This window comes from Ochotona curzoniae, unplaced genomic scaffold (genome assembly GCF_017591425.1).
Source record: "Ochotona curzoniae isolate NIBS_2020 unplaced genomic scaffold, NIBS_Ocur_1.0 contig_66, whole genome shotgun sequence".
NCBI lineage: Eukaryota > Metazoa > Chordata > Mammalia > Lagomorpha > Ochotonidae > Ochotona > Ochotona curzoniae.
The window spans coordinates 15106877-15162583 of NW_024466512.1; the positions used below are offsets into that span (position 1 = coordinate 15106877).

The 55707-nt window shown below is 42.4% G+C and overlaps 1 protein-coding gene and 1 pseudogene across 2 annotated transcripts; both read right to left on the reverse strand.

Annotated features, from left to right (window-relative positions):
* Positions 1–1310: 1310 nt before the first annotated feature.
* SMC3 (structural maintenance of chromosomes 3) lies at positions 1311–38898 on the reverse strand. 2 transcript variants are annotated; one of them, XM_040992127.1, is made up of 29 exons: positions 38762–38898; positions 37479–37554; positions 28203–28241; positions 27082–27149; positions 26120–26191; positions 25517–25596; positions 24839–24917; positions 23509–23626; positions 22477–22652; positions 21970–22050; positions 21619–21783; positions 21293–21414; positions 18671–18884; positions 16696–16799; positions 16458–16557; positions 15900–16060; positions 15152–15293; positions 13068–13218; positions 10767–10919; positions 8161–8312; positions 7233–7391; positions 6340–6447; positions 5775–5883; positions 4984–5231; positions 4689–4901; positions 4191–4382; positions 3868–4045; positions 2756–2862; positions 1311–1713 (listed from the first exon to the last, which is right to left on the reverse strand). In XM_040992127.1, the coding sequence occupies exons 1-29, from the start codon at positions 38774–38776 to the stop codon at positions 1642–1644; spliced, it is 3654 nt and encodes a 1217-aa protein (XP_040848061.1). In that variant the 5' UTR covers positions 38777–38898; the 3' UTR covers positions 1311–1641. The 2 variants fall into 2 exon arrangements, with proteins under 2 accessions (XP_040848061.1, XP_040848062.1); XM_040992128.1 differs by lacking the exons at positions 24839–24917; positions 26120–26191; positions 27082–27149; ... (1 more) ...; positions 37479–37554; positions 38762–38898 and having other exon boundaries at positions 25517–25537.
* Positions 38899–40286: 1388 nt separating this feature from the next.
* Positions 40287–41230, reverse strand: LOC121164374 (annotated as a pseudogene).
* Between the last annotated feature and the right edge of the window lie 14477 nt (positions 41231–55707).

A 55707-nucleotide genomic window follows, 5' to 3' on the forward strand; every position in this document is an offset into this window, starting at 1 on the left:
TAGAACAGAATAGCCATATGACCCAATAATTCCTTTCCTTATTTATATACCCAAAAGGAAAACATTTTTCCACACCAAGAAATTGCTTCAGAGCTGTTCTTAGCAGCAGTGTTTATAACACCAAACAGTGGGAACAGCCAAACGTTCAAGTGAAGACAAAAAAAAACCTGCATGGTTTATAACCACATGATGGGATATACTATTTAGCAAAAGCAGAAGTACTGACATATACTACAATATAAATAAAACTGAAAAACACTGAAGAGGCCAGCCACAAAAGGCCACATTTACATGAAACGCCCAGAACATGAGACATAGCAGGCTTGCTGGCTGCTCAAGGGAACTTGAATAAGTAGCTGCTAAACAGATGCAGGATTTCCTCAGGCAGTAATGAAAATGCTCTAACATAGACTGTAAAAACTGCCACACAATGGTGTGAATATATATAAGAAAGCTGGATTGAATAAGAGCACAGGCTGGTGCTGGGTAGGTAGCCTAGTGGCTAAAGTACTTGCCTTGCATGTATCAGACCCCATATGAGGAGACCTGGAAGAAGCTCCTGGCTCCTGGCTTTGGATCAGCTCAGCTCCAGTCACTGCGGCCACTTGGGGAGGGAGTGAACCAGCAGATGGAAGATTTTACTCTCTTGTCTTTACGTATCTCTGTAAATCTGACTTTCCAATAAAAATAAATAAGAAATAAAATCTTTAAAGAAAAAAAAGTACAGGCTGGTGAATTTTATAGTGTAAATTATCTGTCAATAAAACCATCTTAAAAACATAATAAACTCTCAAAGACTTAATCTAAAAACATAATTAAGTGTGAAAGACTAAACCTGGAATGTGTAGTGGAAACCCAACTTTTCAAAGTCTAAAACTACTTCTCCAGGAAGACAAGGACACTACAGGGTATATGCAATATTGTAGTATTAGCGTTCTCATTTCACTTGAAACTATCTTCACAAACACATAAATTCGAACTGTCCAGTTAAATTAGAAAGTTTAAGAACTGCTATCTTAAACCAAGGGCTCTAATCCTCCGTTGACTCATGATGGGAAAGCTGCCTTGGCAGCCCTGTCCCTGGGGTTCTCGACTGGACCTCGAGAACATCGGGCAAGCCTCAGCAGCACCTTTTAGAAGCTTCCCAGATTCAAGCAGGCAACCCAAATTCAGAGTCACTAAGGTAGTAAACACAAAACTACATTTTTATATTTCTTTTAGATGAAAGTAACCCTCTCTTAGGCAAAATAAAGACATTTAGGAAAAGTTTTTTCTAGTCAATACAATGAAAAGCAACGTAAAACACTAAATTAGTCATAAAATCATTTATTTGAAGCTATAAAAAAGAGGCAGCATAGTTGACAATATAATTAGGAAAGAATATTTAGCATGTTTCAAAGATTTAAAATAGGAGCAGGAAACTGTACAAAAGGTGTGTGGCAAATAAAATTCTTAAAGTATAAGTAAAAACGTAACATTACAGAGTATTTTATAAAATACACAGACAAATATAAAAGGACTATGTACGCTCTAAGACTGAAAACTATTAATAATGATGAAATATTTAGTTTAAATTTACAGTTCCTTGGTAGAAGAATCATTACTATACACAACTTCCAAACAGGAGACAGTATTTTCCAATTAACCATGTGTGGTATCATCTTCTACAAAATCTTTGGCCATCTCTGCTGTGATTACATCAATATGACTGACCTGAAAGAGTCAAAGTTAAAAAAATTAAATATAATACCAGTGTATATAACACAGAGGGTAATATTTCAAAATATATATCTTGCCATCTATAACTTTTACACATCAACTCAAATGACTCTAAGACATTGAGAGGAAAAATATCTTCATTTACATGATGGTTGATTAATGTATTTCAGAAATATTGAAGGTGGGCATTTGGCCTGCTGGTTCCAACACCTGTGTCCCATGTTAACACACCAGGACATGATATCTTGGCTCTAATTCCTGATTCAGCCTCCTGCCAGTGCCAACCTTCGGAGGCAGCAGTGATGGTTCAAGTAACTGGATTCCTATCGCTACATGGGAGATCTGGATTGAGTTCCTAGCTCCTGTACTTGGCCACCGCAGGCACCTGGAAGCTGAACCAGTTGACTGGGACCTTGTCTTGCCCAAATAAACAAATTTCTTTTTAATTAAAAAAAAAAAAAAAAAAACACCTTCACACTTTAACATCTTAACGATATATAGATGAGTACTTATGTCTCTGGTTCAGTTTCCATTACTTTGCACTGTGGCTTAGCCGGTGAAGTCACCATATGGGATGCTGGCATTCCATATGGGCCCAGCTACTCTACTTCCAATCCAGCTCCCTACTAACGCACCTGGGAAAAACAGCAGAAGACGGTCCAGATGTCTGGGAGCCTACACATAAACACCTGGACCAGAGGAGCCCCTGGCTCCTGCCTGGCCCATCCCTCGCTGCTCTAGTCATTTGGGAAAATGGCAGTGGGTAGGAGACCTCTCCTTCTTTGTAATTAAAAAAATAATAATGATTTAATCAAACTATTAATTAAAGAAGCACTGGTTACTCTTTCAGCATCAATAAAAATAAAAATCAATGCAATGATTACTGCCAATGATTACTGCTAAACCCATGGATGTCTGAAGTACATTTTGTCTTCATAAGGAAGTCACTGGAGGTCTCCTTTCAGTATTAAAGTAACAAAAAGCTAGAATTCAACATAATGAATTAAATGTGAACTTAAATTTCATCTAAAATTACCTTATTTCTGAATTTTACACCATAGAATTTGTCAGCTGACTCAAGCAGTTCAGGCCTAAAAGTAGTTGTAATAAACTGAGCATGTACAGCAAGTTCCATGATCATATCTGTGAAAAAGAATCATTTAGTAAGTGCCATTTCGGGGATGGGTCTGAAAACAAGAGCCTGTATTTACTGTGACCTAAATTTAAACTTGTTTAAACAGCTTGTGATTATTTCTTATATATTCTGTATAAAACCACCAACCTGGCTTCTTAAATTAGACATTTTTTAATTCGACTATCTGGAAGTTATAGTTTTATTTAGTATAAAGAGGAAATTTCTAACATTATTTGAAAGGCCAGAGCAAAATAGCTTTCTCACACAACAAATAAGAAAGAATGTTCCCCCTGCTATTCACTTAACCAAAGATCCTAGGAACTCACCGATTCTTTTGAGAACCAACACTTTCAGAAGTAGGACTGTGGCACAGCAAGTAGAGCTGCTGCCTGGAACACTGGCATACCGTATGTGCACAGGTTCAAGTCCTAGTTGCTTCCCTTCAGACTCTGCTCCCTGTTCATGTGCCTGGGAAAGCGGCAGAGGGCAGCCCTCCGCATCCATGTGATAGATCCAGAAGCTCTTGGCTCCTGGCTTTGGAGCAGCCCAGTTCTAGCTGTCGTGGTCATTTGGGGAGTTAACCAGTGGGAGGGAGGAATGAACTCTAACTCTGCCTTTTGAAAAACCAATAAATCTTTAAAAAACAAGGAAAACTGGTATCTTGAAAGTGATTTTTTGATTAAAAAAATCCAATGGAATTAGGTTTTAATTAATTTAAGCAATTAAATTTATTTCTCACATAACAACTTTTTTTTCAAGTTTTATTTTTTTTTACTGGAATGGCAGATTTACAGAGGGAAGGAGAGACAAAGATCTTCCATCTGCTGGGTCCACAAAACAGAACTTTATTAAGTAGTTCAATACTAAACTTCTAAAATACTGCTAAAAGAGAAATCATTTATTGGATACCTATTAGCTGCCCGCAATATCCCAGGCAACAAGAACAAACTGCAGGTGGGAAGCTACCATCCCTGGGGAAGTTTTCACTGCTAACTGCAAACCCCCAGCTGTACCTGACACTGCCTTTCTGTGCTGAGCATCCAGAGCCTGGTCAATCTCATCAAACAAGTAGAAGGGAGCCGGGTCGCATTTCTGAATGGCGAAGATCAGAGCCAGGGCCACCAGGGACTTCTGCCCACCCGACAGCTGCTGCATTTCTCTCATTTCACCTTGCTTTCCTGTGAATGACACCTGAAGAAATATAGATTATGTATTAAAATCACTATTTTCTTTTCAAATTCAATTACAAAGAATGTACCAATTTAGATTTGTAAAAGCTTCACCAAATCCTGCTTTGGTAATGCTCTGAGGAAAACAGAATGTAAAGGTACTTTACCCTGATTCCAACTCCAGTGAACTGGTCAACTGACGGGACACTGCTCTGTGACCCAGAACCCCTCTCGCTCTCACCACTCCCTTCTCCTTCATCTTGAGACTGACTGCCTTCCACATCTCCCTTCTTCATCACCAAAGTAGCTTTGCCGCCAGGCACTAACTTCTGGAACACTTCACTGAAATTCTTGGACACCTTTAAAACAAATGAACAAAAAACAAAAACAGACACCACTGTCAACTGTAATAGTGAACGATAAATTCTGTTAAAAGCAAGACAGACATTTAAAAGCAATCAGAAATGGTTTTTTAATCTTAAAATCAGAAACAAAAGACTGTATCCTCTCCAGAGCGGTGTGACACATTCAAGTTATTGTATGTTAACAATCCACATGTTGGATTGTTCTCCCATGTCCAACCAGGGGGAAAGCTTTAACTATTCACAAAGTGAGTGACAGCTTTGATGTGTGTCATTGTGCCTTGCCTATAAATATAAACATACCTGTTTGAAAGTTAACTGAATGGCTTCATATTTTCGAAGTTCAAGTACATTCATCAGTTCCATGATCGATTTATACCCCCTATCCAACTCTTCTTGTCGCTTTATTAACTTTTCTTTCTGCTCAGAAAAGTTTACAAACTGATCTAACGCTTTTTTGTTAACATGGCTGTACTTCTTTAATTCTGTGTTGCACTGTTCAAGTTTTCGAAACAACTATAAGAAGAAAAAAGGTATAAGTCAATTCACACACAAGGAGACTGCAATGCATTTTCAAATTAAAACCTCCAAGACTTACCTGCTTGAGACTCAGTGTCTGGTACTTTTCAAACGCTTCTTGGGGCAATGACCCAAGCTCACGAATTTTCTTCATACACTCTTCTTTCTTCTTCAACAACATGCCTTGTCGATTGGTCATCTTTTCCAGTTCTTTAGTATCATGATTTATAGCATCCATGTGTTCCTTTTCCATATTTTTCCAGCGTTCCATACTCTTCTGAAGTTCCTTAATTCCAGCTTCTGTTTTGTCAATGGAATTGTCCAAATCTACAGTGGGGAAGAAAACAAAAATCAGCCTATAATCTAGTTTAAAACCAGATAAAATGTTATTTGAGCAAAAACTTTAATTTTATTGGCCAAATTTACCAAAGTAAATAGGTTTTAGGGTTTTCTGCTCAAATATTTCTTTAAATTTTACTAGGAAAATACCTGAACCACTTAAGACAAAATTAGGAAGTGCACATGGGTCACATTAGTAGTTTTGATTATTTAATACCCATGTTTATAAAAATGTTATTTTCTTCTAAGCAACTAAGTGGCAAGAACCTTACTATTGATGCAATATTTTATATCCTTCAAAAATATTTCATCTTCTAATAATAATGTCACAAATGTTTCAACAAGACAAGTTATTATCTATGATCAATGTAAATGTCATATACAATAAATTATTTATAATGACAGAAAACACAAATAAGTATATGCTTTCTGCCTGTTTAGGTATTTCATATTTCATTTTGTAAAACCATCTCATAACACAATTAAGCTAAATATAAACAATCAAAAACATTTTACTACATGGAAACTCACCTTCTGAGCGTGCCATGGTATCTTTCACTCGTTTATTGATGGCTTCAAGCTCTGATGTGGTGGCTGTGAGGACGGTGCCCCCTTCTGTCTCTCTCAGTTCATTAAGTTCCTACAACACAAAAGGACCTAGGACCATTAGCATGAATTCACATAATACAAATTTTGCTTGCTTTAAAACGGTAAGGCTGCCAATTTCTTTAGTTATTATGTTTCAAGTCAAAAAATTAAAAAAACACATGTATCGGTGGCAGAGGTGAGAAATTTATCAGAAAATTTCTTGGTATCTGATTACTACTGAGAAAACATTTACTGAGCACCCTAGAATTTTCTAAGACAGTAACCTCTAAAAATAGGTACTATTATTATACTAAATAGGTGCTTAGAAATATTAAATGAATTACCCCAAACTGCACACTAGGTGGCAGTGCCTGAACTCCAATTCAGGACCCTTGGTCAGGTCACTCAGCTTGTTTCTGTCCCCAAAGCCAAGGCTTTCAGAGTAAGTCACATACATGCGTTCAAACGATGACAGTCACAAGGGAACCCCTGACAAAGAAAAATTTACCTGTTCCACTTGGTCCAGGCGTTTCCTCAGATTCTCATTGAGGTAAGTCTCTACCCGAGTAATAATGCCTTCTAATTTAATTCTTTCATTCAGCAACTGCCTATTTTCCTAGAATTAAGAAAGGGGAATTAGTTGTCTATGTGATGAGCATGCACACAGAGACGCCATTAGTCTGTTGCCTTCTCTACTACTAGTCCTCAAAAGTACCAGACTGGAGCTTCATATTTCATTCCCTTTAGAGAAGCCCTGTTTTCTCTTAGCTATGCAGAATGTCTAATCTCTGTGCCTGCTTCTTTCTATAAAATATGCACTGAAAATGTTTTTCTTAGGCACCAGCATTGTTGTGCAACTGTTAAGCTGTCCCTGCACAGGGCTGCTCCACTTCCATTCCAGTTTGCTACTAATGCACTAAAGAAATGACCCAATTCTGTGGGCTTCTGCACCCACATGAGGGATCTGGAAGACGCGCCTGGCTCCCGATTTTGTCCCAGCCACCATTGTAGCCATTTGGGAAATGAACCAGCAGGTGGAAGTCCTCTCTGTTTCTCCCTCTCTAACTGCCTTTCAAATTAAAAAAAAAAAAAAAGTTTACTTTTCTTCTATATTTGGCTAGCAGACTCAGATGTTACTAATGGTAAACATACATTAAGACGGAAGAAACAAAAAAAGTAAAAAAAAAAAAGGTGGACGAAACTAAAGTTTTCTTTATAATCCTAATAAAGAGAACAATTCAGAAACATTTCTTAACACCCATTTACTCTTGCAGGTCCTGGAATTCCAAATCTCATTTTTACAAATATTATTTCAATATTCCTTTTACATTCCTCTATTTAGCAAGAAAGGCATTTTTCACAACAAATTAGAAAGGAAACTTTTCTGTCCAGCATACTTGCCTGCTGAAGTTGACGAATTTCATCATTGAGTGCATCCACTCTTTTCTGATCTTCCAGACTAAGCTGAGAGAGCAAATCTGTTCCCAGCTCTGCTTTCAGTGACTCTCTGGTGGACTCCATCGCATGCAAACTCGCCTCCAGACTCTGTAAGCTACGTTGCTGTATGACAGTCCAGTCAACAGGAGCATTAGTCACTGTATCACTACTGTAACACTGATCAACAACCTAAGTGTACCTGACATTGAACAACCACATGAACTTAAGTCAACAGCAAATCTTGCCCTAGGTTGGTTGCTATGCTTGTCAGTAAGTCATGTGTATTAAATCCATTTTCTATTTACCATATTCCAATTTATGAGGGTTTACTGTGACACAATCTCATTGAAAAAGCAACTATATTCTTTAAATTTAAATAAAGACCATATAGTAACAAAAACATCTTATGATGCAAAAGCATGGGATGGTGATGGTAGGAAGCATTGTAAAACATACCATGCTGCATGAATAAATTATACAAAACTTACCATGCATATCTGTAACAAGAAGTTGACAGATATGTTGGGACGGTACGATTATAGGCACTAAACTCGCCTCTTTACTACTGATACACTAGTTTTTATAAAAACTGCTCAAGTCTATGAGACAGTAATATATGTAAAATAACTCCTACAATATAGCTTACTTTCTATATATTTTAATTACTCTTGACAAAATACTATTCTATAGTTTTTCCAGACAAAACAGTTACTGAAAAGATTAAACAAAAACTTATTATCCAATGAAGGTGAAGAATTTAAATGCAACTTGCAACCAAAGTCTCTGGGTACTCAGTGGTGTTAGTATTAGAACGCATAACAGTATTCAAATGTATAAGGACAACCTATCCAATGATGACCCCCCACCTGTAACAGAAGATGTACTTACGAACCTTAGGCATAAAGGTCTTCTCCGACTGCTGCCTCTTCTCTTTCAGCATCTTCATTTCTGATAATATGCTGTCTCTGGATGCTTTAAATTTCCTTTGCTGGGTTTCTATCTGCTGCATTTGGTTCATCAACTGATCAATGTCATTATTAATTCCTATACAAGGCTAAGGAAAATCCTCTCCAGGATAGAAACACTTCATTAAATTCTAAATTCTCATTAGTTTTTAAAAACTCAGTATCACGCACACCCTCCTTTCTTTACCTCTAAACGGTGGCTATTTACTCAAATCCATGGACAATAATGTAAAACTAATTACTAACGTTAACCATATTAAATTATAGAAAACATAACATGCATACTATACTGTATTATACACGCACACACATAAATATATAGAGAGAGTATATAACATAACATTGTATTATTTGCAGACTCTCTGTCTTGTAAATTCCTAAAGGAAGCTCATTGAAATCTAACAATATCATATTTTTTTAAGTATCTTATCATCCAACACTGAGGAGTATTTCAGGAAGTTATGAAGGTGCAGCCCATTGTGGAAGGATAATTCATACCTAGCTCAACTGTCAAATGCAGTCACATTTTTTTCTCATTTATGAAGAAAAACATTTGAAAGGGAGATTAACTGTGAGAAAGAGCAAATGAGATTGAGAGATTTAATTCGTGAATTCACTGCTGAAATGGCTCCAACAACCAGGGCCCCGTCAGGTTGAAGCAGGAAGCACAAACTCATCTGGGCTTCCCCTGTGGGGCTGGGAGCCAATCACCTGGAACAGCATCTGTCCTCCGTCCAAAATACATCAACACAGAGCTAGACCAGAAGCTGACCCGCCTGGACTTGAACCAGCACTCCGACATGGGATGGCTGCCTTCTAAGCATCAGCTTCACCCAGGTATCACAACACTCACCTCTTTCTTCATACTTCCTTTACCAAACTTAGGAGCCCTCACAGTGTGATATGTGGACCCCTGTGAAGTCACAGCTAAGATGCCGATTCCTTTTTCTCCTTTTTCTTACGGCCTTAAAAAAAGGCTACATCTATCTCACTTAATAATATAAAAATTAGCTTCACTCTCAATCCTGTAATCTCATCTTCTATGTTTAATACTGTGTGACGGGATGATACTTTGCTGGCTTTACCTTCAGACCAGAGATGGTCTCACCAAGAAATCGTTGAACCCACTAAGATAATAAGACACTGGACTTTATGCTCGGTAAATACTTCCAATTAAAGAACCACAACTGAATTTGAACTGTGGTAACGCAGCAAGGTGGAGAAATCCACCATGGGGAGAGGTGGGGGGAATCCCAGTGCCCATTACGCTGTGTCACATAATGCAATGCAATTAATAAAATAAATTAATTAATTAAAAAAATAATGTGTGACAAAATGCTAAACACATATAAAGCACTTTCAATACCAAACTATCTTGTGATTTTTAAGAAGATACAAATTCAGGCATCAAGACACAGTAGGTAAAATACCTGGATCCCACATTGGAACACAGGTTCAAGTCCTAGCTACTCCTCCTCAGATCTAGCCTCCCGCTAATTGCCCAAGATGACAGAAGATGGTTCGAGTAGCTGGGTGTCTGCCACCCACAGGGAGATCTCACAGCTCCGACCTGGCCCAGCCCCTGACGTTGTAAGCAAATAGTGAACCAGCAGAAGAAATACTACTTTTTCTTCCATACTGCCTTTCAAATTAAATGTACAACTATGTCAGTTGTGAGCTGAACAAGTCACTCTTTATGTATCATTTTTATTTGAAAGATCTGAAATTCTTACTACAGTTACACAGAGCTGGATATCTGAGAGTAAATCCTGTTAATACCAAATCCACACTAAATTACCTCAGAATAAATGGACACTTTTCAACTCTAATCCAACGGATACTTTTCAATTCTCAAGAACTTGACTTCTGTGCAGTATATGGCATTACTGATGTCGCCTACCCTCTTCCTTAAAACACTAGCCAACTTTCCCTTCCACAATTCACTAACCGGCCCCCTTCCTTGTTCCCCTCTGCTTGACAACCTTAACTTTTAGTGTTTGTCAGGTTCCTTTCTCCCTAAAGCATACTCACTGGTATTAGTTACTTGTAACAGTTAAGGACAGAATGGCACAGTGGCTAATCCTCTACCTGCAAGTGGGTGCTGGCTCTTGTCTCAACTGTTCCACTTCCAATGCTGCTCACAGCTTAGGACCTGGGAAAGCAGCAGAGGATGGCCCAAATCCTTGGGTCTCTGTACCCACATGGGAGACCAGAAGTTCCTGGCTTCTCTGGCCACTGGAGTGAACTAACAGACGGAAGACTGTTTTCTCTGTCCCTATTTCATAAATCGGCCCTTCAAAAAAAGTTAAGCAAAGAATCAATATTTATATATTTTCCAGTCCCCCCCCTTAGTCTTCAGCAATTAAAACAAACATAGTTATTCCTATGTTTAAATAAAAGCCAAAGTGAAATACATGGAATTTTCCCTTATTGTATATATGAAAAACACACCAAATATGCAAAGATGACATACTGCAAAAGAAAAATAAAATTCTTTCCCACAGCCTCCATCAAGCACAAAATGAAAAGATACTTTCAATATTTCTGCGCAGATTTTCATTGAGCTTTGCTTCAAGCTCACCCAACTCCTCCTCTGCCTTTCTAACGTCTTTCTGTAATTCAAGTCGAGATTTTCTTGTGTCATAATACCCTCCAGTTAGAGCACCCCGATGACTGACTTGGTCACCTACAAACAAAATATAAGATAAATATTAACTCTGAATAAGAAACTGGCATAATTTTTAAAAAATTTTCTAAAGGATTTATCACATGGTAAAATGTAAAGAATTCAAGTTACTCAATGGAATTTTACTTTACAACTTTAAAAACTGTGCCTTAGATGTCTGCAAGGTGGCTCAACTGCCTAATCAATCATCTACCTGCAAGCACCAGCATCCCAAAATTTGTGTCCCAGCTGCTCCACTTCCCATTCAGCTCCCATTCCGTGGCCTGGGAAAGCAGCTGAGGATGACCCAAAGCCTTGAGACCCTACACCACATGGGAGATCCGGAGCAGGTTCCTGGTTCCAGGCTTCAGATTGACTGGGCTGTTGTCGCCATTTGAGGAATGAAACAGCAGGTGGAAGATCTTCCTCTTTCACTTTCCCTTTGCAAAAATCTAGCTTTCAAACAAACAAACAAACAACAAAAAAAAACCAAACCCCCCAAAACAAGAAAAACCAAAAACCCTACCTTTCCAATAAAAATAGATAAATCTTAAAAAAAAAAAAAAAAAAAGTTGAAGAAAAAAAACATGTCTTCCAACAAGCCCAAACACCAGCCAGAAAGCAAAGAAGAAAAATCAGCAGGATACAGGACCGCACTTACAGTTCCCCGGGGGGCTGGCAATATCAAGGAAATCCAAGTATAAAAACAATGGCAATATATTAACACATTCAAGAAACAGAACCATGAATCACATGATGCAAAATATCTTTGAAAAATGAAAGGAAGCGGTCATTCCTTACAGATGAATAAAAACAAATTAATGTACAAGCAATGACAAAATTTAAGAATTATCTTCAAAATCTCCAGGATAAAACAATACAGGCAGAGGTCCACAAAGGAAATTTAAAATGTCCCTGGGGGACAGGTGCTAAATGCTTACCTTCAAACCTCTGAGGGCACAGGTTTTTGGTACCCAGTGCCACCTCGAGTCCAGCTTCCTGCTAACACAGATGCTGGAGGGTAGCTGTGATGACTCAAGTAACTAGGCTCCAGACATCTACAGGGGAGACCTATATGGCTTCAGTCTGTGGCCCGGATAGGGGACACTGCAGGCATTTGAGTAACGAACCAAGCGATGAGATTTTTTTCTGTCTCTCAAATAAAAAAAATTTTTTTAAAAATCACTATAACGACATGCTTATTTATTTGAAAGGCAGACAGAGAAATCTTCCATCTGCTGGTTCACTCCCTCAAAGGCCACAACAGCCAGGTCTGGACCAGGTCACAGCTGGAAAGCAGGAACCCATCTTGATCTCCCACACATGTGGCAGGGACTCAAGCACTTGGGCCATCTCCCACTGCCTTCCTCAGGGGCATTAGCAGAAGTTGGATCAGAAGTGGAGCATCCAGGACATGACTCACCATCCAACTTGCGATAAGGGAGATACATACTATGCAGCTTGAAGGGAATGTTACCTTCTTTCTATACAATTAAAAAAAAAAAAAAAGGAAAAAAAGAATTGAGAGCAGGTGAAGCTATAAACTAGAACTTAATCTGGACTTTGCAGATAAAATTTACATCTTTATTTTTACTAATCTCAAAATTTGATATTTCCTTCCATAATAAATAAAAGCACAATAGTATTTTAGCACTTGTGACTTCGTTGCCAAAAGAATTAACTGCTATTTCTCATCACATCACATTTGTTACAGATCTTAAAATTATGGCAGTTTGTTATGCCGACTGCTGTATGTTGGTCTTGAATACATTAAAGCTACTAAGCCATAATTTAGCAAATTCTGCGGTAACTATGCCAACAGCTTCCTTGTGGCCCACATATTTATTTCATGTATTTAAAAATTCTAAGAAAGCAATCAGACTTCAAGCAGCAAAGCAGTCCACAATGAAAAAAGTCAAGAACTTGATTTATACATGATTTTATCTAAGAAACACCAGCTGAAGATAAAAAAAAAAAAGGTAGACCACATTTGAACCCAACTGAATGATAAACTATTTAATTGGATATGAAACTTCAAACAGTCTTAAAAATAGGTCTCCGATTTACTATATAAGACACTCAGCAGACATGTATACAGATCAAGAGGCATATTACTCTACAGCCTATGTTATCAGTGTTCATTCAAAGGTAAGAATGATTAGCACAAACCTTCCAAGGTTATGCAGTCCATAGTAAAAGCACGGGCCAGCTGAGTTGAAACTTCCATGCTACGACAGATTAGTGTCTTTCCAAACACATGTTTGAAAGCTTTATCAAACCTAGGGTTGTACCTCAGCTTACTGATCATAGGAATAGCATCCTAAAAAACATCACAACATGGTTGATTAGACACTGTCTAGAGAATTACAAACACTTCTATTTAAGAAATACAAATATATTCTTGCATCTCAAAACTAATAGTTTTTATACTGAAGAAGATAAAAAAAACTTTTTGTTGTATTATTCTGGAAATTCTGCTCTTACACTCAAAAGTTTTCAAAAGCACACAACAGTGCTAATGAGCAGTCACTAGGAGGTCAGACTGTCCAAGTGCAAATCCTGGTTCCACCACACACATGCTTCAGACAAGTTACTTGATTCTCTATGTTCCTTTATTTACAAAACTGTGACAATAACAGGACCTTTCTTACTAAACTGCAAAAACTAAGCAAGTTCATGTATGAGGAGACTAAATATGTTTCTGTATGTAGGTTGGCCTAGAAGTTAGGCACCCACAGCCCCAGAATGATACATGGGTTTGATTTCTAGCTCTGCCCGTGACTCCAGCTTCCCGCTAATGTAGACCCCAGGAGCCAACAGGCAAGGCTCAAGTAACTGGGTTCCCGCCACCCGTGACCCATGTGGGAGACCTGGATTTAGGTCCTGGCTCCAGCCCTAGCCCAAGCTAAGCTGCTATGACATCTGAGGAGTGAATCGGTGTACGGGTACTCTGAGTCTGCCATACACACACAGAGAGGAGGGAGAGACCTATTAGTGCACTCCCTACACAGCTGCCACCAGCCAGGGTTAGACGAGCTGAAGCTAGCGGGCATTTACGTGACAGGGGTCCAAGGACTTAGGCTATCTTCTGCTGTTTTCCAAGCTCCAAAAGCAGAGCCGGATTGGAAGTTGAACGGCCAGGGCTGGAACCTGCACTCATTTTTTCGTTTTAATACAGTAGGATATTCTCTGTCACACAAAAGGCCTGTGTAATCTAATAATATTTTCTTAAAATATTCTAATCTTACATATTATATGTCTAAACTACTCAGAAAATATACTTTCAGGTAGATTTTCTTTATTCTAACAATCAGAACAGGATTTTTGAAAATTAAAATGTGAAATATGTAAGTGGAATAAATATGTTAAGCATAAAGAGAGAGTACCAATAACCCCACCACACAGGACAATAACCTGAGCACTGCAGACAGACCAGCAGCACACATTACGCCCCCTTTCTAATCACACAGGGAGTAGCTGCCGGCAGCAGTAACTCCCCGGAATCACCTCCATGCACCTCTCTCTGGCTCTATGCTTGTTTTTTTCTTTACATGAGTGGAACCGTATTACAGTCATCCTTCTGAGACTTGTTCATTTGCATAATCATATTTGTGAGACTCAATTTTCCTTCCCAACGTTTCAAAAAGAATGTACAGATTTAAAAGCAAAAAAAAAAAAAAATACTGGATCCTGTACAGCTCACAAACTTCTCAATGTTCCAACTTAAATTGCTTAAACTTTAGAGGATGGAATTTCTACCACCATTATGAAGTCGGATATCCCAAAGCAATCACATCACCTGAGGAGCAATTCTAGCCCATTTAAAACGCACCAGCACCAGAAGCAACATGCCTTCAGGGTCTACCATCTTGCTAATCATCTTCTATTTAAGCACTATTTTAGAAGTATATTCAGTATATGTAATTCACATTAATCTAAACTTTACCAAAACACTTTAAGTATGTAATCCTTCGAATGACAGCTTCTCCGGAGAACTCCGTAACCTCATTTATATCACCCCTCGACATTACAAAGTATCCTGTGGTTTAGGCATTTTCATATTTTACAAGTTTATAGTGATTTGCTTTATGTCTTGGCTGTGACCTTTGTCTCTCCAATCCAGGCTAACACTTAACTTTCATGGGGAGAAAGGCACGTTTACCTCATCAGCCAGAGAACTCCAGCATGTGTTACATAAGTGATATGACAAACAGGAACTTGAAGAAAGGCAGACCTTAACACAAAGAACTCACATTGGTCTCAGGATAGGCAGTATCCCTGACATCTAACTTGTTAAGAGGCAGAAAGGTAACTTCTCCAGGGAGATTCATCTTATTAAACTCCATCAAAATCTTTGTACTGACTTCATCGGAATCAACAATGTGATAAAACAACCTACAAGTAAACAAAGTAAAACATATATTTATTGTCAGTCTTTAAAGTATTGTAAACATTTAAGCATCAATGAAACGTAAATGCTATGAGAGGGAAAGAAATACATCTTTAAAAACAAAAAACAAAACAAAAACCCTACTTAAAAAGTTATGATTTATTTCGTCTCCCTCTGCCTTCCCTCTTGAAAGGCAGAAAGGAGAAACAGCATTCATTCACTGGTTCATCCCTCAAATGCCTGCAATGACTGGGGCTGGTCTAGAGTGCACCCGGGGGGCCAGGAACTCAGCCCAGGTCCCCACGCAGAGCAGAAAGCTGGGCAGGAATCCAAGCCAGGGAATTCTGAAATGAGATGCAGGCAATCCAACCAGTGTCTTAATCACTCTGCCAAATGTCTACTGCCATTCTGATTACTATAATTCAAGATATACTAGCATTTACTTCAAGATATACTATAATTCAAGATATACTAGCATTTACTTTAGAAAATCAAATAAGGAACAAAGGATACAAAAACGTAATGAAAGATATATCCTACTGAATTTGCAAAAGAAAAACTGTTTATCTTCTTTTTCCTAAAAACTCTGAATATCAACCAAAAATGTTCACCTGTTCCCAGCAGTGACCTCCACACATGTGTAAAAGGCTGGCTCACATTCAAAGTTGTTCATTACAATGCCATGATAGCCATTCTGAACATGCTGATTTATTCCTTTTCTATGAAAGTGGTCCAGTACTTTGTTTATGCTGTCGATTCCATTTAAAATGGCCTACGAATTGTGAAAAAAAAAATTTAATATTATTAAATCATGCCTACTGGTAAGAAATGAATTCTTTATTCCAAATATGTGGAATATTCTTTGTACCAGAAATTAAAACATCTTCCCCTGTTATCACCTCTTTCACATATGAAAACAACATTTACAAATACTCAACAACAGCCTCTTTCTAGAATACCAGCATTACAGCATGGGCTCTTCATTTATAAATCATCTAAACAGGTAGGTTAAAGCTGCCTAAACAATCCATATCGTTTCATACTTACAGGGTAACTGGTTTTGACTCTAATCTCCTGCATGTTACCTGCAACTAATGAGTGACCTGCAGCTACTAAGTTCTTGACTCAATGATTCACTGTAAACGAAAAATAAATGAAAACTTTCTCACCTTTCCTGTTGCTGCTCTAAGAAGTTGTTGCTTCTTTTCAAGATCTTCTCTTTTAGCAGCAAGTGCTTGTTGTTCAGCATTCTCCTCTCTCCACAGGTAGCTAATCAATAAAAATTAGACTGCCTTTAATTCTAAAAACATAACATGCACTAATACAGAGTCTAGATAGAAACAGTGGAATCAAGCTTGCTGAAGAGCCGACAACAGTAGCGGCTGACGCAGCTGGGACGATACTCACTTTCTTTCACTCTGCAGCTCATCCTTCTTGTTTTTCACTTCGTAGTACTTCCTGTCCAATTCCTCCACTCGAGCCTTGACCTCATTGAGATCTTGATCCAGTTTCTATGGAAACAGAAATTCAAACCAAACTTAACTTCAACAGCTAATCAGTGAAACAATTATCAAAGACTATGGGAGGCATTTCTGAGTGAAAAACATGTTCATTAATTTGGATGATGGTTTTATGTAACAGGTATGAAAACTCAGATACACTTTAAAGATGCATGACTTATTGTACAACAATTATACCCAATGAAGCTGTTGAAAATCCAATTTCAATTTTTAAAAGCTGTTGTTACGGAAAAGGGCACATGACCTGAAAACACAAATTGTGACGTGAATCACCTAGGAAACACTGCTAAAATGAAATTAACTTCTTCATTAGTGATCCAAATCTGACTGTCTATACTGTAACATCCATTCCTGAGTTTTAAAACAGTGCAGTGAATATTTCAAACCGCCTCCCCTGCTGTGCTAGGACACAATCAAGAACAATAAGCCAGAAAAGAGTAACAGCAAAACATGTAGGAAGGTAAGGTATCTTTCTTTAAGGAGTCTATACAGTATATACTCAGAACATCACCCTGATCTTTAAGTCCAACATACTGGGGCTGACACTGTGGTGTAGCCCCTCTTTATAATATTATTCTGTCCACTCAATGGGGCATTATTCTTACCATCTTTTATTCAGTTAAAATCTCTGTTAAAGCACAGGTGGTAAGACAAGGACGAGGAAGGGCATAATTCAAACTATTTATGGGGATTTTATATCAACAAAATTTAATGCAGTTAGAGTAAAACATACTAAAAAGTTTAGACTAGAAAATGTACATTTTATACTCAATTATACATAAATTAGTTATGCAAAACTAGAAAATCAAAAAATTAAAAGTTGTTTTCATGTGTATATTTTAAAAATTAACAGATTACAGAGTAGATCATGTTATCAATTCATAAAATTACATTTGAAAATATACTCGAAACACATACTCATTGAAATGGACAATGCCAGTATTATGGCAAAGTGGTAGCAACATCGGAATCCTATAAAGGCACTCATTTGTGTCCCAGCTGCTGGTGGCCTTCTCTTTCACCCATGTGGAAGCAGATGAAGCTCCTGGTTTTAGCCTGGCACAGTGCTGGCCACTGTGGACATCTAGGGAGTGAACAAGTGAATGGAAGCCCACTGTACATTATATTTTGATGGCATTTTAAATTTCTTTTGGGGGGGATTTATTTTATTTATTTGAAATAATCTTATACATGTCTCCAACAGCTAGAGCTAAACCAGGACAAAGCCAGGAGCTTCTTCCTGGCACTCATGGAGCAGGGCCATTGCTGCCTTTCCACGAGCATTAGCAGGGAACCGGATTAGAAGTGGAACAGCCAGGACTCGGTGTGGTAGCCTGGTGGCTAAAGTCCTTGCCTTGAATGCACCAGGATCTCATCACCAGTTCTAATCCCAGCAGCCCCACTTTCCACCCAGCATCCTCCTTGTGGCCTGGGAAAGCAGTTGAGGACAGTCCAATGTCTTAGGATCCTGCACCCACATGGAAAACCCAGAAGTTCCTGGCTCTTAGCTTTGGATTGGTGCAGCTCCAGCTGTGGTGGCCACTTGTGGAGTGAATCAGCAGATGAAGATCTTGCTCTCTATCTCTCCTTCTCTCTGTATATCTGACTTTCCAATAAAAATAAATAAAGAACTTAAAAAAAAAAAACTAAGAGAAGGAAGTGGAGCAGCTGAGACTCAAAATGGCACCTATAAGGGATGCTGGCACTGCAGGCAGCAGCCTCACCCAGAGGGCCAGCCCTGATCTTTTCTACTGTCTTTTATACGTACACAGGCATATGCTTAAGAGTGGCATGTTTAAAACAAATCATGTAAGTTTATTTCTTTTGAGTGGTTTTCATAAGGCACCTATGAAAGTTCTTACGTTATACTGTTCCAGATTTTTCTCTTTATTTGCCTCAGTGTCTTCCAAATCTTTGTGTATAGCAGCAATCTGTCTTTTCTTGTCATTAATAGCCTGGTCTAAAGACTTGAGTTCCTTTTTAATCCATTTATCCCTTTCTTCTTTCGATGTAAACTGGCTTCCTCGACCCTGCTTGGCATAAAGATCCGTCCTCTCCTGGGTAGCTTGAGCCAATCTACACAAAACAGAAGAGAATGAGTTGAAAAGGAGAACAGGAAAACCAAGTTCAACTGCAATCATAACATTAATGTGCACAAATAATCCATTTTCCAAAATATTACTTTTAAAAGGCAATTAGCTGGAGGGAGGCACTGTGCACAAATGTGCTTGCAAAGGCATCTCCTATCAGAGTGCTGGTTCACATACCAGCTACTCCACACCAACCTAGATGGTGTTCATGAGTGACCGTGGATAGCATGACACCACGACCATATGGGGAATAAACCACTGAATGCACAATATCTCTCTCTTGCCTTCTCTCCTTGCTTCCCTCCATCATTCCTGCCTTTCAAATAAGTAAATTAAATTTATTTTTTTAAAAGATTCATTTTTATTACAAAGTCAGATATACAGAGAGGAAGAGAGAGAGAGGAAGATCTTCCGTCCAATGATTCACTCCCCAAGTGAGCACAACGGCTAGTGCTGTGCCAATTCGAAGCCAGGAGCCAGGAACTTCCTCCAGGTCTCCCACACGGGTGCAGGATCCTAATGCTCTGGGTCATCCTCGACTGCTTTCCCAGGCCACAAGCAGGGAGCTGGATGGGAAGTGGAGCTGCCGGGATCAGAACCAACACCCATATGGGATCCTGGCGTGTTCAAGGCGAGGACTTTAGCCACTAGGCCACCGCACCGGGCCCAATTAAATTTAAAAATTAAAGGCTTGCACTGTGGCACTGCACATGAAGCTACCACCTGCATGCTGACATTCTATGAGTTTCCATGCTGGTTGCTTCATTTCCAATCCAACTCCCTATTAATGCAGCAGTGGAAGATGGGTAGATAGACCAAATTTGTGGCTTTTCCACCCATACAGAAGACTTTATGGAGTTCTTGGCTACTGAAATCAGCCCAACCCTGACGGTTACTGTCATTTGAGGAATCAACCAGCAGATATATTCTTTGTCTCTTCCTGTATCTGTAACTGAACCTTTCAGAGAAATAAATAAATCTTACTCAACAAAGTGCAATCCTTAAAAACCAAAACAAAACAAGAAATTAAGCATAAAAAGCAACTGCCAAACAGAAGGGCTCTCTGAATTAGCTAGCTCTATACATTTATTTTGAAATCACAATTAAAGGCAAGTAGAATAACCCGTACCATAAGGATTTTAGACTAGACACTGTCAACTCCAGATCTCCATAAGTCAAATTTTCTTTTATCTATTTGAAAGGCAGGTTGTGGGGGACTGCGCTTCTTGTAGAGACAGAGATCTTTCATTCTTTGGTTCACTCCCCAAAGGCCTGTAACAGCTGGCATTAGACCAGGCCAGAGCCAGACACCAGGAATCCAATCCAGTTCTCCCAAATGAGTACAAGGAACCCAACGGCACAGCAGTTATCCACTGCCTCCTAGGATGCACACCAGCAAGGAGCTGGACTAATGCAACTGGGAGGTGAAATCAGTTACTCCAACAAGAGACAAGGCATGTGACAAACACCCAGGTAGCAATGCTGCATGATTCTGGTACTTCATCTCAAGAACTTGCAAGAATGCTCCAAGAGTATTTAACATAGTCAACTCTTTACAATAAGATCTCTTAAAGGGTGAAAAGCAAGAGGAAGATGAGAAAATATTCATAACAAAGAACAGTAATGTCCCAATGACATAAAAGATCCTTATGAAAAAGAAAAAAAATCCAATAACAAAGTGGATAAGATGTACAAGGCAATTCACTAAAACAAATACAAATTCAAGTGGTGTAAACTACAACATCCAATGTGAGAACACCATTCAGTGAAAAAATAAAGTTAAATTGCCAAACGAAATGTACAGATACCAAATGTAACGACACAGGTTAAAAAGCCCAACACTTAGTTCTATAATCTTCAGCAAGTTACTTAGGCCTCAACTTCATCACATCTAAAATGTTAACAGGACCCGGTGAGGTAGCTTTGTGGCTTAAGTCCTTGCCTTCCATGTGCCCGGGATCCCATATAGGCACCAGTTCATGTCCTGGCTGCTCCACTTCCCATCCAGGTCCCTGCTTGTGGCCTGGGATAACAGTCGAGAATGGCCCGAAGCCTTGAGACCCTGCACCTGCATGGGAGACCCGGAAGAAGCTCCTGGCCAGGTCAGCTCAGCTCTAGCTGTTGTGGCCATGTGGAGAGTGAACCAGCAGATGGGAGATCCTTCTCTTTGTAAATCTGACTTTCCAATAAACAAATCTTTAAAAAACAATAAATACAGTGGGAACAATGCTAACCTCATAGGGTCTGAGTTACTAACACTGGCTATTAACACTTTAAAGTTAGCATTTAATTTTTGCCCTTAATTACTATCTAATAGTACCTTCCTAAATGTTATGCAAAGTGGCTAAGAAGAAATTTTGTAGAAAGTTAAACTGTTGGTGAAAATTTTCAGACCTTGCAATTCCTCTCTCTTCTTTTTCTTTTACACTGTTGAATTTTGGTTCTGTTTCTGCCAATTCCTTCTGTTTTTCTTCTATTTTTTCAAGCAGCTTTTGCCTCTCTTTTAATAACCGTTTCTGTAAATTAAAAATTTAAAAAGTTAAAGTGCAATCTCCTTAAAATTTTTTGCTTAAAATTTTGGCATTAAAAAAAGTTCAGCACCAAATGTTTTCTCTTGGAAAAATGCACAAAATTCAAGAACATACGCCATCACATCAAAGACTATCTTCTGCAGTTCCAAGTCAGATGAACGCTGATGCTAGTCAGTTTCAGTATCTTACCCTCTGCTCACTATTGCCTGCCAATTCATCTTGTAAATCCTTGGCTTTAAGCTCCAACTTGGTTCTCTGCTTAATTTGTTCTTGTCTTTCTGCACTGAGCTGTTCTTTTTCTTCTTTCATGGCTGAAATTTTTGTTTTCAATTCTCTAACTTGGCGCTCAATATCCTATTCAAAAAATATTGAAGAAAAATGAGTCAGGAAGTTAGAAGTACAACAGCAGAATTAATTCTATCCCAACTTTCAGCACTGTTTCTGTGGCTCCCCACTGCAGTGACCATTCTGTTAAATGTTTTCCCTAAATGGGAAATATAATATGTAAGCTATCAACCTGAATTTTGTTTATAACCTTACCTCCATTTTATCTCTGGCATCCTGCTGAGCATCTCTTAATTGCCTGGATTTTTCACCACTAGTCTCTCGTTTGGCAGAAAGCTTTAAAGACAAAAAAACACTTCTAGCTCATTTTGTAACCTTTTAACATTTCATAATTATATCTGCTAAAATAAACATTCGCTTAAAAATTTCTACAAACTATTTATAAATATGGTACCTTATGAATAAAAAACTCAAACATTACCTAAACAAATCTTTGCACCAAATGTCAGCAATACTAATTACAAAACACATCCTAAAGAATCAAAAGAGTCAAAAGAAAAAACCCAGGAAGCTTGAAGATGGCTTTTCTTCTCATCTGCTCCGCATGATGCCACCATCTGACTGTATTTCAGACACAACCACAGCAAGCATCTAGGCAGTTTTCTTAGACTCAACTGCTATTTTAAATCACCAAAGCATAAACACAGGATGAGTACAAACACATTCATAAAGATAATCTTTTGCCAAAGGTAAATGCTTTACCTCATCAAGTTTAGCACGAGTCTCGTTAAGCTCCTGATTGTAAATGGTATATTCCAGGGCTCGTCTCATTTTATCCCACTTCTGATACTGAGCTAGTTCTTCCTTTTCTTCCTCTAAAGTATGTAATCTCTCTTCAATGTATTTTAACAACTCATTGATCTTTTCCCGTTTGCCCTCTTAAGGAAAAAAAAACAAAGAAACGGGGTTGTGGAATAAGTTAGATTAACTTCTCAAACAAACTGTAAGCATTCTTTGATATTATGTGAAAGCCAAGTCTTACAGAAAAATTAAGATGCTTTTTTATGAAAAGCATCAAAGACTTTTTGGTGACACTGAATTTTACACAAACATGGTAAAAAGTTTCAATTTGAACTTTACTTCTAAAAATCAGTGTGACTTCCAACAAAAACATCAACTTTTGTTAAAAACAGTGTGGCTATCATTTAACTATTGGATGCTTCCTTATTCCAATCCTGAACCTGCTTTACTCATGGACTCACCAGCACTAATCTACAAAACAGGACATACAGATGGGGAAGCTTTGGACCTCAGAGATCAAATCTAAAATCCTAACAATGTCAATAAATTACTTCTCAGGTTTTGAACCCAAGCCGATCTGACTCTAAGCTATGACACAGCACTTACGAATTAAGCAAGGTTTCCATGATAAAGACAATCCCAAATTCCAAGTTCAACATTTACTTGTTCCTGAACAATGTAAAACTAATGCCAACTCATATTCCAGTATTTGGGGCAGCAGCAAGGGAGCATAGCGTCCAAATGTGTTCACCTAACAATGATGCAGAAGCTAGAGGCAAAAGCAGCTTAGGTCCTACTACTGTAAAGAGGCCTACTTGGGTAAAATATTCAAAATTTCAAATTTTAAATTGCCTCAAACTATTTAGTCAATATATAAGCCAATTGTAACAGAATATATTCTTGAGAATAAATTTGTCTTTTAACTAGTATTAACACAATGGCAAGGTAATTCATAACAAAAGTAACGAAATAAGCCAGTCACACTTATTTTACCTGTTTCTTTCATTAGGGAGATACTTTCTTCTTTTCGTTCATCATATACTCTAGTACCAGCAACTTCTCTTAGTAGCTTCAGTCTCTGGGAATCTGGGGCTGTTGCCATCTGGTTGATCTAAATATTTTCATCAAAATATATGATTACATAGCTCTTTAAGAACTAGTACTCAAAAAAAAAAAAAACCTTGTATATATATTTATACTCTAAGTCCCAAGGATATTATGATCTGATAAATACAATTTGTACAATAGATACATCAACATATTTCCTTAAATGAAATGTATCAAATAAAATCCAAACAGAACTAATGTAATTCAAAGTCTTCTTCATAAACAAAACTAACTTCAATAAAGGAATATTTCACATTACTATTTCTTTTTAGTCAATAAGGCATAAAATCCTATTCTCAAAGCACAAAGAATATTTACAGAGATAAATAACTGACCATACATTCCTTAAAAGGTGTAATATATTAGGAGTACAACAAAAATAGTACAGTTTAAATACAGAGAAAACGGAACAATCTAATTTCATGTGACTTAACAATCTCCACAATAAGTCAAAAACATGGTCACTGTTTTAAAAAAAGACTGCAGTGATAATTACTAGAACACTATCACATAACAAGAGAACCAGCTCTGAGCTAATGAAATATGATTTATACAAAGAATACCATAGCCCCTTGAGGGGTGCATGGCAACAGAACAATTAGGACACTGCAAAGTAAATTCTAAGAAAAAAATTATGTCAGGCATAGTTGAAAAGTGTGCAAGGGGAGGCAGCAGAACAGCAGCAGAATCAACTCAAGTCTGCAGTTTAGCCACTACAAACAGGATCTCTACAACGGAAAAGCACGCATGTATACATATACCAGATGGATAGTGTAAGCATTTCAGTTATTTTTAAATAGGTGATAAACCAAGCAACTTAGAAATATTAATTTGAGAAGGCAACCTTTTCAAATGTAATTTTTACAGAGATCTAACTTTATTTTAAAATGACCCCTGTAATTTAGACAAGCCAGTAATATCTATCAGTATACTTCATCTAAGTAATACAGATCACTAAAACAAAAAGATCCACTTAAACAATCCATTGAGATTATTTCTACACCAACATGCAATGAATCTATTTTGCGCTGCTTCTGATCACTTGCAAAAGAAAATACAAACCTCCCTCAACACAAATTAAACCAATGAAAACAAAACACACTAAGATTCTCTTCTTCAGCTTAACTATACAAATCAATAAGCCAAATTTATCATTCAAATGAAGAACATACTCTGAAAACAAATTCTATTTAAAAAGGACATACAATTTTTTTACCTTTCCTTGCTTAACAATATAGTAAGGATTGCTTCGGGAAAAACCAGCACTTTCAAGAAGATTCATGACATCATTTTTCCTGTTGAAAAACACTGAACTTATTCTCTGTAACACCTTATAGTTAACAAAGTATGAGCATACCAGTGCCCAGGTGAAGGATCAACATGCTGTACAAACAAGTAATCAAACCATTTGCTGCATCAGCCTCAGAAAAATGTTTTGACTCTTTCTTTATATTATTATTATTTCTTTTAAGATATTTATTTGTATGAAAGTGTTTCGGAGGGAGGAAGAGACAGAGAAACACAGGTCTGCCATTCACTAGCTCATTTCCCAGATGGCTGCCAACAGCCAGGATTGGGCCAGGGCAGGGCTGGACTGGGCCAGGGCAGGGCCAGGACTGGGCAAGGGCAGGGCCAGGTGCCAGAAGCATGCTCCTGGCCATCTTCTGCAGCTTTTCCCAGGCCATAAATAAGGAGCATGATCAGAAGTGGAGCAGTGACGATATGAACCGGCACCCCACGAGATGCCAGCAGTGCAGGAGGTGGCTTTACTGGATATGCAACAAGGCCAGCCCACTGATTCTTAAATTTATTTTCTGAATGCCGATTTGCTGAACATGAGGCAAATAAATTACTTTTTTTGTTACACACTGTAAACGTATGGAAAAATGCTTACGTGACCATCTTCTTATCTAAGAAATATTGATCCTTTTTGGCACCAATAACTCTTCGAAGAGACACTTCTTCTTTGTCAATCTGAGAATAAACAAAGATGAAGTCCAATATTAACTTAAATGTAAAGACATCTTTTTAGTTTACAAGGTCATTTTAAAGTTCTTCTCCATAACTAGCTATTTTAAAATCTCAATTACTTTATTTTAAAAAGATACAGCAAATACTAAGTCCTCATGACAGAGCCATTTTTCACAAAAGCTCACACATAATTTCAAGACAAAATCCATTATACAGGGACCAGCATGGTGGCACACAGGATTAAGCCACCTGTAACACTGTCACCCATGTTCAAGCACAGGTCTGACTCCTGGTCCTCCACGTCTGACCCATCTCCCTGCTAACGATGGCCTAGGTACCGAGGACTATGCCGCCCTTGTAGCAGACCTGGACAAGCTGCAGGCTCCTGGCTTCAGCCTGGCCAACTCCCAGAACTCCTGGGAACGAACCAAGGAATACAAGATCTCTTTATCTCTGTCTCGTTCTGTCACTCTTCCTTTCAGATAAAGTAAATCTTTGTATACTTAAAGGAAAAAAAGCTACTTACTGGTAACCGGTTGTCCGAATTGTCAAAAATAATTTCCACAAAAGCAGAAATAACACGAGGACCAGTACCCTCCTGAAACATGGGAAAAATAGAATACTTCTCACTTAAATGATATTTTCATATTATTTTAACATTTTTTCAAAGTCCAATGCATGGTTTAAAAAAAAAATCTGATTCAACAGAGAAACATTTTTAGCAGACTAGTTGATGTAATTTCTCAACAAAAAAACAGTGTAAAAATTTTATGAAGTTCAATAATGCAGGTGATTAAGAACCCATCTTGATTCAAACTAAAGAAAGAAACAAGAGAATAGTTAAACCAAACTGTCTGAAAATGAAAGAATGAAAGACATTGTTAAGATTTATCAAGAACTTTCATTTTCTGGCATTTGGTCGAAATATTAATTATAAGCAATACTCAAACCAGAAAGAAAGTAAATTTTATCTTTTTATTATGGCCTTTTATAGTTTTTAATCCCAAATCCACTTGTAGTTCATTATTCATAATTAATAAAAAGCTGGAGCTTGCATTATTGCAAACATATTATTTTTTTATTGGAAAATAGCAACACTATGTATAAATACAGCTGTTAAACTAATTGCACCAGTTTCTCCCTGTCCCTACTTTTAGTTTTACATCTTAAAAGTTCTTAACCCCAGTATGAACACTTCCTACCAGCTAACCTATTTCCAAACCTTACCAGATTACATCCTTAAAGAAACTTCAGGGATGGGAAACTTTAGTATGATATGAAGACTTACTCAGCAACAGGTAAATCCTACAATTATCTTCTACCACTACAAAAAAATTAAGCCTTTCACCAGCATTAACGTAAGTAGGCCAAATTTCATGCTAAGATTTACAAAGGATCTGAAACTGATATAAATTACATTTTTTATACCAAGACTGACCATGTATTTTTTTTAAATATATAACAGTGTCTTAAAACAATCTTACTCACATGTAACAAAGCCAATCGCTGTTCTGGGCGAAGATGACTAAATTCATCACTGAGAACAAACTGAATAGCTAAAAAGTGAAACATAGTGATTAGTACAATCTAGCAAAGGATTTATGACTTATTCTTAACATTTCATATCTTAACAGATCACAGTGCGTCAGGTAAAGCAAGGTGCAGAACAAGTGACTCAGCTGTTTCACACTGGCAAACTCTGCCTGTGTATCGAATAATCAATTGGGAATTGAAAAAAAGGAAAAACATCAAAGCAAAGGAAAGCAAGGAAAAACACGAAGAGACAAGCCAAACTGAAGTCTATCCGTGAGCTGCAGACACCTCAGTCAGCACAGCCTTATCCGCACTTGTGGTCCTGCACCGTTAGGGGGCCTAATGACATCGCTCACCGTCACATCAGACCACAGGTTAAACAAACATGCTACACACACAGTCTTACAAAGTATGGCATGTACAGTTATGTAAATAATACATGATCATAAACATTACTGGCTTACATCTCTTGATCAGTATTTAGAATGTATTCCTACTTCAAACAGTTTTCCAGCCTCACACATTCCGTGTTTACTAGCCTCTATTAGAGAGGCTGTCTAGTGACTGGCTCTACCAAGGTTTAAGCACGCTCTATGATGTTCACACAGGAATGAAGTCACCTGATGACACACTTTACAGAATGGATCCCTGTCACTAAGCAGGGCAGGACTGAATTTGCCACCCCCTACTCCAACAGGATTTAAATCCCCTTCCGTTTTCCTACTCTATTCTTTATACAATGATTGATCTGTTTATAATATTTATTGCTATATTCAAGTTTAAAAAGCACTTTAACACATATTATCTAATTTGAATATCATGATCCATCTAAGGTAGACAGGGCAAACATCTCTCCACTTTAAGTGAAAAGAGTAATTTGAGGGTAAGAGTTCATATGCACTCTTATCTAACTCAATTACTACATGAAACCACAAAACTCAGATTTTTACGCTCTGAATCCACATTACATTACACTGCAACTCTGCATCAATTACTTTCTTGATTTCTTGTAGATATAATCTCAAAAAACTAGTCACTTTCATAAACTACCTTAATATACCCAGGACAATACTTACCATAAAAAAAGTTACTTTTTCCAGATCCATTTCTGCCCACTATAAAATTAAAAAGTACATGTTATTTTACATAAAACCAATAATTTACTAAAAAAGTACTAAAAATAATTTTACATATAAATTTTTAAAGGTTGATATTTGACATTAAGTATATTCAGCAGTGAACAAACATAACTGCAACCATCAAATAACTGCAATTTTTGTAGTGCTCATATATTTTTGTGAAAAAGGAACTTCACTGATTTTTTTTGGCGTTTCCAATACTTCAAAATTAATAATTATACATGACTTAAAAAATTTTTAATCATATAACAATGGATATATATTCCTACTAACACTTTTGTTGTTTTAAATCTAAATTTAGGGCCCAGAGCAGTAGCCTAGCGGCTAAAGTCCTCGCCTTGTATGTGCCAAGATCCCACATGAGTGCCAGTTCTAATCCCAGCAGACCATCTTCCCATCCAGCTCCCTGCTTGTGGCCTGGGAAAACAGTCGAGGATGGCCCAAAGCCTTGGGACCCTGCACCTGTGTGGGAGACCTGGAAGAAGCTCCTGTCTCCTGGCTTTGGATCAGCTCAGCTACAGCTGTTGCGGCCCCCTGGGGAGTGAATTAGCAGGTAGAAGATCTTCCTCTCTGCCTCTCTTTCTGTATATCTGACGTTCAAATAAAAACAAAATAAATCTTTACAAAAAAAAAAAATCTAAAGCCATTCTCAAGTTACACTATTTATGATCAAACCTATGTATCATGTTTAGTTTCACAGAACCATTAAGTACAGACAACTACAAAGCACTTCACTTCCTGAACGCAGATGTAAGAAAACCTTTATGGTAAAAAAGATTAATGTTAAGCATTGTGTAAAGCCACTGCCTGCAAAGCTGGCGTCTCATAAGGATGTTGGCTTGTGTCTCAGCTGTTCTACTTCTGATCCAAACACCTGTTAATGATCAATGCAGAGCAGAAAAAGATGGTCAGAATGCTTGACCCCATGCTACCCACAGGAGACCTGGAAGAAGCTCCTGGATTTGACCTGGCCCTGGCCGACTGTTGAAGCCATCTGGGGAGTGAGCCAGCAGATGTAAGATCTCTCTAAGTCTTCCAAATTAAAAATATATATGTTTTTTGCTGGAATATAAAACTATTTCTATTTAAATAATGAAAATTTCAAGATTAATGAACCTGGAATACCAATCTCTTCCGATTTTGACAAAAACAATCCTGAGCAAGTGAACCACCAATGTTGCTTTAATGAAAAAAATAAACACTACATAAGTCATTTATGTTAGGTGAAAAAGCGCTTGAAAAAGTAAGGGGCCAGCATTGTGCCCAGTGGATGTCAGCAGCATCCAGCATCCCCTAGTGGAGTGTCATATTCAAATCCCAGCTAGTTCACCTACATTCCAGCCGCTTCTCAATGCTGTATACACACAGGGGGGATAATTAGGTAGACACAGTTATATGTGTTCCAGGAGTCATGGGGAACAGAGCCTTTGTCCCCTGACACCTTGAGTTGTTTCAGCCTGCTCTGAAGGAGGTTCTAAGTCCCTATCAACTTCAGAAAGATCCAGTTCCCAGAAAAACACAACCCAAAAGCCTGACAATTAATATCCAACACAAACTCTGATCAATCAAAAAGACTAATGCTAGGACCCAGCACAATAGCCTGGTAACTAAATCCTCGCCTTGCAACCACCAGGATCCCATATGGGCGCTGGTTCATATCCCAGCTGCTGCTCCACTTCCCATCCAGCCCCCTGCTTGTAGTCTGGGAAAGCAGTCGAGGACGGCCCAAAGCTTTGGGACCTGCAGCCGCGTGGGAGACCCGGAGGAAGTCTGCAAATTCTGCACATACACATCGCACCAAGGGGTTTTCTAATCCATGGCTGGCTGAATTCACAGGTGCAGAATAAAAGGATACAAAGGCTAATTATATTTGGTAAACAGAAGAATATCTTTAAAAACTCATGGAAAATGGAATTAAAAGTGAAATTTTTCTTTCTTTTTGGTGCAACTTTTGAAATCCATTCATACAAAGCATCATCAGAAAGTTAATGAAAAATATAAATTAAAAATTACTTAAGATTTCAGAGCCTATGAAACCGTCTCATAAAAAACAAAAAAGGTAAACTAGTATGGCCCGGTGCAGTGGCCTAGTGGCTCACCTTGAACACGCCAGGATCCCACATAGGCACTGGTTCTAATTCTGGCAGCTCCACTTCCCATCCAGCTCCCTCCCTGCTTGTGGCCTGGTTGAGAACGGTCCAAAGCCTTGGGATCCTGCACCCGCGTGGGAAACCTGGAAGAAGTTCCTGGCTCCTGGCTCCGTATTGGCATAGCACCGGCCGTTGCGCTCACTTGGGGAGTGAATCATCGGACAGAAGATGTTCCTCTCTGTCTCTCCTCCTCCTCTCTCTATATATTTGATTTTGCAAAAAAAAAAAAAAAAACCTAAAATCTTTAAAAATTTTTCAATTTTTTTGCACTCGACATTTTAAAATTCTATTTTGTACAAACTTCTAACGTATCTTTATCGAACAACCAAACATCAACACAGCAGGTATTTACCTTCAAATCCCACCTGCTTAAAAGGAAAAAAATAATTAAACAAATCAACAGTATGCTTTGAATTTTTAAAAAAGATTTTTTTTTTTTTTGGAGAAAGATTTACAGAGAAAGGAGAAACAGAAAGATCCTCCATCCAACTGGTTCACTCCCCAAGTGGCCACAATAGCCAGAGCTGAGCTGATCTGAAGCCAGTAGCCTGGAGCTTCTTCCAGGTCTCCCACATGAGTACAGGATCCCAAGGCCTTGGGCCATCCTTTACAGCTTTCCCAGGCTACAAGCAGGGAGCTGGATTGGAAGTAGAGCAGCTGGGATATGAACCACTGCCCACACAGGATCTCAGCACACGCAAGGTGAAGATTTTAAGCACCAGGCTATTGTGCCGGACTGCGCTTTTAATATATTTTTTTTAAAGATTTATTTATTTTATTGCAAAGTCAGATATATAGAGAGGAGGAGAGACAGAGAGGAACATCTTCTGTCCGATGATTCACTCCCCAAGTGAGCGCAACGGCCGGTGCTATGCCAATACGGAGCCAGGAGCCAGGAACTTCTTCCAGGTTTCCCATGCAGGTGCAGGGTCCCAAGGCTTTGAGCCGTCTGCCACTGCTTTCCCAGGCCACAAGCAGGGAGCTGGATGGGAAGTGGAGCTGCCAGGATTAGAACCGGTGCCCATATGGGATCCTGGTACGTTCAAGGTGAGGACTCTAGCTGCTAGGCCACTGCACCGGGCCCGCTTAATTTTTTTTTTTTTTTAAAAGATTTTATTTTTATTATTTTTTCATTGGAAAGGCGGATATACAGAGAGAGGAGAGAGAGAGAGAGAAAGATCTTCCGTCCGATGATTCACTCCCCAAGTGAGCGCAACGGGCCGATACTATGCCGATCCGAAGCCAGGAGCCTCTTCCGTGTCTCCCGCACGGGTGCAGGTTCCCAAAGCCTTGGGCCGTCCTCCACTGCCTTCCCAGGCCACAAGCAGGGAGCTGGAAGGGAAGCGGGGCTGCCGGGATTAGAACCGGCGCCCATATGGGATCCCCGGGTTGCAAGGCGAGGACTTAACCACTTGCGCCACCGCGCCGGGCCCCCGCTTAATTTTTTAAATGTCAATCTCAGTATATACTGCCTTTGGTCTTTCTCACATTACTAGATAGATACCTGCTTTTAAAGCATGTTTAAGGAGAATCAAGCTGGGAGACCGACAGACACAGGAAAGCAGTAAAAACAATGGTGTGGTGTTGCAGTGACTGATACTCCAGCAGCATTCAGCAAAAAGCGATCTGAACTCCACCAGCAACCAGGTGGGAAGGGACTTTCACTGGGAGCTTACGAAGTGAACCCAGACAAAGAACTGGTCTGTCCTGCTGGTCTGTTTGATTTGACCAGGAGCAGGGACAGAGTAGCAGATCCCAGACAGGCAATTCGAGGACAGGGTGGATTTCACAGCCAAGTTAGCCCCCTAGAGCCGAACTGGGTGCCATTTTGCGTAAGGAGGCAAAGGCAAAGGAAAGGTCTAAGTATATGCTGAGCTGGGAGTGAACTCATTTCTGACTCAGTGAACTGCATCAACGTGGCATTCTACAGGTTCCACCCAAGACAGGTCTGGGTAGCCCTCAGACCTGATGGCCAGCAGATCAAGAACTCTAGTAGTGGTACTGAGGCACCATTTTGTACACTGTGGCCATAGCTTTAGGACTGCAGGGGACAACAGTGAACTGTGCATGTGCTGAGCTCACGAGAACTCACTGAGCTCCGTGAATTACACTGGTCCCGCAGGAAAATAATACTGACTGTGACATTGTACTGGTCAAAATAGGTCCGTGTGGCACCCCGACCTAACGTCCCACAGGTTCCAGAAAGATCAGTGCCACAAACAGCCTAATTACATAGGACACCTGGTATCTCTCTAATCCTGGGACCTGCTCCAACCGGAAGTGCGAGAAAGGTTGCAGAGACAACGGTGCAACCTCAGCACGGAATTACAGGCGGTGCAGAGTGGTGAGCCAGGAGCTGGGGCTGTGGAGACCACGGTGGAAATCTGACATAAGAACCCAGACCTGGAACTCGCTGGAGGTTGTGGCACAAGTGGCAAGCAAAATGTTGTGTACCAACTGCAATAAGTAAAAACACATTTTTTACTTAGACCTGTGGGTGACAAAGCTTAGAAACCAGCCGCATGGAGAAGACTATGCTAACCAGAAGACAAACGCACAATGAATATTACTGAAAACTCCCCTGCAAAGGAGCAAACCCTATGCCAACCTCAGAGTTCACTGAGGAAGACATTGAGAAAATGGGGCATACAGAATTCATAAAACTCATTTAAAGCTTCTGATCGAAAATGAGAAACACATACAAGAGTTTAAAGAATTTAAGGAAGCAATAAAGCAAATCAAGGCTGATATATCAGAAATTAAGAACACAGCAGAGCAAATTAAAAGTACAATGGGGCCCGGCGCAGTGGCACAGCAGTTAAGGTCCTCGCCTTGCATGCCCGGGATCCCATATGGGTGCAGGTTCTATCCCGGCCAGCCCCGCTTCCCTTCCAGCTCCCTGCCTGTGGCCTGGGAAAGCAGACAAGGACTGCCCAAGGCTTTGGGACCCTGCACCCGCGTGGGAGACCCGGAAGAGGCTCCTGGCTTCGGATCAGCATAGCACCGGCCGTTGCGCTCACTTGGGGAGTGAATCATCGGACGGAAGATCTTCCTCTCTGTCTCTCCTCTCTGTATATCCGCTTTTCCAATAAAAAAATAATAAAAATAAATCTTAAAAAAAAAGTACAATGGAGAGTCTCCAAAATAGAATGAAGCAAGCAGAAGAAAGAATCTCAGAATTGGAAGATATTTCCTGTCATCAGGGGAAAGCAAACAAAAAGCTGAAAGCAGAGCTGGGTCAGGCCAGAAAAAGTATTCAAGAATTGAAAGACACTATTAAGAGACCAAATATAAGAGTTATGGGAGTCCCGGAAGGTGCAGAAAGAGAAGCTGAGTTTGCAAATGTATTTAAGGAAATAATACAGGAAAATTTCCCTAATCTAGAGAAAGAATTGGGAAACAACATCCAGAAGGGGCACAGAACTCCCAACAGGCTTGATCAAAAGCAATCTTCACCAAGACACATGATCATCAAGCTCTCTTCAATTGAACACAAGGAAAAGATCCTGAAATGTGCACGTGAAAAACATCAACTGACATATAAAGGAAGGCCAATTAAGCTCACAGGAGATCTCACAGGAAACTCTACAGGCAAGAAGAGAATGGAGTGACATATTCCAGATTCTAAAAGAAAAAAATTGTCAGCCTAGGATAACATATCCAGCAAAGCTTTCTTTTGTCTTTGAAGATGAAATAAAATTCTTCCACAGTAAAGAAAAACTAAAAGAATATGTCTTTTCCAAACCTGTCCTACAAATGATACTTCAAGATGTTCTCATGACAGAGAAGAGGAATAGTACCTACCAAAACCAAAGGCAAATGGGAAGAACATCCCAGTAAAATAACAACAGAAGATCAAACCAATGAACAACCCATTCCTAAAATGACAGGACCAAAGTACCACCCATACATATTAACCCTGAATGTAAATGGCTTAAGCTCAATCAAACATCATAAATTAGTAGACTGGAGTAAAAAACACAGCTCCTCTATTTATTGTCTAGAAGAGATACACTTCACCAACAAAAACCAGCGGAAACTATATTGCATAGATTTTGTTGTTTTTGGTTAGTTTTATCTCTTCAAAACACTTTCTTCTGATTAAATCATTCAATGACTCGTAGATCATACAGTAGCATCATTTTCTTCAAGAAGGTTCTTCATTTTCATTTCTTCAGCTACATATTAGTCATTTAGTAACATGTTATTTAATTTCATGGTGTTGTTAATTTCTTTTTTCTCCCTGATGTTGATTTGTTTTGTGGCTTTTCATTTAAGAGGATGTATAGTAGTTGTGTAATGGAGACTGTCATATCTAGTAACATGTCATTTAACTTCATGGCATTGTAACTTTCTATTTTTCTATTGTTGATTTTGTATTATGACTTTTCATTTAAGGGGATGCACAGTAGCTGTGAAACGGAGACTGACATCCAGATGTGAGGATGCAATGTAGTATGCATTTCTACTTCCAGACAAAGATGGACTTGCAATGAAACTGTGTGCTATACCTTGACAATAGGATGCTGGACTCTCTGCATTGTCCATGCCCATAATGATGGACATATGACTGTGTATGAAGAACTATATTTTAGTAATGATACAGAGGAACTAGGTGGGGGGGAGGGTTGGGGAAGAGATAAGGGAAATGCTAGAAGCCTGTGGAACCGTATCATAAAATGATAATAATAATAAAATGTAAAAAAATAAATAAAGCATGTTTAAGCCAATAAATAACTTTTAGGTTCATTTGTATTAAAACAATCAAGTTAAAACATAATTTTTCTTTTAAAAACTATTAATTCTAATGCTGCTATTGAGGTAAAAAGCTATCTAGCAACAGCTGAAACTTGACACTTAGTAGACCTTATAAATATATTGTAATCGTTCTAGATAACTAACATTTTATATATAATTTGTAAATTACATAACTAAAATATTAAAATATTTATCAATTTTCAGCTTACAAATTAAAGATAAAACATAAAGCTAGCAATTATTTTTTCTTTTTCTGAAGACTTTTTTTTGGTAATTGAAAATCTAGAGGCACTCACAATTAAAATATAAGCAAAACCCCAATCCAGTCAAACTGCCATTATTGCATATCAATTTAATTTACCCGACTCCTCAGTAACTGGAGCACAAGGGAGGTTATAGCAGGTTAAGCAGACAGTAGCAATGATGCCAGCATTCCAACACCAACATTCCATACTTGAATGTCAGCTGGGAGTCCTGGCTACTCTACTCCTGATTCAGTTCCTAATAACGCACCTGGGAAGCAAGTCCTTGATGGCTAATCACAAGAAAGATGGGTCTAGGAATGACTGTAACAAAAATTTTAAGCCAGAATTATAAGAAAATAAATCTGTGTTTAAAACAAAGCCTGGCGCAGTAGCCTAGTGGCTAAAGTCTTCGTCTTGCATGTATCAGGATCCCATATGGGTGCCAGTTCTAATCCTAACTGCTCTACCTCCCCCTTCCAGCTCCCTGCTTGTGGCCTGGGAAAGCAGTAGGGCATAGGCCAAAGCTTTGGAACCTGCACCCACCCGGGAGACCTGGAAGAAGCTCCTGACTTTGGATTGGAGCAACTCCGGCCATCACAGCTACTTGGGGAGGGAACCAGTGGATTGAAGATCTTTCTCTGCCTCTCCTTCACTCTGAAAATCTGCCTTTCCGATAAAAATAAATAAATCTTTAAAAAAAAAAAAAAGACACAGGCTGCTATTTTGTTAAGGCTGCCTTTGCAAACTAATAAACACCACAATGAGAATTCTGCACAGTACAACAGCACAAAAAGGTTTTCTGGTGTCTAAAAGTAACTTGTTCCGTCTCTTCTTGAAAATTCAATAGTATGTCAGAAAATGTTCTTGTTAGTTACATAAGCAAAATGCATATTCTACCTTGGCAATGTGACGCAGCAGCTAAAGCTGCAACCTACATCCCTCACATCCCATATGGGTTCCAGTTCCGTCCCAGCTACTGTTCCACTTCCGACCCAGCTGGGAAAGCAGTGGAGGATGGCCCAACACCTCCGGCCTCTGCATCCTTGTGGCTCTGGCCCAGCTCCAGTCACTGTGTACATTTAAATAACGAACCAGCACTTAGAAGATCTCTCTCTCTCTCCCTCTCTCAAAAGATAATAACAAAAAAACCTCTACAGCAACTAAGTATTGTTAATGGCAATCAACACTGGCGCTTTATCCCCACTTACATGATTTCTGATTTAATTTTCCACAAACCCTGACAGGTATCACTTTACAAAGAAGTCAACTGCAGCAGAGAGCAGACTGAAAAAGCACATGTGCCAGAACTCACAATGAACCAGGTTCTATTATGTTCCCACATGTCCTCTCAATCCAACTATATTGTCCACTCCTATACCCAGAGCGAAAAAAAAAAATCTGAAAATAGGGGCCTGTGCTATGGCACAGTGAGTTAAGCAGCCACCTGTCACACCAATGTCCCCTTAGAGCTGGTACAAGTCTAAGTCCCAGCTGCTCCATTTCCAGCACAGCACCCTGCGAATGCACACTGGACAGCCTGGGCCCCTACACCGATAGGCTACACCCAGAGGGAGCTCCTGGCTCCTGGCTTGGTCCAGCACAGCCACTGCAGCCACTCAGGAAGTGAACCAGAAGGCAGACTATTCTATCTGTAACTGCAGCTCAAGTAAACAGATATCTTTAAAACAAAAATCCAGAACAATCTGATGTTAAAAAAGAACCATCACCTTTGAAGTAAAACAACAGTATTTTAACTAGAATATAACAAATCAACAACAGAATAACTAAATTTAGTCCCAGTCACTAAACATGCTATTAAAGTTCATGCTCACACATGTAAATATTGCAAACATAAAAATGAGCCAGTTTTCTATGAAAGCATTTTAAGTTTATACAGGAAGACATTCCCCAGGACATGTTAAATACACATACATTATTTCAGAAGAAAAAAATGCTAACTTGATACTCAAAGATAATTCCTGTTTGCCACGAGTCTACAGAGAGAGAAGTTCCACATCCTTATCGATTATAAACCCGACTTCGTAAGCCAGAACACTTACCAATAACATTATGTTTTGAGCTGAAGGGATCTACAATTGTTTGATCTCTGTAACTTCGAAAACCCTGGATAATCACCTAATAAACAAAAGACATTTTTGAGAACAGCCGTTGTAAGAACGTATTCCAATATCCCACCCTGGACCCTGCGCCATTTCTCCTTATAGCTCAAGAAACTCGCGCCAGTCCAGCCACCCACCAGTCAGATGTAACCTGGCATTCCACCTAAGAATCCCACCCCCAATCTCCCAGCCCCTTCCCCAACCCCGCCTACTCACCAGTCATCCCCAGGCATTCACCTGCAGGCACCAGTCCCCTGGGGCCTTGCCCTCAATCCCTCCCAATCCCCGCCCCCCACACCTGGCAGACAAAAAGGTCCCCAAGGTGCGGCTCTGGCTCTCTTGGCTCTCCCTTCTCTTCCTTGCTCTTCCCCTCTCTCCTTCTGGCCTCCGCTTCCCCTGTTCCTGCCCCGCTGGAATAAACTTCCCAAGACATATAACAGCCGTGACGTCACTGCTACATCAGTATTTGTCTTTGGCACGATAGCAAAGTTGCAATCACACCAAGATGCATGTTGGAAAGTGCTAACGAGAAACAGGTAAATGCAGTCCTTCTGTACTCGTCAGTGCCGTGGTTTTCTTAGGAGCTATAGCTGATAAAGCACCAAGAACCCCGAAAAGTACGGGGGACCACGGGTGGAACCTGCGCAGGCCCCACCCCCCGGGTCCCCGACCCAAAGGCATGCCCCTGGCAGAGCGCCCCAGTAAGAAACCAGTGGACGGGCTGCGGCGGCCTCGCGGGAAGACCACCTGACAAGTAAACAAGTGCATGTGGGGGCGCCAAGCAAGAATGAAGGAGGTGCCCTCCACCTTGGGGGAAATTCGGGGCACAGCTGACAGCTCTGCCTTGTGCCCCTGGATGCCCTCCGCACACCGCGCGTCCACCGCCCGGCCTCCCCACACCTCGCGTCCACCGCCCCGGCCTCACGCAAACGGCTCGCGGACCACACCGCCCACCCCGCCAGCCGCCGGCCCCGCCGCTGCTCCCGCCCTCGGCCCGCCCGGGGAAGGCCCAGTCCCCTCAAGGCCCGCTCCACCGGCCCCTCCACAGCGGCCCCAGCCCGCCGCAGTCCTTCGACCCTCGAGCGGCCGGGCTCGCTCCCCTCCCCCGCCACCTCAGTCCAGCGAGGAGAGAGCGCGATCGGCGGCGCCGCGCCAGCTCCCGCCCCCAGGAGGGCTTCTCCACGGGCCCCGCGGGGCGGCTGAAAGGCACGCACGGGCCTCACCTGCTTTATGTACATGGTTCCGCGTCCGACACCGGGGCAAGGCCCGGGCCCCGGAGATCCAACGGCGGCGGCGGCGGCGGCGGCGGCGTCAGGTGCTGCGCCCGGCGACCCCTCCCCCACGACGCTCCCGCTCCGCTCCAGCCAAACAAAATGGCGGCCCCGGTGGAGGCGGAGCCCGCGCCTCGGACCGAACCACGTCCCCGGGCGCCTCAGAGTGCAGGGGGGCTCCGAGTCTCGCTTCCTCTCTCTCTGTGGGATAAACAGCACTCCACAGCGCTGCCGCGTGCGTGTCACTGGGTTCTGAGGCTCTGTGGCTGGCCCTGGCCTGAGACTCAGCCGGAAGCTTCATCCAGAGAAGCTGTGACCGTGAGACTCGGCCGCACTCCCTCTGAGGGAGGAGCCGATGGTCGCGCCCACAACGGGGGAAAGGTTCGGCGCCAAAGCCGAGAGGCAGACTCTGAGGACCAATCGGCGAGCGGCCTGTGGCCTGGTGAGCGGGGCCTGGTTATAAAAGCGCGGCCCGCGCGCGACGGCCACACCGCGAATGCGCGACCGACGGAGGGACTTCCGAGTGCATCCTGCTCCAGGATTCCCTCCCGCGCTCTAGAAACCGACTATCTTAGAACGCCCCCTACTGGTTCCACGCCGTCTGCTCTCCCGAGCGCTTGGGAGGACCTGGGGTTGCAAGACTGATGCTTCGTTCCCGGGGTGACTACTTTGCAGTGGCAAGAAAGAGATGTATATGCGGTTAGACACTTGTTTTCTTAACAGCCGGTCTGAGAGATCTCAGCCACTAGTGACTACCCCAAGGGTAACATCCGATCCCTATTGGTCTTAGGAGAGAGGCGTTATTTGGAAATCGAATCTGAAATTACCTGTAGGAAAGAGAACAAAATAGCTACCCCTCCCTAGCCCTCAAAATCCCTTCCTGTTGCCTCCCTATTTATTTCCAGAATGAATTATTTTTAATAACCAGTTAATGCTTATCCAATGCCCCGTTATCTAAAGCCTATCAAGTCCTTTACAGCCTTTGGGATTTTGTTCCAAAGATGTGTTTATTGTAATTTGGAAACAGTTCTAGAAAGAGAAGGAGAGATACAGCGGATCTTCCTTCTGCTGGTTCACTTCCCAAATGGCTGCAGTGGCCAGAGCTGGGCAAGTCTAAAACCAGGATCTTCCTCTGAGCCTCACACATGGGTGTAGGACCCAAAGGCTTGGGCCATCATCCTCTGCTTTTCCAGGCACGTTAACAGAGAGCTGATTGGAAGTGGGGCAGCTGGGGCTCTAACTGTTACCCATGTGGGACATCTACACCACAGGCAGGGGACTCACCTGTAATGCCACGTGTGCTGGCCCTGCTGGGGGCTCCCATCCCACCTCTCACTGCATTCAGGCCCTTACTTCGCTGTGAGCTCATCTGTCTGAGGCTAACACTCAACCTCAAATTTCCATTACTGTTTTTATTTGACCCACTTCCTTGTGGGCACAGGACGTTCTTATGTAATCACACCAAAAAGAAAAGATGAAAATTTTCAGACTATTTACTCAGGTAGCAGAAAAATCCTCAGCTTCAGAACCCAATTCTGTTATATGATATCCAGCGGTAAACTTGGTGACCCCAGGCGATCATCGCCTTCCAGGACTGACATGGGGCACCACTCTGAGCCACCTGGCTGGGCATTTCCAGGCTTCTATTGTCTTGGAAACATTGGATTAAGTACTTGTAATTTCCTCAGCTAGGACTTGTGCTGACAGGAGTGACACATGGAAGAAATTTATTGAGGCTACATCTGACTTTTTAACTTGGCCAGTCTCATGAGTCACTCGTCCCTCCACTGCCTGCTGGCAGCCAAGTCCTCTGGGTCGGCAGGAACCTTCACACACATGGCCTGGTTGACCTTCTCCACTCTGGGATGCATCCAGAAGCCTTCAGGACATGTTTCAGGCATTCCCTGTATCTGTCACAGTTGCTTAGGATACCTTCAGCGTTGAGGTGCATGGTCTCCAGGGAACCAATGAGCGCATACTGCATGCCCAGACCAAACAACATGATGACGTCCAGCTCGCCCACGGACACGATCCCAGCCTCCACCAGGCACCAGGCCTCGCCGATGATGGTGTACTGTAGGCGACTGAGCACGAAGCCATCCACCTTCTTCAGGATCCTCACAGGGGGCTGTCCGATCTTCCTCATCAGTGCATCGCAGGAGATGTTTCTGGGTGCGGGACATAATACGGTGGGTTCATGGGGTGGGCCACGAAGCATCGCTTCGCATGTGCCAGGCCAGCGAACAGCTTGGAAGGCAGGAGGCAAGAGCTGGAGCTACTCAGTACATTTTCCTTTACTGTGTTATATTCTTCCCCATTGGAACCCCTGTTCCTGGAGGAAAGACATTTTTGTTTGCTTTGCTGCTTCCTTGTTTCTCGGTTCAGGTGATGAGCGTGGAGAGTGATCCCAGCAGTCAGAAGTGGAGAGAATCAGGTAGGGGCAGTGCCAGGAGGCAGACATTGTGTGGCTATGCCAGGGAGATCTGCTGGCGGTGCTGGGGGAGGTCGGGGTTTGTTTGATCTGTGCCTCATCTTTCCTTTCAGGACTCCCAGAGGCCATGGCTGTAACTCAGCATGCAGATGGAGGGAAGAACCAGAGTTTTCCCAGTCAATAAAAATTGGAACTCTAACTTGCCGCGTTCTAGCTTGCTTTCTAAGCCTCAAGTGAATCAGAGCTATGCTGAAGCCAAATTCAATGAGCCACCCTCATCTAGTGAGCACCTAGCCACTGGGTTGATATTCCTTTAACCCTTCTGATAAAGAAAGACATTTCAACTTAAAACCTTACTTAAAGAACAGGTATAAAACAGATCGAGAGCTAATTTAAATTGGTCTGAAACAAATTTGACTAGGGAATTTATTTGTGTAAAACTGTGTAATCAGACATCTCGTTTGTTGTGCGCACTGTAATGGACTACTAGTATCATCAGTGCAACTCAAAATAAGTCATGATTCTTGATAGTAAACTATTCTCAATTGAGTAACTTTGAAGTAAAACCAATCCAGTGTGAGTTTTCATTCAAGTTTAGGTTTGGGGGAGGGCAAAGGAAATAATTTTCTGTATGGAAAGTAGCTGAGGTTATCATTCATGGATCTGTAGGGAACTTTTAAAGTCAGTGAATCTGGGGCTGATATGATGCTATAGCAAACTAATCTTCTTCACTGGCATCCTGAATGGGCCCTGGATTGTGTCCCGGCTGCTCCACTTATGATCCAGCTCCCTACTCATGGCCTGGGAAGTCAGCAGAGGATGACACATGTCTTTGAACTTTTATACCCATGTGGGAAACCCTGGAGGAAGAGGTTCCTAGCTCCTGGCTTTGGATCAGCTCAGCTCTGGCCATTAAGGTCATTTGGAGAATAAACCAGTGAATGGAAGATCTCCATCTCTCTGTGTCTCTCTATGTATCTGCCTATAAAATAATTTTTTAAAGAGATATTTATTTTTATTAGAAAAACAGATATACAAAGAAGAAGAGAGACAGAAAGGAAAATCTTCCGTCCGATGATTCACTCCCCAAGTGAGCCAAATGGCCGATGCTATGCCGAACCAAAGCCAGGAGCCAGGAACTCCTTCCGGGTATCCCACATGGGTGCAGGGTCCCAAAGCTTTGGACCGTCCTCGACTGCTTTCCCAGGCCACAAGCAGGGAGCTGGATGGGAAGCGGGGGCCGCCAGGATTAGAACCGGCAGCCATATGGGATCCCGGGCATGCAAGGCGAGGACCTTAACCACTGCACCATCGCGCTGGGCCCTAAAAATAATCTTTAAGAAAAAAAGAAATTAAAAATAAACTATAGAAACAGTTTGAAAATATATTACTGCCTAGATCATGCAAGTTAACAGGCAACCACATGGCACATCTGTCCACTGAAATCACACAAATGTAATATGTGTGGAGCTCAAAGTGGACCAAGGCTCATAGCAGGTAAAGCCACTGCCTGCAAAGGTAGCATCCCACATGGACACCAGTTCACATCCCAGTTATTCCACTTCTGGTAATTGCTGGAGAAAGGCAAGAGAGGATGGTCCAAGTGCCTGGGCTCCTGCTGCCCATGTGGGAGACTAGGATGAAGCTCCTGGTTCCTGGCTCTGGCCTGGCCCAGTCCATTGTGGCCATCTGGGGAGTGAATCAGTAGATGAAAGTTCTTTCTTTCTGTAACTCTGACTTTCAAACACATAAACAAATCTTTTTTAAAAAGTAGGCCAATGCTACTTTATTCGTGGCTTTTTGTTTGTTTATTTATTATTTCAGAACAACAAGAAATTTCTAGTGAAATAGCAATTCAGTATATTAATCACCTAATAAGCACATATAATGAACAGGTTTAGATTTTGCCAGGATCTTTTTTCCTTGTTCTATGTGCTCTAATTGATTTCTTAAATAGCAACAACTACAACAATTTTTAAAATTTTACAATAAATTTCTCTTCATTTTCAGAATATCTTTCTAAATTTCAACTTTATCTGTAAAGTGGGGATGGCTGCCAGTTTTGGAACTGTCAGAATTCTACACTGTGTGAAATCCAGCAAGTAAACTGGGAAGAAAAGGGAGCACTTTCCCACAGCACCCACTGATCTATATGCATGAGGACTGGGTCTGTGGTGAGCTGACTGGGTTGGGCCATAGCGCCCGTCGGTTTATGTGAGATATGGGGCTGGGATGGAACTGACCAGGCAGCTGCATTGCCCAGCATGTGCAGGTGACAGATGAACCTGACCCTGCACAGGCTGGTACACACGAGAGTCAAGTCTGAGGTCACCCAAGGCAAGATTTCTCAGGGAACTCCCCACTGTACCCCAGCCACAAGGAAAACGTCACAGAATGCGTGACCTGACCTTGGAGTCCTTAGAGTGCATGAGTTGGGACTGGGCCACACTGACGCCTGTGCAGTGGACAGTGTGGTCAGATAGATGCATGCAAGGGATATGTTGGCCAGCTCATTCTGGCCAGCAGGGGACATTAACTGTCATGTCAGAGAACAGAGAGCAGAACAGGTTGGACTGTTCTCCTGGCCAAGCTTTGCAGCATGTTCTTGGGTCTGAGGAAGCGTTAAGGTGGGCTCTGTCAACCAATGGACCTTGGAGGAATTTTCTCAACTCTGGAACAACAAAACCAACAACTTCTGAGAACTATCAAAACCACTCAAGTACACCCTGGGAACACTCTTGCCCACGCCATGGTCTCTAAGGCGTCATCAAATGACTGTGCCCCAACCCAGTGTGCTGACATGATTTGACAGCAGGGAGCTGCCCCTACCTCCATCCCCTTTGACACAGGAGAAAAAAATGGAAACATTTGTCCCATCCACTTTCTCCATACCTGACACTCCTCATCCTAGTCAGAGGCCCACATAGGCATGCATTATCCTTCCCAACTACGTAAGCAAAATTTAAAAAAGGAAAGGAAAGGAAAGGAAAGGAAAGGAAAGGAAAGGAAAGGAAAGGAAAGGAAAGGAAAGGAAAGGAAAGGAAAGAAGGAAAGGAAAGGAAAGGAAAGGAAAGGAAAGGAAAGGAAAGGAAAGGAAAGGAAAGGAAAGGAAAGGAAAGGAAAGGAAAGGAAAGGAAAGGAAAGGAAAGGAAAGGAAAGGAAAGGAAAGGAAAGGAAAGGAAAGGAAAGGAAAGGAAAGGAAAGGAAAGGAAAGGAAAGGAAAGGAAAGGAAAGGAAAGGAAAGGAAAGGGGAAAAAAGGCTCTGAAACATCAGCAGTAAAGGCTCAGATGTGGTGTTCTGTTCCACTTTCAATCCTCCACTAGAGGGCAGTCAAGAAGCACCGCACGATATCAATAAAGCGGTCAGAGCCCGATTAGAGTAGGCAAAGGAGACAGAATACCAAATAAAAGGAATGACTTGGCATGATGAAACGTCCTGGAATTTGGTTGTTCAGTGACATGAATGCACCAGGGGACTTCAAAACATCAGTAAAAACTGAAATGAAAAAAATTAGGCCATGTTGATACAAAACGTTTAGAAATTGAAGTAGATGAGATATCATCAAGTAAGCTTAAAAAATATTATTTAAAACTTTGACATGGACTTCAATTTTTTTCACCAAAATAAGCTTGCATTTTAATTCTGCTTTTCCAAACTATTTTTATACTTAACATTATTAAACTGCACGTCCAAGAGTGGAGGGTATTGTGGTATAGTGAGTAAGCCACTGCTTGGAACACCCACAGCCAGTGTTGAGTGCCTGGATACTCTCTGAGTCCCACTCAGCCTCTGGCTAATACATCTGGGAGCAGTAGATCATGGTCCCACCAGTTGGGGCTCTTTCACCATGTGCGAGACAAGGTGGAGTTTCAGGCGCCTGGCTTTGACTTGGCCCAGCACTGGCAGTTGTCACACATTTGGGGAGTAACCATTAGAAGGGAATTAATCTTTCTTTCACTCCATCTTTTAAATAAATAAATATTTTATATTTATTTTAAAAATATTTTGTTTTATTTTTCTTGGAAAAGTAGATTAACAGAGAAAAGGAGAGACAGAAAGATGTTCCATCTACTGGTTCACTCCCCAAGTGGCCACAGCAACTGGAGCTGAGCCAATCTAAAGCCAAGAGCCAGGAGCTTCTTCCAGGTCTCCCTTCCAGGTACAGAATTCCAAGGCTTTGGGCCATCCTCTACTGCTTTCCCAAGCCACATTCAGGGGGCTGGATGGGAAATGGAGCAGCTGGGACATGAACTGGTGCCCATATAGGATCTTGGCATTTGCAAGGTGAGGATTTAGCCACTGAGCCATTGTGCCAGGCCCATAAATATTTTTAATTTTTAAAGAGTAATTCTGGCTTTAAAAAAACTTGCTCATTATTAATTGTTTTAATGTGAAGGGAGTATTTATAGAGAAGGAGAAACAGAGAGAGACAGAAAGAGGGAGGTTTTCCATTTACTCCCTCTTCCTTGCCCTCTCAGCACGCAAGCGGAGTGCTGGATTGGAAGTGAAGCATCTGGGACTTGAACCAGCACCCATAAGGGTTGACAGCACCACAAATGGTAGCTTAATCTACTAGTCCATGGTGCTGGCCCTATCAAATGAATAAATCTTTTATAAAAATGGTCATGGGGCAGGCATTGTGGTATAGTGAGTTGAGCCACTGCTTGGGATGCCCACATCCCATACTTGAGTGCCTAAGATTGAGTCTTATCTCTACTTGTGGATCAGCTTTCTGCTAAAGCTCCCGACAAGGCAGAAGACAATGGCTCAGCTGCTTAGTGTCCTTCCACCCATGTGGGAGACTGATGGCTTGGGCCTGGCCTGGCTTGGCTGTATGGATACTGAGGGAGTGAATTAGGGGGTGGAAAATCATTTTCTCTCTCATTTTCTCTCTCTCTCATTCTCACTCTTGCTCCCCCAGCTTTTTCCTTTCTCCGTCACTCTGCTGAAGGAAGGATAGAAGGAAGGAAGGAGCGAGGGAGAGAGGGAGAGAGGGAGGGAAGGAAGGAGGAAGAAGGTGGAAGGAATGATGGAAGAGAATAGAATTAAAAGATAAGTCTATAAAAAGTAAAAATGAAGAATATGGTACATTTTCTATTTTATAGTAGTTTAAAGAAAGAGAGGGAGATAGGAACAGAGAGGGAGATACTCTTCAGACCACAGGAGCAGGAAGGGACTGTGTACACTGACAGCTCCAACCCCGAGATGCAGAGAGGAGCAGTGCCAGGACACAAGCCTGGGAGTTGCACGCATGCTCATACACTCACACAGGTATGTGCTTTTAGACTGGGTTGCCACAACAAATCCTAACCCATTATTCTATTCCAGTTTTCCAGCCTTTTAGAAGCTTAGCACACGGTTCCCATCATTGGCTCATTCAATTATTCATCTGATGTTGACAGAGCACCACCCCTCAGTGCCAGGACCCCCTAGAAGGCATCCAGGTGCAGCTACGGAGGAGACAGAGCTCGGCCTGAATGTGCTGCGAGAACAGAGTTCTTTGTGGCTGGGCCAGGAAGGGTCTGGGAGCTGCATGGATGGCGTCAGTATCCGCCCCAGTAAAGGGCATAGGCCGTTGGAACTGCCATCTCTCCAGTGTTCTCTTGAACCAGCAGGAAGCCAAGGGTGCGTAATTGGAAACCACCAAGAGACCCAGGGTTACCTTGACAACAAAGTGAGGGAAGCAGTCAGGCCCTTGAGGTGCCAGGGCTGGACTTGAAGCCCTGACTGTCCATTCAGTATCACCTTTTGACTCCAACAGAGCTTCACTGCAATGAATCTTTGAAATCCAAAGGAAGAGGATGCCCACACACACAGAGGAAGCCATCCCACACCTGCTGCTGGCTGTGTTCCCCTTCTGCAAGGTCACAGGATGACTGCCAGCAGTGTAGAGGGGAAGGGGTAAGCAGTGGGCTTTCAGAATCCACCAGGTCTCAGTGAAAACAGGCCGTGTGACCATGGATGACATGCATGTGCGCACACATGTGTGTATGTGTGGTGGTGTGTGAGTGTGTGTATGTTCGCATGTATTTATGCATGTATGTTCTATGTGTGTATTATGTATGTGTGTGACTGTGTACATGAGTTGTATGTGCATGTGTGTGCACATGCTTGTAAATGTGTGTGCATGTATGTGCACATATGTAAATGCATGTATGCGTGTGTGTTCACGCCTCAGCCTCCCCCACTTGTGCATTAACAATGTTGCAGGCACCGCTGTGTTACAGGACTGTGATGAAATGGTGCATCTGAACTTAGCATGCCATGAAAAAAGCACATAGTAAATGTTCTAAAAGCTGCAAGCAGAATTCCAGCTCAGAGCTTCCTGCTCCCAACTCGTCATTCTACAGAGCAGAAATCCAAGGTTCAGAAGTCCCATCCGGGTAGAAAGCTAACAAACTGAGCAGTTCAACAGACTTAGTCTTTCTTTCCTTTGGTTAACTGACTAATTGATTTCAAAGTCAAAGTAGGGCTCGGCGGCATGGCCTAGCGGCTAAAGTCCTCGTCTTGAACGCACCAGGATCCCATATGGGCACTGGTTCTAATCCCGGCAGCTCCACTTCCCATCCGGCTCCCTGCTTGTGGCCTGGGAAAGCAGTCGAGGATGGCCCAAGGCTTTGGGACCCTGCACCCGTGTGGGATACCCGGAGGAGGCTCCTGGATCCTGGCTTTGAACCGGCATAGCATCGGCCATTGTGCTCACTTGGGGAGTGAATCATCAAACGGAAGATCTTCCTCTCTGTCTCTCCTCCTCTCTGTGTATCTGACTTTCCAATAAATAAATAAATCTTTAAAAAATCTAAAAATCTAAAAAAAAAAGAGAGAGAGAGAGAAAGAAAGTCAAAGTAACAGAGAGGGAAATACAGGCAGGCAATCTCCCATCCATTGGGTTACTCCCAAAGTGGTCGCAATGGCCCACATCTGGGCCAGCCTGAAGCTAGAGCCTGGAGCTTCTTCTGGGCCTCCTAGGAGGGTAGCAGAGGCCCCACCACCTGTACCATCCTCCACTGCTTTCCTAGGTGCACGATCAATAGCAGGGAGCTGGATGGAAAGTGGAGCAGCTGTGACATGAACTGGTACTCAGATGAGATGTCGGCACTGCAAAGGGCAGCTTTGCATACTACAATACAACCATGGCCTCCAGACTTCATCTTGAATCCTGGCTCTACCAACAGTTTTGAGATGATCACTTAGTGAGTCACTCTAAATCTCAGTTTTGTCAAACATGGACCAGAACCAAAAGGTTGTCCTGAGGACTAAATGAGATCATCTGGTACTAGCTCCCAGCAGACAATAGTTGCACAATGAAATGTTCTTTACTTTGCTTCTTCTCCCTGGTTGTTCAGAGCCATACTTGGTCCTGACTTTAAAAATGCAGGTCTCAGACTCAGCGCATTAGCCTAGCCACTAAACTCTTCGCCTTTACATACACTGGGATCCCATATGGGCACCAGTTCTAATCCCAGCGGCTCCACTTCCCATCCAGCTCCCTGCTTGTGGCCTGGGAAAGCAGTCGAGGTCGGCCCAAGGCCTTGGGACCCTGCACCCACATGGGAGACCCAGAAGAGGCTCCTGGTTCCTGGCTTTGGATCAGTGCAGCTCCAGTTGTTGTGGCCACTTGGGGAGTAAATCAACAGATGGAAAATCTTCCTGTCTCTCCTTCTATGTATATCTGCCTTTCCAATAAAAATAAAATAAATCCTTAAAAGAATAATAATAAATGCAGTTCTCAGGGAGTTCATTCTAGCCTGCATGATGTAATCTTTTTAAAATATGTGTTTATTTTTATTTGAAAGCAGGAGCTACAAAGAGAGTGGATGAAATAGAATATGAAATATTGGATGAATATTGAATGAAATAGTGGATGAAGTGGTTCACTTCCCAAAAGACAACTTTACCCGTTACACCACAGTTCCAGCTCCCATGATGTAACCTCCAGCAGATCTTGACTTTGAACAGCTGATTTCTTTCTGCTGCAGTTTTTTCATCTGTAAAATGAAGATAATCCTAGTGCCTACCGCTTGATGACAGCCTGAGGGTCATGTACACATGACATGTCCCCCAAATGTTTATCACTATGTCCTGTGTCCATGGCTCTGGTTGATAAGGGACTGTCAAGTACATAATTAGTGGTGCTCCCATTCCTTCTGTGCTATGGATGGCGGGGGTGGTAGTTATTTGTGAACTAGCCTATTTTCAACGCCGAAATCTACAAGTTAAGCCATGGTTCTTGTGCTGGAGTTGCTCAGTCTAGAAAAAGGTATTTGAGAGATGGCTATGTCCTGTCAGCTAGGGAGACCAGCAGTTAAGAATACACAGGCTCTGAGGCCGAACAGCCAAATTTGACCTCAGCCCTGCCCAACTGTGACCTTGTGCAAGCCACTAACCCTCTCTGTGCCTCTCCACAGAAAAGATTTTCCTAGCGTTTCATTCATGGGACTGCAATGATACAACTAAACATCTTGGGACTCGCATTGTGGCACACAGTTAAGCCACTTGCATACCGTATGAGCACAGGTTTACGTCCTGGCAGCTCTCTGCCAATGCACCTTGCAAAGCAGTGGAAGATGGCCCAAGTACCTGGACTCCTGGCACACATACAGGAGACCTGGATGAATGGAGTTTTAGACTTTTGGCTTCAGTCTGCACCAGTCCTGCTTGTGGCAACAACCATTTTGGGAGGGAAACAGCATATGGAGGACCTCTGTCTCCGTTTCTTCCTCTCTGTAACTCTGCCTTTCAAATAAAATATTTTTTAAAAAGTAAAAAAGTTAAAATTACATGTCTGGATATCTGCAAAGGGCTTGCAACAGGCTGGCAGAGTGTAGGCACTTAATCTGGGCACGCTCACTTAGTAAAAGCATAAGCACCAAAGGCAGCATTTAGAGAGAATGAAGTTCTACAGGAGAGAAAAGGATGAGAAATTGTGGACCTCAGGGCCTCTGGATTTTACTGGAAATATTCCCACCAGTCCAAACTGGAAGGAACCGTAGCAGGTGTTTGTTGAAGGTCCGGTTTATAGATAAAGCAACTCAGTTCAGAGGGACAAAGGAGCTGACCCAGGCTAGCAGGAAAGAATAGCAATGTCCAAGTTGTTCACAGCTAATCCCTAGAACCTACAGTCCCCTTCCCAGCTGGTCCAGTGGAGGATTTTGAGGCAGGAGTTGATCCCGGATTATCGAGATGGGCCCAATGGAAACATAAACATCCTTGGAAGAGGAAGATGGAAAATGGACAATTGGAGAAAAACATGGGATGCTCAAAAGTTCATGGAGCAATGGAATTAAGGATGAGTTTCCTTTTGAAACCCACTTTAGACATGATGGCAGAAGCCAAGTTGGAGTGACGCAGGCCAATGAGCCTTGCGTTCGCCGTGACCTCCCCCATGGGTGCCTGTTCTTTGATGTGTGCCCTCATTTCCTGCTGTTGTCCTCAGAACCAACCTTGCTACTTTCAGCTTTGATAAAATACCCTCATTCTCACCCCGCCTCTGGAGGTGAAGTCAGAGCGCCTTGCACTCGGAAACGGAAGCCAGGCGTGTAAACAGCATGAGACGCTGGTTCACCATCTGCGGAAACCTCTCAGGAAAGCACTCACCCGCACAGAGAGCTGTGGACTAGACTGTGACCGCTGTCTGCAGATACTCGAGTCCCTTCTAGACAGTGGCGCCAGTGTCTACCGCCGGCCTACACACATCCTCCTGCCCACCCCACGTTATCTCTGAGTGACCTGCAATGCTCACTGCAATGTCAATGCGTGGCAGCAGTTGTTTAGAGATAAGAATAAGTCTGGCCAACGTTGTGGTGCAGTGTGTAAGCCACTGTGCATTTCATATGGGACCTGAGGTTGGCATCCCATGTGGGACCTGGTGAGAGAGAGAGAGGTCTTCCTTTTGTTAGTTTGCTCCTCAAATGTCCACAACAGCCAGGGCTGGACCAGGCCAAACCCACAATCCAGGAGTTCCATCAGGGTCTCCCACGGGGACGGCAGGAGCACAAGCACTTGAATGTTTTCTGCTACCTCCCAGGAGCATTAGCCAGCTGCATGGAGAGTGGAGTAACCAGGACTTGAACAGGCACTCCAGTATCCGATGGGGTCCCTGGCAGCGGCCCAACCATACGAGACCAAACACCCATCCATGCTTCTGCTTTTTTTTTTTTTTTTAACTTTTATTGCAAAGTCAGATATACAGAGAGGAGGAGAGACAGAGAAGATCTTCCATCGCTGATTTACTCCCTAAGTGGCCTCAATGGCCGGAGCTGTGCTGATCCAAAGCCAGAAGCCCAGAGCCTCTTCCAGGTCTCCACATGGGTGCAGGATGCCAAAGCTTTTGACTTTAGCTGCTAGGCTACTATACCGTACCTCCGTCTTTTCTTTTCTTTTCTTTTCTTTTTTTTTTTTTTTAATCTTTACCAGTCATTCTTGGCCATTTCTGTGATTGTCCGTCATAATAATTCTTCTCACTCCTCATTTTGTTTGGTTTCAGGGAGAGTTCTTGCCTGCCCCCACCATAGCCCGCTTTTAACCTAGGGAGTCTGACAAGCTCTAGACTGGAAAACTGAGTGTCAGTGTTACAACCACTGAAAGTTCACACATTGAAGAAGAAAGCCAAGAGTATCATCCAAGGAGCACCACACACCTGCAATGTCGAGACTTTCAGGGGGCACATCATAGATTGGAGCAGCACACGTATAAACAGGCCTGAAAGCACAGGGCTGCGGTCCATGGCCAAAACGACACTTAACCCCACGCAGTCTTGACTCATATCCTTCCCTGGCACCACCTAGTGGCAGTATCGTTGGTTTTCCAGATGTTGCCACAGGGATGATCCAAGGTGGCTCCAACATAGGGCTAAGCTTGTTCTTCTGGTGGAAAGGGAAATTGCTTCCCTCGAGGTGGCTCTAGGTGCCAGAGGCTCACTCTCCACGATGGGTGACCCCCAGCCTGGAGCAGCTCTCCAGGACACATTTCTTCTGAAGCTCTTGGAATTCCCCACTCCGCTATCACTTTACTGGAAGCCGGACTCCTTACGTCCTGTCCCCTTGTAGGGACTTCCGTCCTCAGTGACAGCACACCGCTGAGCAGGAGCTTCCTCCATGGGGCAACCCACTCCATGGTGATGCAAGACCAACGACTGGAAGATTCTGCCCCTTATCAGACTAGAAGGTTCTTCCCCTTATCAGACAACACACACAACTCACTGATATTCACCCCAGCTCCCCTTTGCAAGAGGGTCCAACAGGCAGGTCAAAGGGGCCTTAGAATTTCAGCAAAGGGAAGACACCTGAAAACGTGACAAAAACACTTTGATAACTAGTGGTGTATTTAAATGACATAGAATTAACCTTTATTGGAAAAAAAATAATCTGACCATCATTGTACTACCTTATATTTGTATGTTAGGATTCAGATCATTTTATTTTGCATTATCCATGGGGAGGGGAGGAGAGCAAGAACACTAGAATCTTTACAGTTTAAGACTCCTTAGGGGGCCCGGTGCAGTGGCGCAAGTGGTTAAGGTCCTCGCCTTGCATGCCCGGGATCCCATATGGGCGCCGGTTCTAATCCCGGCAGCCCCGCTTCCCTTCCAGCTCCCTGCCTGTGGCCCGGGAAAGCAGTCGAGGATGGCCCAAAGCTTTGGGACCCTGCACCCGTGTGGGAGACCTGGAAGAGGCTCCTGGCTTCGGATCGGCATAGTATCAGCCCGTTGCGCTCACTTGGGGAGTGAATCATCGGACGGAAGATCTTCCTCTCTGTCTCTCCTCTCTGTATATCCCGCCTTTCCAATGAAAAAATAATAAAAATAAATCTTTTTTAAAAAAAAAAAAAAAAGACTCCTTAGGGAGCCAATATGTGGCACAGCAGGTTTAGTCTGTGATGCCCGCATCCCAAATGAGAACTGGTTTGAGACTGGGATGCTCCACTTTCCATCCAGTCCCCTGGTAATGCCCCCTGGGAAAACAGCAAGAAATGACCAAATGCTTGGGTCTCTGCCACCCATGTAGGAGACTAGATAAAGCTTCTGGGTCCTGATTTCCAACTGCCCCAACCCTGGGCATTGCAGCCATTTGGAGATTAAATCAGTGGATGGAGGATTTCTCTTTGTGTAAATGCTTTACAAATAAGCAACTAAATCTTTAAGAAGAAAGAAAAGGGAAAGACTTAGAGATGTTAACATAAGCCAGTGGTTCTGGATCCCACATCGCTGCATCTCTTGCAAAAGCCCCTCAACCATCTGACTACAACCTTGCCTCCCACACTCACAGGCAGTGTGTCAGACTCCAGGAAGCCCTCTCTGAGCTAATGGGGGAGACCTGGGATTTCCCCAAAACAGCTCCCTGGGCGCTGGTCTTCCCACGCGACTCCCCAACCCAGGTGCCTGTAGACAACAACATCTGGGGAGGAGGTGTGAAGCCCACAGGGCGGGGACTGCAACCTTTGCCAGTCCTGCCAGCCTTACATCACTAGTTCAGGATGGAGACGCAGGACAACTAGGGTCCCCCAGTGTGCTCTCTGAGAAGCAGTGCCTCACTGTCCAGAGGTCATCAGCGTGGTGGCACTTCTTACTAACCCAGCAGACAGCACGGCATGGCAGAGTGAGCACCCTGGAGGACAGGGGACCCCCAACGGAACAGGAAGTGGTCATTGTGATTCAACCAGAATGCTTCCTTCTTGTCAACTGCTCAGAGTGACATAGTCTGTGGTGGGATGTCACAGTACAGAGGGCTGAAGGAGCAGCGTGGGTGGGTGGTGAGCTCACTCAAGGGCCAAGCAGATGTAAGCACAGAAGCTGGTCAGCAAAACCAGGAAGGGGTACAGACTCCTGCTGCCACTGGCCAGGCAAGCAGGAGATCAGCCCCGGTGTCAGGAAGCTGTGTCCCCTCAAAGCTTTTCTTGGCTTCCAATAGCTCAGACAAGGCAGTGCCAGCTTGATGCAGGCTCTATCTTCAGGAGAAGCCCAGACACAGAGCTAAGGTGGGGTAGAGGGAGAACTGGGGGATAGTGAATGTCGTGGGCAGCCAGCCAGACACACGTGTCCTGGCTGTGGGAATTCTGCAGAGGGAGGACTTGCCTCCTGGTGGCTTCTGACTCTGCCAGATTCAGTATCAGTTGCAGGGCATCCAAGGGGTCAAGTTCAAGTTCCTCAGCCTGGTCTGAGCTCTGCATCACTCCCTCCAGTCTCTAAGATCTGGTCACTCACAACGTTCCCCCAGGCTCCTGACCTTGTTTGTCTTACATCACCCTCTTGGCCCCAAGTGCTCCCCACAAACCAGCTGTATAACCCCTCAGCCTTCTGCACAGCTCACCCTGCCTACAGCCCAAGGCTGTAGACAGAGGATTAAACCAATCCTCCATGCAGGGCTGGCTTCATAGCTTCAACTCTGAGCTCCTCCATGCAAGAACCAGGATTTCATCTTACAAAAACTTCTGTGGTAGAAACAGGTTTGTAGGCCTATGGGCCACAGTTTACTAATTTATTTAAAATATTACCTGAAGATATCATTTGTCCTCATTATTGATGTTTTGTTTTTTTGGACCTTGTAACCAAAGCAAGGGGCCTTACTCTTGTTCTAGTGACTAGCCTGATTACCTGGCGCATCGAGTGCAGGCTAAGGTCTGGGTGCATCCTCCGCCACCCCTGCTCTCCTCAGAGCCCAGCCCTGGCCCTAAGAATGCAGCTGGCCTGCACAGTTCCCACAGGGTTTCCTATTCCTGGGCGAGGTGACTGGAACCAACACTTGGCAAAATATTAATTATCGTTGCTTCCAAAGCCCCACCAGTGGCAGACGCCGGGCCCTGCCCGGGAAGTCCAAATCTTCATCACTGATGTTTTAGTCACTCCTATGAGGATCCGGGTCACCTGATTCCCGCACTGCTGTGAGCCAGCCCTGGGCGAGCCACTTCCTGGAACCCAGCCTGGAACCTGCAGGTGCAGGGAGCTGGTGTGGGGGTGGGTCGAAGTGAGGGAGGAGGGGGAGGAAAGGAAGGGGGAGAGATGAGAAGGAGATGCCTTTAGGTGTCCCTCTTAAGCCCTGCTGCCACAACTGTTTATTTTACAGAAGAGGTTGGGGGATGTCAGTAAATGGCCCCACATCTCAAGCTGGCCAGAGGCAGAGCTGGGGCCCTCTCTGAGACACTAATGTTGGATAATTTCACAGGCAGGAAAAACCACTCCAGCCTAATCAGTGGTTGAGCGCAATGGGAACGTGAGAAAGCAGTGGGCAGATGCATCAGGTCAGGTGCCAGTGGGACGGTGACAGGCTGGGACTGTTGGTGGCAGCGAAAATGCTGCTTCAAAACACAGGGAGGTGATATACCACTGGATAGGCCGTGCCCTAATCCTGGTGAGAATTGAGGGAAACTTCCAGAATGCCCCTTGAAACAAAATGCAGAATTGATGTCCATCGAGCAGCCGTGGGTATTCCAAAGAAACATCCAGAATCAGCAATGGTTTTTTTTGTTTTT

Bases quoted from the DNA above. Each gene is read 5' to 3' on its own strand.
- SMC3 (XM_040992127.1), bottom strand. The intron at 16,800-18,670 runs GTAAGAACTTTC...CTGTTTCCATAG, and splicing joins AAAATCTGGAACAGTATAAC to AAACTGGATCAAGATCTCAA. The intron at 4,902-4,983 runs GTAAGTCTTGGA...TTCTTCTTATAG, and splicing joins AGACACTGAGTCTCAAGCAG to TTGTTTCGAAAACTTGAACA.